This window comes from Manis pentadactyla, unplaced genomic scaffold (assembly GCF_030020395.1).
Source record: "Manis pentadactyla isolate mManPen7 unplaced genomic scaffold, mManPen7.hap1 scaffold_55, whole genome shotgun sequence".
NCBI lineage: Eukaryota > Metazoa > Chordata > Mammalia > Pholidota > Manidae > Manis > Manis pentadactyla.
Window position 1 is genome coordinate 100,320 of NW_026644937.1, and position 72,089 is coordinate 172,408.

Consider the following 72,089-nt stretch of genomic DNA (forward strand, 5'->3'; position numbering starts at 1 on the left):
CGGTTTTGGACACTTTACAGCTACGGCGTCATCATGGCCTTGCTAGTAAAGGGATGAGGTGGCCTTTTGCGTCCTCTTCTAGCACCTACAGGAAACCAGGACCTCCCGCATGATTCCAAGTCTTTGGACGAAAGATCCAAGCATGAAAGGCCTTCTTCAGTGTGCTTGAATGCAGAGGTCTTAGGGCTGCCCTTACGCATTTTGCTTTAGAAACACAGCAAAGGATGGTTTCTCCATGTAGATCATGAGAGTGCTGTGCTGCACGTGGTCAGTTCAGGCTGATAGAGTTGTGGCCCAGAGAAAAGCTTTGTTCTGATGAAATGATGATCAGATGAAGGACTCCAACAGCCTCTTCCCTAAAACTTGTTGCAAGTCCTACTCTCAGCACACGTATGTTTCGGACTTAAGCTGGATTCAGAGAGGACACCATGCACACGTAAGGTTGGGCATTCCACGGTGTATGAATTTGGAGAAAGCAACTGAAAGTGTTATATAGTGTAGATTGATCTAAGTGACCCCAAAAAAATTTCGATTGCACGTTTGGATTAAGCTGCACTAGCCATAGGAGGAGCTTACTTGACCGAGGCTCCTGGTCCTCCCTGCATTACACCTGTCGAAAAGAACGCCCATCCGTCCTACTTCCAATGCTGTGCAGAAAGCAGCTTTCTTTGCCTCTTCCCCTGAGGCTGGGCAGAAAACCTCTTCACAGTATTCTCGTATCTGGGAGTATAAGTATATGCAAGAAGCTCTACTGTTCACAGCAGTGTTTGGCTGCCTTTCTCAATATGGCTGAGTAGCAAACACATGGTCTGAGACAGTCCCAGAACCTTCTCTGCAGGACAACAGCTCTGAGGTCTGGGGCCTCATCACAACCACGCTTTGGAGAAGCTTTCACACAACTGTTGCTTACATGATGCTTGGGGACTGAAAAATGGGCACTCAAGGTTCAAAGCTCAGACTGTGGCATGGGAGACCGGCTTCCATACCACCCAGACAACCTGGGCCTCTCTGAAGCTGCCAAGAAGTAGCAGAAAAACGAAACTTTTGAGAATTACAAGGTAAATTCGTTGTATGCGGGAATTTTTCTGAAAGCCAGCCTTCCTCTGCAAGACTTCATTAAAATGGCAAAGAAGCGAGCGCCTGACCCCGCTCAGCAAAAGCGAGCACTACACAGGATTAATCGCCCAGAAGCTCAGAGTGCAGGCACACAAGACAGACTCTGAAAGCACACTGCAAGAAAAATTCGTTGTACGCGTGAATTTTTCTCACAGAAAGTCTTCCATAGCAAGGCCGCATATGACTGGCCCCACAAGCGACCATCTGCTGCTCAGCCGAAGACAGCTCCACACAGTAGACTTCACTCAGGTGCTCAGAGTGCACGCACACAGGACAGACACGGAAAGCACATTGAAAGCTGTTTCAGCATCTAGTGCAATGATGTCAATGATTCCTTCAATGCGGCGTTCTGCACTGCTTCCTTTCACCCACATAAGCTGAATCCAAAGCCGGCTTGCCTCCACTGCGGTTATTTCAAAGCTTCTTCTGTAACTTCCCATGTGGCTAGTGGGAATGCCTATTCCAGGCCCACTTACGTCTTTGAGCACTGCTTCCTTTCACCCACATAAGCTGAATCCAAAGCTGACTTGCCTCCACTGCGGTTATTTCAAAGCATCTTCTGTAACTTCCCATGTGGCTAGTCGGAATGCCTATTCCAGGCCCACTTACGTCTTTGAGCACTGCTTCCTGTCACCCACATAAGCTGAATCCAAAGCTGACTTGCCTCCACTGTGGTTATTTGAAAGCATCTTCTGTAACTTCCCATGTGGCTAGTGGGAATGCCTATTCCAGGCCCACTTACGTCTTTGAGATAGAGGCCGTATAGAGAGTACAGCCTACCACTACAACGTTTACTGGTTTCCATACCACATAGGAGCAAATTGTATGCAAGGCGAAAGCAACCTTGTGTTCTCTCAGGGAAGGTCTCCTCAGTGCATGGTGGACAGTTTCCTATTTCAAAGTCTGTCATAAGGCTCTCCTGCAGCAGTTTCGGACACTTTACAGCTAAGGCATCATCATGGCCTTGCTATTAAAGGGATGAGGTGGCCTTTTGCGTCCTCTTCTAGCACCTACAGGAAACCAGGACCTCCCGCATGATTCCAAGTCTTTGGACGAAAGATCCAAGCATGAAAGGCCTTCTTCAGTGTGCTTGAATGCAGAGGTCTTAGGGCTGCCCTTAAGCATTTAGCTTTAGAAACACAGCAAAGGATGGTTTCTCCATGTAGATCACGAGAGTGCTGTGCTGCACGTGGTCAGTTCAGGCTGATAGAGTTGTGGCCCAGAGAAAAGCTTTGTTCTGATGAAATGATGATCAGATGAAGGACTCCAACAGCCCCTTCCCTAAAACTTGTTGCAAGTCCTACTCTCAGCACACGTATGTTTCGGACTTAAGCTGGATTCAGAGAGGACACCATGCACACGTAAGGTTGGGCATTCCATGGTGTATGAATTTGGAGAAAGCAACTGAAAGTGTTAGGGAAGATTGATCTCAGTGACCCCAGAAAAATTTCGATTGCACGTTTGGATTAAGCTGCACTAGCCATAGGAGGAGCTTACTTGACCGAGGCTCCTGGTCCTCCCTGCATTTCACCTGTCGAAAAGAATGCCCATCCGTCCTACTTCCAATGCTGTGCAGAAAGCAGCTTTCTTTGCCTCTTCCCCTGAGGCTGGGCAGAAAACCTCTTCACAGTATTCTCGTATCTGGGAGTATAAGTATATGCAAGAAGCTCTACTGTTCACAGCAGTGTTTGGCTGCCTTTCCATGTATGGCTGATTAGCAAATCACATGGTCTGAGACAGTCCCAGAGCGTTCTCTGCAGGACTACAGCTCTGAGGTCTGGGGCCTCATCACAACCACGCTTTGGAGAAGCTTTCACACAACTGTTGCTTACATGATGCTTGGGGACTGAAAAATGGGCACTCAGGTTTCAAAGCTCAGACTGTGGCATGGGAGACCGGCTTCCATACCACCCAGACAACCTGGGCCTCTCTGAAGCAGCCAAGAAGTAGCAGAAAAACGAAAGTTTTGAGAATTACAAGGTAAATTCGTTGTATGCGGGAATTTTTCTGAAAGCCAGCCTTCCTCTGCAAGACTTCACTAAAATGGCAAAGAAGCGAGCGCCCGTCGCCGCTCAGCAAAACCGAGCACTACACAGGATTAATCGCCCAGAAGCTCGGAGTGCCGGCACACAAGACAGACTCTGAAAGCACACTGCAAGAAAAATTCGTTGTATGCGTGAAGTTTTCTCACAGAAAGTCTTCCACAGCAAGGCCGCATATGACTGGCCTCACAAGCGACCATCTGCTGCTCAGCCGAAGACAGCTCCACACAGTAGACTTCACTCAGGTGCTCAGAGGGCACGCACACCGGACAGACACGGAAAGCACATTGAAAGCTGTTTCAGCATCTAGTGCAATGATGTCAATGATTCCTTGAATGCGGCGTTCTGCACTGCTTCCTTTCACCCACATAAGCTGAATCCAAAGCCGACTTGCCTCCACTGCGGTTATTTCAAAGCATCTTCTGTAACTTCCCATGTGGCTAGTGGGAATGCCTATTCCAGGACCACTTACGTCTTTGAGCACTGCTTCCTTTCACCCACATAAGCTGAATCCAAAGCCGACTTGCTTCCACTGCGGTTATTTCAAAGCATCTTCTGTAACTTCCCATGTGGCTAGTGGGAATGCCTGTTCCAGGCCCACTTCCGTCTTTGAGCACTGCTTCCTTTCACCCACATAAGCTGAATCCAAAGCCGACTTGCCCCCACTGCGGTTATTTCAAAGCATCCTCTGTAACTTCCCATGTGGCTAGTGGGAATGCCTATTCCAGGCCCACTTACGTCTTTGACATAGAGGCCGTATAGAGAGTACAGCCTTCCACTACAACGTTTACTGGTTTCCATACCACATAGGAGCAAATTGTATGCAAGGCGAAATCAACCTTGTGTTCTCTCAGAGAGGGTCTCCTCAGTGCACGGTGGACAGTTTCCTATTTCAAAGTCTGGCATAAGGCTCTCCTGCAGCGGTTTTGGACACTTTACAGCTACGGCGTCATCATGGCCTTGCTAGTAAAGGGATGAGGTGGCCTTTTGCGTCCTCTTCTAGCACCTACAGGAAACCAGGACCTCCCGCATGATTCCAAGTCTTTGGACGAAAGATCCAAGCATGAAAGGCCTTCTTCAGTGTGCTTGAATGCAGAGGTCTTAGGGCTGCCCTTACGCATTTTGCTTTAGAAACACAGCAAAGGATGGTTTCTCCATGTAGATCATGAGAGTGCTGTGCTGCACGTGGTCAGTTCAGGCTGATAGAGTTGTGGCCCAGAGAAAAGCTTTGTTCTGATGAAATGATGATCAGATGAAGGACTCCAACAGCCTCTTCCCTAAAACTTGTTGCAAGTCCTACTCTCAGCACACGTATGTTTCGGACTTAAGCTGGATTCAGAGAGGACACCATGCACACGTAAGGTTGGGCATTCCACGGTGTATGAATTTGGAGAAAGCAACTGAAAGTGTTATATAGTGTAGATTGATCTAAGTGACCCCAAAAAAATTTCGATTGCACGTTTGGATTAAGCTGCACTAGCCATAGGAGGAGCTTACTTGACCGAGGCTCCTGGTCCTCCCTGCATTTCACCTGTCGAAAAGAACACCCATCCGTCCTACTTCCAATGCTGTGCAGAAAGCAGCTTTCTTTGCCTCTTCCCCTGAGGCTGGGCAGAAAACCTCTTCACAGTATTCTCGTATCTGGGAGTATAAGTATATGCAAGAAGCTCTACTGTTCACAGCAGTGTTTGGCTGCCTTTCTCAATATGGCTGAGTAGCAAACACATGGTCTGAGACAGTCCCAGAACCTTCTCTGCAGGACAACAGCTCTGAGGTCTGGGGCCTCATCACAACCACGCTTTGGAGAAGCTTTCACACAACTGTTGCTTACATGATGCTTGGGGACTGAAAAATGGGCACTCAAGGTTCAAAGCTCAGACTGTGGCATGGGAGACCGGCTTCCATACCACCCAGACAACCTGGGCCTCTCTGAAGCTGCCAAGAAGTAGCAGAAAAACGAAAGTTTTGAGAATTACAAGGTAAATTCGTTGTATGCGGGAATTTTTCTGAAAGCCAGCCTTCCTCTGCAAGACTTCATTAAAATGGCAAAGAAGCGAGCGCCTGACCCCGCTCAGCAAAAGCGAGCACTACACAGGATTAATCGCCCAGAAGCTCAGAGTGCAGGCACACAAGACAGACTCTGAAAGCACACTGCAAGAAAAATTCGTTGTACGCGTGAATTTTTCTCACAGAAAGTCTTCCATAGCAAGGCCGCATATGACTGGCCCCACAAGCGACCATCTGCTGCTCAGCCGAAGACAGCTCCACACAGTAGACTTCACTCAGGTGCTCAGAGTGCACGCACACAGGACAGACACGGAAAGCACATTGAAAGCTGTTTCAGCATCTAGTGCAATGATGTCAATGATTCCTTCAATGCGGCGTTCTGCACTGCTTCCTTTCACCCACATAAGCTGAATCCAAAGCCGGCTTGCCTCCACTGCGGTTATTTCAAAGCTTCTTCTGTAACTTCCCATGTGGCTAGTGGGAATGCCTATTCCAGGCCCACTTACGTCTTTGAGCACTGCTTCCTTTCACCCACATAAGCTGAATCCAAAGCTGACTTGCCTCCACTGCGGTTATTTCAAAGCATCTTCTGTAACTTCCCATGTGGCTAGTCGGAATGCCTATTCCAGGCCCACTTACGTCTTTGAGCACTGCTTCCTGTCACCCACATAAGCTGAATCCAAAGCTGACTTGCCTCCACTGTGGTTATTTGAAAGCATCTTCTGTAACTTCCCATGTGGCTAGTGGGAATGCCTATTCCAGGCCCACTTACGTCTTTGAGATAGAGGCCGTATAGAGAGTACAGCCTACCACTACAACGTTTACTGGTTTCCATACCACATAGGAGCAAATTGTATGCAAGGCGAAAGCAACCTTGTGTTCTCTCAGGGAAGGTCTCCTCAGTGCATGGTGGACAGTTTCCTATTTCAAAGTCTGTCATAAGGCTCTCCTGCAGCAGTTTCGGACACTTTACAGCTAAGGCATCATCATGGCCTTGCTATTAAAGGGATGAGGTGGCCTTTTGCGTCCTCTTCTAGCACCTACAGGAAACCAGGACCTCCCGCATGATTCCAAGTCTTTGGACGAAAGATCCAAGCATGAAAGGCCTTCTTCAGTGTGCTTGAATGCAGAGGTCTTAGGGCTGCCCTTAAGCATTTAGCTTTAGAAACACAGCAAAGGATGGTTTCTCCATGTAGATCACGAGAGTGCTGTGCTGCACGTGGTCAGTTCAGGCTGATAGAGTTGTGGCCCAGAGAAAAGCTTTGTTCTGATGAAATGATGATCAGATGAAGGACTCCAACAGCCCCTTCCCTAAAACTTGTTGCAAGTCCTACTCTCAGCACACGTATGTTTCGGACTTAAGCTGGATTCAGAGAGGACACCATGCACACGTAAGGTTGGGCATTCCATGGTGTATGAATTTGGAGAAAGCAACTGAAAGTGTTAGGGAAGATTGATCTCAGTGACCCCAGAAAAATTTCGATTGCACGTTTGGATTAAGCTGCACTAGCCATAGGAGGAGCTTACTTGACCGAGGCTCCTGGTCCTCCCTGCATTTCACCTGTCGAAAAGAATGCCCATCCGTCCTACTTCCAATGCTGTGCAGAAAGCAGCTTTCTTTGCCTCTTCCCCTGAGGCTGGGCAGAAAACCTCTTCACAGTATTCTCGTATCTGGGAGTATAAGTATATGCAAGAAGCTCTACTGTTCACAGCAGTGTTTGGCTGCCTTTCCATGTATGGCTGATTAGCAAATCACATGGTCTGAGACAGTCCCAGAGCGTTCTCTGCAGGACTACAGCTCTGAGGTCTGGGGCCTCATCACAACCACGCTTTGGAGAAGCTTTCACACAACTGTTGCTTACATGATGCTTGGGGACTGAAAAATGGGCACTCAGGTTTCAAAGCTCAGACTGTGGCATGGGAGACCGGCTTCCATACCACCCAGACAACCTGGGCCTCTCTGAAGCAGCCAAGAAGTAGCAGAAAAACGAAAGTTTTGAGAATTACAAGGTAAATTCGTTGTATGCGGGAATTTTTCTGAAAGCCAGCCTTCCTCTGCAAGACTTCACTAAAATGGCAAAGAAGCGAGCGCCCGTCGCCGCTCAGCAAAACCGAGCACTACACAGGATTAATCGCCCAGAAGCTCGGAGTGCCGGCACACAAGACAGACTCTGAAAGCACACTGCAAGAAAAATTCGTTGTATGCGTGAAGTTTTCTCACAGAAAGTCTTCCACAGCAAGGCCGCATATGACTGGCCTCACAAGCGACCATCTGCTGCTCAGCCGAAGACAGCTCCACACAGTAGACTTCACTCAGGTGCTCAGAGGGCACGCACACCGGACAGACACGGAAAGCACATTGAAAGCTGTTTCAGCATCTAGTGCAATGATGTCAATGATTCCTTGAATGCGGCGTTCTGCACTGCTTCCTTTCACCCACATAAGCTGAATCCAAAGCCGACTTGCCTCCACTGCGGTTATTTCAAAGCATCTTCTGTAACTTCCCATGTGGCTAGTGGGAATGCCTATTCCAGGACCACTTACGTCTTTGAGCACTGCTTCCTTTCACCCACATAAGCTGAATCCAAAGCCGACTTGCTTCCACTGCGGTTATTTCAAAGCATCTTCTGTAACTTCCCATGTGGCTAGTGGGAATGCCTGTTCCAGGCCCACTTCCGTCTTTGAGCACTGCTTCCTTTCACCCACATAAGCTGAATCCAAAGCCGACTTGCCCCCACTGCGGTTATTTCAAAGCATCCTCTGTAACTTCCCATGTGGCTAGTGGGAATGCCTATTCCAGGCCCACTTACGTCTTTGACATAGAGGCCGTATAGAGAGTACAGCCTTCCACTACAACGTTTACTGGTTTCCATACCACATAGGAGCAAATTGTATGCAAGGCGAAATCAACCTTGTGTTCTCTCAGAGAGGGTCTCCTCAGTGCACGGTGGACAGTTTCCTATTTCAAAGTCTGGCATAAGGCTCTCCTGCAGCGGTTTTGGACACTTTACAGCTACGGCGTCATCATGGCCTTGCTAGTAAAGGGATGAGGTGGCCTTTTGCGTCCTCTTCTAGCACCTACAGGAAACCAGGACCTCCCGCATGATTCCAAGTCTTTGGACGAAAGATCCAAGCATGAAAGGCCTTCTTCAGTGTGCTTGAATGCAGAGGTCTTAGGGCTGCCCTTACGCATTTTGCTTTAGAAACACAGCAAAGGATGGTTTCTCCATGTAGATCATGAGAGTGCTGTGCTGCACGTGGTCAGTTCAGGCTGATAGAGTTGTGGCCCAGAGAAAAGCTTTGTTCTGATGAAATGATGATCAGATGAAGGACTCCAACAGCCTCTTCCCTAAAACTTGTTGCAAGTCCTACTCTCAGCACACGTATGTTTCGGACTTAAGCTGGATTCAGAGAGGACACCATGCACACGTAAGGTTGGGCATTCCACGGTGTATGAATTTGGAGAAAGCAACTGAAAGTGTTATATAGTGTAGATTGATCTAAGTGACCCCAAAAAAATTTCGATTGCACGTTTGGATTAAGCTGCACTAGCCATAGGAGGAGCTTACTTGACCGAGGCTCCTGGTCCTCCCTGCATTTCACCTGTCGAAAAGAACACCCATCCGTCCTACTTCCAATGCTGTGCAGAAAGCAGCTTTCTTTGCCTCTTCCCCTGAGGCTGGGCAGAAAACCTCTTCACAGTATTCTCGTATCTGGGAGTATAAGTATATGCAAGAAGCTCTACTGTTCACAGCAGTGTTTGGCTGCCTTTCTCAATATGGCTGAGTAGCAAACACATGGTCTGAGACAGTCCCAGAACCTTCTCTGCAGGACAACAGCTCTGAGGTCTGGGGCCTCATCACAACCACGCTTTGGAGAAGCTTTCACACAACTGTTGCTTACATGATGCTTGGGGACTGAAAACTGGGCACTCAAGGTTCAAAGCTCAGACTGTGGCATGGGAGACCGGCTTCCATACCACCCAGACAACCTGGGCCTCTCTGAAGCTGCCAAGAAGTAGCAGAAAAACGAAACTTTTGAGAATTACAAGGTAAATTCGTTGTATGCGGGAATTTTTCTGAAAGCCAGCCTTCCTCTGCAAGACTTCATTAAAATGGCAAAGAAGCGAGCGCCTGACCCCGCTCAGCAAAAGCGAGCACTACACAGGATTAATCGCCCAGAAGCTCAGAGTGCAGGCACACAAGACAGACTCTGAAAGCACACTGCAAGAAAAATTCGTTGTACGCGTGAATTTTTCTCACAGAAAGTCTTCCATAGCAAGGCCGCATATGACTGGCCCCACAAGCGACCATCTGCTGCTCAGCCGAAGACAGCTCCACACAGTAGACTTCACTCAGGTGCTCAGAGTGCACGCACACAGGACAGACACGGAAAGCACATTGAAAGCTGTTTCAGCATCTAGTGCAATGATGTCAATGATTCCTTCAATGCGGCGTTCTGCACTGCTTCCTTTCACCCACATAAGCTGAATCCAAAGCCGGCTTGCCTCCACTGCGGTTATTTCAAAGCTTCTTCTGTAACTTCCCATGTGGCTAGTGGGAATGCCTATTCCAGGCCCACTTACGTCTTTGAGCACTGCTTCCTTTCACCCACATAAGCTGAATCCAAAGCTGACTTGCCTCCACTGCGGTTATTTCAAAGCATCTTCTGTAACTTCCCATGTGGCTAGTCGGAATGCCTATTCCAGGCCCACTTACGTCTTTGAGCACTGCTTCCTGTCACCCACATAAGCTGAATCCAAAGCTGACTTGCCTCCACTGTGGTTATTTGAAAGCATCTTCTGTAACTTCCCATGTGGCTAGTGGGAATGCCTATTCCAGGCCCACTTACGTCTTTGAGATAGAGGCCGTATAGAGAGTACAGCCTACCACTACAACGTTTACTGGTTTCCATACCACATAGGAGCAAATTGTATGCAAGGCGAAAGCAACCTTGTGTTCTCTCAGGGAAGGTCTCCTCAGTGCATGGTGGACAGTTTCCTATTTCAAAGTCTGTCATAAGGCTCTCCTGCAGCAGTTTCGGACACTTTACAGCTAAGGCATCATCATGGCCTTGCTATTAAAGGGATGAGGTGGCCTTTTGCGTCCTCTTCTAGCACCTACAGGAAACCAGGACCTCCCGCATGATTCCAAGTCTTTGGACGAAAGATCCAAGCATGAAAGGCCTTCTTCAGTGTGCTTGAATGCAGAGGTCTTAGGGCTGCCCTTAAGCATTTAGCTTTAGAAACACAGCAAAGGATGGTTTCTCCATGTAGATCACGAGAGTGCTGTGCTGCACGTGGTCAGTTCAGGCTGATAGAGTTGTGGCCCAGAGAAAAGCTTTGTTCTGATGAAATGATGATCAGATGAAGGACTCCAACAGCCCCTTCCCTAAAACTTGTTGCAAGTCCTACTCTCAGCACACGTATGTTTCGGACTTAAGCTGGATTCAGAGAGGACACCATGCACACGTAAGGTTGGGCATTCCATGGTGTATGAATTTGGAGAAAGCAACTGAAAGTGTTAGGGAAGATTGATCTCAGTGACCCCAGAAAAATTTCGATTGCACGTTTGGATTAAGCTGCACTAGCCATAGGAGGAGCTTACTTGACCGAGGCTCCTGGTCCTCCCTGCATTTCACCTGTCGAAAAGAACGCCCATCCGTCCTACTTCCAATGCTGTGCAGAAAGCAGCTTTCTTTGCCTCTTCCCCTGAGGCTGGGCAGAAAACCTCTTCACAGTATTCTCGTATCTGGGAGTATAAGTATATGCAAGAAGCTCTACTGTTCACAGCAGTGTTTGGCTGCCTTTCCATGTATGGCTGATTAGCAAATCACATGGTCTGAGACAGTCCCAGAGCGTTCTCTGCAGGACTACAGCTCTGAGGTCTGGGGCCTCATCACAACCACGCTTTGGAGAAGCTTTCACACAACTGTTGCTTACATGATGCTTGGGGACTGAAAAATGGGCACTCAGGTTTCAAAGCTCAGACTGTGGCATGGGAGACCGGCTTCCATACCACCCAGACAACCTGGGCCTCTCTGAAGCAGCCAAGAAGTAGCAGAAAAACGAAAGTTTTGAGAATTACAAGGTAAATTCGTTGTATGCGGGAATTTTTCTGAAAGCCAGCCTTCCTCTGCAAGACTTCACTAAAATGGCAAGGAAGCGAGCGCCCGTCGCCGCTCAGCAAAACCGAGCACTACACAGGATTAATCGCCCAGAAGCTCGGAGTGCCGGCACACAAGACAGACTCTGAAAGCACACTGCAAGAAAAATTCGTTGTATGCGTGAAGTTTTCTCACAGAAAGTCTTCCACAGCAAGGCCGCATATGACTGGCCTCACAAGCGACCATCTGCTGCTCAGCCGAAGACAGCTCCACACAGTAGACTTCACTCAGGTGCTCAGAGGGCACGCACACCGGACAGACACGGAAAGCACATTGAAAGCTGTTTCAGCATCTAGTGCAATGATGTCAATGATTCCTTGAATGCGGCGTTCTGCACTGCTTCCTTTCACCCACATAAGCTGAATCCAAAGCCGACTTGCCTCCACTGCGGTTATTTCAAAGCATCTTCTGTAACTTCCCATGTGGCTAGTGGGAATGCCTATTCCAGGACCACTTACGTCTTTGAGCACTGCTTCCTTTCACCCACATAAGCTGAATCCAAAGCCGACTTGCTTCCACTGCGGTTATTTCAAAGCATCTTCTGTAACTTCCCATGTGGCTAGTGGGAATGCCTGTTCCAGGCCCACTTCCGTCTTTGAGCACTGCTTCCTTTCACCCACATAAGCTGAATCCAAAGCCGACTTGCCTCCACTGCGGTTATTTCAAAGCATCTTCTGTAACTTCCCATGTGGCTAGTGGGAATGCCTATTCCAGGCCCACTTACGTCTTTGACATAGAGGCCGTATAGAGAGTACAGCCTTCCACTACAACGTTTACTGGTTTCCATACCACATAGGAGCAAATTGTATGCAAGGCGAAAGCAACCTTGTGTTCTCTCAGAGAGGGTCTCCTCAGTGCACGGTGGACAGTTTCCTATTTCAAAGTCTGGCATAAGGCTCTCCTGCAGCGGTTTTGGACACTTTACAGCTACGGCGTCATCATGGCCTTGCTAGTAAAGGGATGAGGTGGCCTTTTGCGTCCTCTTCTAGCACCTACAGGAAACCAGGACCTCCCGCATGATTCCAAGTCTTTGGACGAAAGATCCAAGCATGAAAGGCCTTCTTCAGTGTGCTTGAATGCAGAGGTCTTAGGGCTGCCCTTACGCATTTTGCTTTAGAAACACAGCAAAGGATGGTTTCTCCATGTAGATCATGAGAGTGCTGTGCTGCACGTGGTCAGTTCAGGCTGATAGAGTTGTGGCCCAGAGAAAAGCTTTGTTCTGATGAAATGATGATCAGATGAAGGACTCCAACAGCCTCTTCCCTAAAACTTGTTGCAAGTCCTACTCTCAGCACACGTATGTTTCGGACTTAAGCTGGATTCAGAGAGGACACCATGCACACGTAAGGTTGGGCATTCCACGGTGTATGAATTTGGAGAAAGCAACTGAAAGTGTTATATAGTGTAGATTGATCTAAGTGACCCCAAAAAAATTTCGATTGCACGTTTGGATTAAGCTGCACTAGCCATAGGAGGAGCTTACTTGACCGAGGCTCCTGGTCCTCCCTGCATTTCACCTGTCGAAAAGAACGCCCATCCGTCCTACTTCCAATGCTGTGCAGAAAGCAGCTTTCTTTGCCTCTTCCCCTGAGGCTGGGCAGAAAACCTCTTCACAGTATTCTCGTATCTGGGAGTATAAGTATATGCAAGAAGCTCTACTGTTCACAGCAGTGTTTGGCTGCCTTTCTCAATATGGCTGAGTAGCAAACACATGGTCTGAGACAGTCCCAGAACCTTCTCTGCAGGACAACAGCTCTGAGGTCTGGGGCCTCATCACAACCACGCTTTGGAGAAGCTTTCACACAACTGTTGCTTACATGATGCTTGGGGACTGAAAAATGGGCACTCAAGGTTCAAAGCTCAGACTGTGGCATGGGAGACCGGCTTCCATACCACCCAGACAACCTGGGCCTCTCTGAAGCTGCCAAGAAGTAGCAGAAAAACGAAACTTTTGAGAATTACAAGGTAAATTCGTTGTATGCGGGAATTTTTCTGAAAGCCAGCCTTCCTCTGCAAGACTTCATTAAAATGGCAAAGAAGCGAGCGCCTGACCCCGCTCAGCAAAAGCGAGCACTACACAGGATTAATCGCCCAGAAGCTCAGAGTGCAGGCACACAAGACAGACTCTGAAAGCACACTGCAAGAAAAATTCGTTGTACGCGTGAATTTTTCTCACAGAAAGTCTTCCATAGCAAGGCCGCATATGACTGGCCCCACAAGCGACCATCTGCTGCTCAGCCGAAGACAGCTCCACACAGTAGACTTCACTCAGGTGCTCAGAGTGCACGCACACAGGACAGACACGGAAAGCACATTGAAAGCTGTTTCAGCATCTAGTGCAATGATGTCAATGATTCCTTCAATGCGGCGTTCTGCACTGCTTCCTTTCACCCACATAAGCTGAATCCAAAGCCGGCTTGCCTCCACTGCGGTTATTTCAAAGCTTCTTCTGTAACTTCCCATGTGGCTAGTGGGAATGCCTATTCCAGGCCCACTTACGTCTTTGAGCACTGCTTCCTGTCACCCACATAAGCTGAATCCAAAGCTGACTTGCCTCCACTGTGGTTATTTGAAAGCATCTTCTGTAACTTCCCATGTGGCTAGTGGGAATGCCTATTCCAGGCCCACTTACGTCTTTGAGATAGAGGCCGTATAGAGAGTACAGCCTACCACTACAACGTTTACTGGTTTCCATACCACATAGGAGCAAATTGTATGCAAGGCGAAAGCAACCTTGTGTTCTCTCAGGGAAGGTCTCCTCAGTGCATGGTGGACAGTTTCCTATTTCAAAGTCTGTCATAAGGCTCTCCTGCAGCAGTTTCGGACACTTTACAGCTAAGGCATCATCATGGCCTTGCTATTAAAGGGATGAGGTGGCCTTTTGCGTCCTCTTCTAGCACCTACAGGAAACCAGGACCTCCCGCATGATTCCAAGTCTTTGGACGAAAGATCCAAGCATGAAAGGCCTTCTTCAGTGTGCTTGAATGCAGAGGTCTTAGGGCTGCCCTTAAGCATTTAGCTTTAGAAACACAGCAAAGGATGGTTTCTCCATGTAGATCACGAGAGTGCTGTGCTGCACGTGGTCAGTTCAGGCTGATAGAGTTGTGGCCCAGAGAAAAGCTTTGTTCTGATGAAATGATGATCAGATGAAGGACTCCAACAGCCCCTTCCCTAAAACTTGTTGCAAGTCCTACTCTCAGCACACGTATGTTTCGGACTTAAGCTGGATTCAGAGAGGACACCATGCACACGTAAGGTTGGGCATTCCATGGTGTATGAATTTGGAGAAAGCAACTGAAAGTGTTAGGGAAGATTGATCTCAGTGACCCCAGAAAAATTTCGATTGCACGTTTGGATTAAGCTGCACTAGCCATAGGAGGAGCTTACTTGACCGAGGCTCCTGGTCCTCCCTGCATTTCACCTGTCGAAAAGAACGCCCATCCGTCCTACTTCCAATGCTGTGCAGAAAGCAGCTTTCTTTGCCTCTTCCCCTGAGGCTGGGCAGAAAACCTCTTCACAGTATTCTCGTATCTGGGAGTATAAGTATATGCAAGAAGCTCTACTGTTCACAGCAGTGTTTGGCTGCCTTTCCATGTATGGCTGATTAGCAAATCACATGGTCTGAGACAGTCCCAGAGCGTTCTCTGCAGGACTACAGCTCTGAGGTCTGGGGCCTCATCACAACCACGCTTTGGAGAAGCTTTCACACAACTGTTGCTTACATGATGCTTGGGGACTGAAAAATGGGCACTCAGGTTTCAAAGCTCAGACTGTGGCATGGGAGACCGGCTTCCATACCACCCAGACAACCTGGGCCTCTCTGAAGCAGCCAAGAAGTAGCAGAAAAACGAAAGTTTTGAGAATTACAAGGTAAATTCGTTGTATGCGGGAATTTTTCTGAAAGCCAGCCTTCCTCTGCAAGACTTCACTAAAATGGCAAAGAAGCGAGCGCCCGTCGCCGCTCAGCAAAACCGAGCACTACACAGGATTAATCGCCCAGAAGCTCGGAGTGCCGGCACACAAGACAGACTCTGAAAGCACACTGCAAGAAAAATTCGTTGTATGCGTGAAGTTTTCTCACAGAAAGTCTTCCACAGCAAGGCCGCATATGACTGGCCTCACAAGCGACCATCTGCTGCTCAGCCGAAGACAGCTCCACACAGTAGACTTCACTCAGGTGCTCAGAGGGCACGCACACCGGACAGACACGGAAAGCACATTGAAAGCTGTTTCAGCATCTAGTGCAATGATGTCAATGATTCCTTGAATGCGGCGTTCTGCACTGCTTCCTTTCACCCACATAAGCTGAATCCAAAGCCGACTTGCCTCCACTGCGGTTATTTCAAAGCATCTTCTGTAACTTCCCATGTGGCTAGTGGGAATGCCTATTCCAGGACCACTTACGTCTTTGAGCACTGCTTCCTTTCACCCACATAAGCTGAATCCAAAGCCGACTTGCTTCCACTGCGGTTATTTCAAAGCATCTTCTGTAACTTCCCATGTGGCTAGTGGGAATGCCTGTTCCAGGCCCACTTCCGTCTTTGAGCACTGCTTCCTTTCACCCACATAAGCTGAATCCAAAGCCGACTTGCCTCCACTGCGGTTATTTCAAAGCATCTTCTGTAACTTCCCATGTGGCTAGTGGGAATGCCTATTCCAGGCCCACTTACGTCTTTGAGATAGAGGCCGTATAGAGAGTACAGCCTTCCACTACAACGTTTACTGGTTTCCATACCACATAGGAGCAAATTGTATGCAAGGCGAAAGCAACCTTGTGTTCTCTCAGAGAGGGTCTCCTCAGTGCACGGTGGACAGTTTCCTATTTCAAAGTCTGGCATAAGGCTCTCCTGCAGCGGTTTTGGACACTTTACAGCTACGGCGTCATCATGGCCTTGCTAGTAAAGGGATGAGGTGGCCTTTTGCGTCCTCTTCTAGCACCTACAGGAAACCAGGACCTCCCGCATGATTCCAAGTCTTTGGACGAAAGATCCAAGCATGAAAGGCCTTCTTCAGTGTGCTTGAATGCAGAGGTCTTAGGGCTGCCCTTACGCATTTTGCTTTAGAAACACAGCAAAGGATGGTTTCTCCATGTAGATCATGAGAGTGCTGTGCTGCACGTGGTCAGTTCAGGCTGATAGAGTTGTGGCCCAGAGAAAAGCTTTGTTCTGATGAAATGATGATCAGATGAAGGACTCCAACAGCCTCTTCCCTAAAACTTGTTGCAAGTCCTACTCTCAGCACACGTATGTTTCGGACTTAAGCTGGATTCAGAGAGGACACCATGCACACGTAAGGTTGGGCATTCCACGGTGTATGAATTTGGAGAAAGCAACTGAAAGTGTTATATAGTGTAGATTGATCTAAGTGACCCCAAAAAAATTTCGATTGCACGTTTGGATTAAGCTGCACTAGCCATAGGAGGAGCTTACTTGACCGAGGCTCCTGGTCCTCCCTGCATTTCACCTGTCGAAAAGAACGCCCATCCGTCCTACTTCCAATGCTGTGCAGAAAGCAGCTTTCTTTGCCTCTTCCCCTGAGGCTGGGCAGAAAACCTCTTCACAGTATTCTCGTATCTGGGAGTATAAGTATATGCAAGAAGCTCTACTGTTCACAGCAGTGTTTGGCTGCCTTTCTCAATATGGCTGAGTAGCAAACACATGGTCTGAGACAGTCCCAGAGCGTTCTCTGCAGGACTACAGCTCTGAGGTCTGGGGCCTCATCACAACCACGCTTTGGAGAAGCTTTCACACAACTGTTGCTTACATGATGCTTGGGGACTGAAAAATGGGCACTCAGGTTTCAAAGCTCAGACTGTGGCATGGGAGACCGGCTTCCATACCACCCAGACAACCTGGGCCTCTCTGAAGCAGCCAAGAAGTAGCAGAAAAACGTAAGTTTTGAGAATTACAAGGTAAATTCGTTGTATGCGGGAATTTTTCTGAAAGCCAGCCTTCCTCTGCAAGACTTCACTAAAATGGCAAAGAAGCGAGCGCCCGTCGCCGCTCAGCAAAACCGAGCACTACACAGGATTAATCGCCCAGAAGCTCGGAGTGCCGGCACACAAGACAGACTCTGAAAGCACACTGCAAGAAAAATTCGTTGTATGCGTGAAGTTTTCTCACAGAAAGTCTTCCACAGCAAGGCCGCATATGACTGGCCTCACAAGCGACCATCTGCTGCTCAGCCGAAGACAGCTCCACACAGTAGACTTCACTCAGGTGCTCAGAGGGCACGCACACCGGACAGACACGGAAAGCACATTGAAAGCTGTTTCAGCATCTAGTGCAATGATGTCAATGATTCCTTGAATGCGGCGTTCTGCACTGCTTCCTTTCACCCACATAAGCTGAATCCAAAGCCGACTTGCCTCCACTGCGGTTATTTCAAAGCATCTTCTGTAACTTCCCATGTGGCTAGTGGGAATGCCTGTTCCAGGCCCACTTCCGTCTTTGAGCACTGCTTCCTTTCACCCACATAAGCTGAATCCAAAGCCGACTTGCCTCCACTGCGGTTATTTCAAAGCATCTTCTGTAACTTCCCATGTGGCTAGTGGGAATGCCTATTCCAGGCCCACTTACGTCTTTGACATAGAGGCCGTATAGAGAGTACAGCCTTCCACTACAACGTTTACTGGTTTCCATACCACATAGGAGCAAATTGTATGCAAGGCGAAAGCAACCTTGTGTTCTCTCAGAGAGGGTCTCCTCAGTGCACGGTGGACAGTTTCCTATTTCAAAGTCTGGCATAAGGCTCTCCTGCAGCGGTTTTGGACACTTTACAGCTACGGCGTCATCATGGCCTTGCTAGTAAAGGGATGAGGTGGCCTTTTGCGTCCTCTTCTAGCACCTACAGGAAACCAGGACCTCCCGCATGATTCCAAGTCTTTGGACGAAAGATCCAAGCATGAAAGGCCTTCTTCAGTGTGCTTGAATGCAGAGGTCTTAGGGCTGCCCTTACGCATTTTGCTTTAGAAACACAGCAAAGGATGGTTTCTCCATGTAGATCATGAGAGTGCTGTGCTGCACGTGGTCAGTTCAGGCTGATAGAGTTGTGGCCCAGAGAAAAGCTTTGTTCTGATGAAATGATGATCAGATGAAGGACTCCAACAGCCTCTTCCCTAAAACTTGTTGCAAGTCCTACTCTCAGCACACGTATGTTTCGGACTTAAGCTGGATTCAGAGAGGACACCATGCACACGTAAGGTTGGGCATTCCACGGTGTATGAATTTGGAGAAAGCAACTGAAAGTGTTATATAGTGTAGATTGATCTAAGTGACCCCAAAAAAATTTCGATTGCACGTTTGGATTAAGCTGCACTAGCCATAGGAGGAGCTTACTTGACCGAGGCTCCTGGTCCTCCCTGCATTTCACCTGTCGAAAAGAACGCCCATCCATCCTACTTCCAATGCTGTGCAGAAAGCAGCTTTCTTTGCCTCTTCCCCTGAGGCTGGGCAGAAAACCTCTTCACAGTATTCTCGTATCTGGGAGTATAAGTATATGCAAGAAGCTCTACTGTTCACAGCAGTGTTTGGCTGCCTTTCTCAATATGGCTGAGTAGCAAACACATGGTCTGAGACAGTCCCAGAACCTTCTCTGCAGGACAACAGCTCTGAGGTCTGGGGCCTCATCACAACCACGCTTTGGAGAAGCTTTCACACAACTGTTGCTTACATGATGCTTGGGGACTGAAAAATGGGCACTCAAGGTTCAAAGCTCAGACTGTGGCATGGGAGACCGGCTTCCATACCACCCAGACAACCTGGGCCTCTCTGAAGCTGCCAAGAAGTAGCAGAAAAACGAAACTTTTGAGAATTACAAGGTAAATTCGTTGTATGCGGGAATTTTTCTGAAAGCCAGCCTTCCTCTGCAAGACTTCATTAAAATGGCAAAGAAGCGAGCGCCTGACCCCGCTCAGCAAAAGCGAGCACTACACAGGATTAATCGCCCAGAAGCTCAGAGTGCAGGCACACAAGACATACTCTGAAAGCACACTGCAAGAAAAATTCGTTGTACGCGTGAATTTTTCTCACAGAAAGTCTTCCATAGCAAGGCCGCATATGACTGGCCCCACAAGCGACCATCTGCTGCTCAGCCGAAGACAGCTCCACACAGTAGACTTCACTCAGGTGCTCAGAGTGCACGCACACAGGACAGACACGGAAAGCACATTGAAAGCTGTTTCAGCATCTAGTGCAATGATGTCAATGATTCCTTCAATGCGGCGTTCTGCACTGCTTCCTTTCACCCACATAAGCTGAATCCAAAGCCGGCTTGCCTCCACTGCGGTTATTTCAAAGCTTCTTCTGTAACTTCCCATGTGGCTAGTGGGAATGCCTATTCCAGGCCCACTTACGTCTTTGAGCACTGCTTCCTTTCACCCACATAAGCTGAATCCAAAGCTGACTTGCCTCCACTGCGGTTATTTCAAAGCATCTTCTGTAACTTCCCATGTGTCTAGTCGGAATGCCTATTCCAGGCCCACTTACGTCTTTGAGCACTGCTTCCTGTCACCCACATAAGCTGAATCCAAAGCTGACTTGCCTCCACTGTGGTTATTTGAAAGCATCTTCTGTAACTTCCCATGTGGCTAGTGGGAATGCCTATTCCAGGCCCACTTACGTCTTTGAGATAGAGGCCGTATAGAGAGTACAGCCTACCACTACAACGTTTACTGGTTTCCATACCACATAGGAGCAAATTGTATGCAAGGCGAAAGCAACCTTGTGTTCTCTCAGGGAAGGTCTCCTCAGTGCATGGTGGACAGTTTCCTATTTCAAAGTCTGTCATAAGGCTCTCCTGCAGCAGTTTCGGACACTTTACAGCTAAGGCATCATCATGGCCTTGCTATTAAAGGGATGAGGTGGCCTTTTGCGTCCTCTTCTAGCACCTACAGGAAACCAGGACCTCCCGCATGATTCCAAGTCTTTGGACGAAAGATCCAAGCATGAAAGGCCTTCTTCAGTGTGCTTGAATGCAGAGGTCTTAGGGCTGCCCTTAAGCATTTAGCTTTAGAAACACAGCAAAGGATGGTTTCTCCATGTAGATCACGAGAGTGCTGTGCTGCACGTGGTCAGTTCAGGCTGATAGAGTTGTGGCCCAGAGAAAAGCTTTGTTCTGATGAAATGATGATCAGATGAAGGACTCCAACAGCCCCTTCCCTAAAACTTGTTGCAAGTCCTACTCTCAGCACACGTATGTTTCGGACTTAAGCTGGATTCAGAGAGGACACCATGCACACGTAAGGTTGGGCATTCCATGGTGTATGAATTTGGAGAAAGCAACTGAAAGTGTTAGGGAAGATTGATCTCAGTGACCCCAGAAAAATTTCGATTGCACGTTTGGATTAAGCTGCACTAGCCATAGGAGGAGCTTACTTGACCGAGGCTCCTGGTCCTCCCTGCATTTCACCTGTCGAAAAGAACGCCCATCCGTCCTACTTCCAATGCTGTGCAGAAAGCAGCTTTCTTTGCCTCTTCCCCTGAGGCTGGGCAGAAAACCTCTTCACAGTATTCTCGTATCTGGGAGTATAAGTATATGCAAGAAGCTCTACTGTTCACAGCAGTGTTTGGCTGCCTTTCCATGTATGGCTGATTAGCAAATCACATGGTCTGAGACAGTCCCAGAGCGTTCTCTGCAGGACTACAGCTCTGAGGTCTGGGGCCTCATCACAACCACGCTTTGGAGAAGCTTTCACACAACTGTTGCTTACATGATGCTTGGGGACTGAAAAATGGGCACTCAGGTTTCAAAGCTCAGACTGTGGCATGGGAGACCGGCTTCCATACCACCCAGACAACCTGGGCCTCTCTGAAGCAGCCAAGAAGTAGCAGAAAAACGAAAGTTTTGAGAATTACAAGGTAAATTCGTTGTATGCGGGAATTTTTCTGAAAGCCAGCCTTCCTCTGCAAGACTTCACTAAAATGGCAAAGAAGCGAGCGCCCGTCGCCGCTCAGCAAAACCGAGCACTACACAGGATTAATCGCCCAGAAGCTCGGAGTGCCGGCACACAAGACAGACTCTGAAAGCACACTGCAAGAAAAATTCGTTGTATGCGTGAAGTTTTCTCACAGAAAGTCTTCCACAGCAAGGCCGCATATGACTGGCCTCACAAGCGACCATCTGCTGCTAAGCCGAAGACAGCTCCACACAGTAGACTTCACTCAGGTGCTCAGAGGGCACGCACACCGGACAGACACGGAAAGCACATTGAAAGCTGTTTCAGCATCTAGTGCAATGATGTCAATGATTCCTTGAATGCGGCGTTCTGCACTGCTTCCTTTCACCCACATAAGCTGAATCCAAAGCCGACTTGCCTCCACTGCGGTTATTTCAAAGCATCTTCTGTAACTTCCCATGTGGCTAGTGGGAATGCCTATTCCAGGACCACTTACGTCTTTGAGCACTGCTTCCTTTCACCCACATAAGCTGAATCCAAAGCCGACTTGCTTCCACTGCGGTTATTTCAAAGCATCTTCTGTAACTTCCCATGTGGCTAGTGGGAATGCCTGTTCCAGGCCCACTTCCGTCTTTGAGCACTGCTTCCTTTCACCCACATAAGCTGAATCCAAAGCCGACTTGCCTCCACTGCGGTTATTTCAAAGCATCTTCTGTAACTTCCCATGTGGCTAGTGGGAATGCCTATTCCAGGCCCACTTACGTCTTTGACATAGAGGCCGTATAGAGAGTACAGCCTTCCACTACAACGTTTACTGGTTTCCATACCACATAGGAGCAAATTGTATGCAAGGCGAAAGCAACCTTGTGTTCTCTCAGAGAGGGTCTCCTCAGTGCACGGTGGACAGTTTCCTATTTCAAAGTCTGGCATAAGGCTCTCCTGCAGCGGTTTTGGACACTTTACAGCTACGGCGTCATCATGGCCTTGCTAGTAAAGGGATGAGGTGGCCTTTTGCGTCCTCTTCTAGCACCTACAGGAAACCAGGACCTCCCGCATGATTCCAAGTCTTTGGACGAAAGATCCAAGCATGAAAGGCCTTCTTCAGTGTGCTTGAATGCAGAGGTCTTAGGGCTGCCCTTACGCATTTTGCTTTAGAAACACAGCAAAGGATGGTTTCTCCATGTAGATCATGAGAGTGCTGTGCTGCACGTGGTCAGTTCAGGCTGATAGAGTTGTGGCCCAGAGAAAAGCTTTGTTCTGATGAAATGATGATCAGATGAAGGACTCCAACAGCCTCTTCCCTAAAACTTGTTGCAAGTCCTACTCTCAGCACACGTATGTTTCGGACTTAAGCTGGATTCAGAGAGGACACCATGCACACGTAAGGTTGGGCATTCCACGGTGTATGAATTTGGAGAAAGCAACTGAAAGTGTTATATAGTGTAGATTGATCTAAGTGACCCCAAAAAAATTTCGATTGCACGTTTGGATTAAGCTGCACTAGCCATAGGAGGAGCTTACTTGACCGAGGCTCCTGGTCCTCCCTGCATTTCACCTGTCGAAAAGAACGCCCATCCGTCCTACTTCCAATGCTGTGCAGAAAGCAGCTTTCTTTGCCTCTTCCCCTGAGGCTGGGCAGAAAACCTCTTCACAGTATTCTCGTATCTGGGAGTATAAGTATATGCAAGAAGCTCTACTGTTCACAGCAGTGTTTGGCTGCCTTTCTCAATATGGCTGAGTAGCAAACACATGGTCTGAGACAGTCCCAGAACCTTCTCTGCAGGACAACAGCTCTGAGGTCTGGGGCCTCATCACAACCACGCTTTGGAGAAGCTTTCACACAACTGTTGCTTACATGATGCTTGGGGACTGAAAAATGGGCACTCAAGGTTCAAAGCTCAGATTGTGGCATGGGAGACCGGCTTCCATACCACCCAGACAACCTGGGCCTCTCTGAAGCTGCCAAGAAGTAGCAGAAAAACGAAACTTTTGAGAATTACAAGGTAAATTCGTTGTATGCGGGAATTTTTCTGAAAGCCAGCCTTCCTCTGCAAGACTTCATTAAAATGGCAAAGAAGCGAGCGCCTGACCCCGCTCAGCAAAAGCGAGCACTACACAGGATTAATCGCCCAGAAGCTCAGAGTGCAGGCACACAAGACAGACTCTGAAAGCACACTGCAAGAAAAATTCGTTGTACGCGTGAATTTTTCTCACAGAAAGTCTTCCATAGCAAGGCCGCATATGACTGGCCCCACAAGCGACCATCTGCTGCTCAGCCGAAGACAGCTCCACACAGTAGACTTCACTCAGGTGCTCAGAGTGCACGCACACAGGACAGACACGGAAAGCACATTGAAAGCTGTTTCAGCATCTAGTGCAATGATGTCAATGATTCCTTCAATGCGGCGTTCTGCACTGCTTCCTTTCACCCACATAAGCTGAATCCAAAGCCGGCTTGCCTCCACTGCGGTTATTTCAAAGCTTCTTCTGTAACTTCCCATGTGGCTAGTGGGAATGCCTATTCCAGGCCCACTTACGTCTTTGAGCACTGCTTCCTTTCACCCACATAAGCTGAATCCAAAGCTGACTTGCCTCCACTGCGGTTATTTCAAAGCATCTTCTGTAACTTCCCATGTGGCTAGTGGGAATGCCTATTCCAGGCCCACTTACGTCTTTGAGCACTGCTTCCTGTCACCCACATAAGCTGAATCCAAAGCTGACTTGCCTCCACTGTGGTTATTTGAAAGCATCTTCTGTAACTTCCCATGTGGCTAGTGGGAATGCCTATTCCAGGCCCACTTACGTCTTTGAGATAGAGGCCGTATAGAGAGTACAGCCTACCACTACAACGTTTACTGGTTTCCATACCACATAGGAGCAAATTGTATGCAAGGCGAAAGCAACCTTGTGTTCTCTCAGGGAAGGTCTCCTCAGTGCATGGTGGACAGTTTCCTATTTCAAAGTCTGTCATAAGGCTCTCCTGCAGCAGTTTCGGACACTTTACAGCTAAGGCATCATCATGGCCTTGCTATTAAAGGGATGAGGTGGCCTTTTGCGTCCTCTTCTAGCACCTACAGGAAACCAGGACCTCCCGCATGATTCCAAGTCTTTGGACGAAAGATCCAAGCATGAAAGGCCTTCTTCAGTGTGCTTGAATGCAGAGGTCTTAGGGCTGCCCTTAAGCATTTAGCTTTAGAAACACAGCAAAGGATGGTTTCTCCATGTAGATCACGAGAGTGCTGTGCTGCACGTGGTCAGTTCAGGCTGATAGAGTTGTGGCCCAGAGAAAAGCTTTGTTCTGATGAAATGATGATCAGATGAAGGACTCCAACAGCCCCTTCCCTAAAACTTGTTGCAAGTCCTACTCTCAGCACACGTATGTTTCGGACTTAAGCTGGATTCAGAGAGGACACCATGCACACGTAAGTTTGGGCATTCCATGGTGTATGAATTTGGAGAAAGCAACTGAAAGTGTTAGGGAAGATTGATCTCAGTGACCCCAGAAAAATTTCGATTGCACGTTTGGATTAAGCTGCACTAGCCATAGGAGGAGCTTACTTGACCGAGGCTCCTGGTCCTCCCTGCATTTCACCTGTCGAAAAGAACGCCCATCCGTCCTACTTCCAATGCTGTGCAGAAAGCAGCTTTCTTTGCCTCTTCCCCTGAGGCTGGGCAGAAAACCTCTTCACAGTATTCTCGTATCTGGGAGTATAAGTATATGCAAGAAGCTCTACTGTTCACAGCAGTGTTTGGCTGCCTTTCCATGTATGGCTGATTAGCAAATCACATGGTCTGAGACAGTCCCAGAGCGTTCTCTGCAGGACTACAGCTCTGAGGTCTGGGGCCTCATCACAACCACGCTTTGGAGAAGCTTTCACACAACTGTTGCTTACATGATGCTTGGGGACTGAAAAATGGGCACTCAGGTTTCAAAGCTCAGACTGTGGCATGGGAGACCGGCTTCCATACCACCCAGACAACCTGGGCCTCTCTGAAGCAGCCAAGAAGTAGCAGAAAAACGAAACTTTTGAGAATTACAAGGTAAATTCGTTGTATGCGGGAATTTTTCTGAAAGCCAGCCTTCCTCTGCAAGACTTCACTAAAATGGCAAAGAAGCGAGCGCCCGTCGCCGCTCAGCAAAACCGAGCACTACACAGGATTAATCGCCCAGAAGCTCAGAGTGCAGGCACACAAGACAGACTCTGAAAGCACACTGCAAGAAAAATTCGTTGTACGCGTGAATTTTTCTCACAGAAAGTCTTCCACAGCAAGGCCACATATGACTGGCCCCACAAGCGACCATCTGCTGCTCAGCCGAAGACAGCTCCACACAGTAGACTTCACTCAGGTGCTCAGAGGGCACGCACACCGGACAGACACGGAAAGCACATTGAAAGCTGTTTCAGCATCTAGTGCAATGATGTCAATGATTCCTTGAATGCGGCGTTCTGCACTGCTTCCTTTCACCCACATAAGCTGAATCCAAAGCCGACTTGCCTCCACTGCGGTTATTTCAAAGCATCTTCTGTAACTTCCCATGTGGCTAGTGGGAATGCCTATTCCAGGACCACTTACGTCTTTGAGCACTGCTTCCTTTCACCCACATAAGCTGAATCCAAAGCCGACTTGCTTCCACTGCGGTTATTTCAAAGCATCTTCTGTAACTTCCCATGTGGCTAGTGGGAATGCCTGTTCCAGGCCCACTTCCGTCTTTGAGCACTGCTTCCTTTCACCCACATAAGCTGAATCCAAAGCCGACTTGCCTCCACTGCGGTTATTTCAAAGCATCTTCTGTAACTTCCCATGTGGCTAGTGGGAATGCCTATTCCAGGCCCACTTACGTCTTTGACATAGAGGCCGTATAGAGAGTACAGCCTTCCACTACAACGTTTACTGGTTTCCATACCACATAGGAGCAAATTGTATGCAAGGCGAAAGCAACCTTGTGTTCTCTCAGAGAGGGTCTCCTCAGTGCACGGTGGACAGTTTCCTATTTCAAAGTCTGGCATAAGGCTCTCCTGCAGCGGTTTTGGACACTTTACAGCTACGGCGTCATCATGGCCTTGCTAGTAAAGGGATGAGGTGGCCTTTTGCGTCCTCTTCTAGCACCTACAGGAAACCAGGACCTCCCGCATGATTCCAAGTCTTTGGACGAAAGATCCAAGCATGAAAGGCCTTCTTCAGTGTGCTTGAATGCAGAGGTCTTAGGGCTGCCCTTACGCATTTTGCTTTAGAAACACAGCAAAGGATGGTTTCTCCATGTAGATCATGAGAGTGCTGTGCTGCACGTGGTCAGTTCAGGCTGATAGAGTTGTGGCCCAGAGAAAAGCTTTGTTCTGATGAAATGATGATCAGATGAAGGACTCCAACAGCCTCTTCCCTAAAACTTGTTGCAAGTCCTACTCTCAGCACACGTATGTTTCGGACTTAAGCTGGATTCAGAGAGGACACCATGCACACGTAAGGTTGGGCATTCCACGGTGTATGAATTTGGAGAAAGCAACTGAAAGTGTTATATAGTGTAGATTGATCTAAGTGACCCCAAAAAAATTTCGATTGCACGTTTGGATTAAGCTGCACTAGCCATAGGAGGAGCTTACTTGACCGAGGCTCCTGGTCCTCCCTGCATTTCACCTGTCGAAAAGAACGCCCATCCGTCCTACTTCCAATGCTGTGCAGAAAGCAGCTTTCTTTGCCTCTTCCCCTGAGGCTGGGCAGAAAACCTCTTCACAGTATTCTCGTATCTGGGAGTATAAGTATATGCAAGAAGCTCTACTGTTCACAGCAGTGTTTGGCTGCCTTTCTCAATATGGCTGAGTAGCAAACACATGGTCTGAGACAGTCCCAGAACCTTCTCTGCAGGACAACAGCTCTGAGGTCTGGGGCCTCATCACAACCACGCTTTGGAGAAGCTTTCACACAACTGTTGCTTACATGATGCTTGGGGACTGAAAAATGGGCACTCAAGGTTCAAAGCTCAGACTGTGGCATGGGAGACCGGCTTCCATACCACCCAGACAACCTGGGCCTCTCTGAAGCTGCCAAGAAGTAGCAGAAAAACGAAACTTTTGAGAATTACAAGGTAAATTCGTTGTATGCGGGAATTTTTCTGAAAGCCAGCCTTCCTCTGCAAGACTTCATTAAAATGGCAAAGAAGCGAGCGCCTGACCCCGCTCAGCAAAAGCGAGCACTACACAGGATTAATCGCCCAGAAGCTCAGAGTGCAGGCACACAAGACAGACTCTGAAAGCACACTGCAAGAAAAATTCGTTGTACGCGTGAATTTTTCTCACAGAAAGTCTTCCATAGCAAGGCCGCATATGACTGGCCCCACAAGCGACCATCTGCTGCTCAGCCGAAGACAGCTCCACACAGTAGACTTCACTCAGGTGCTCAGAGTGCACGCACACAGGACAGACACGGAAAGCACATTGAAAGCTGTTTCAGCATCTAGTGCAATGATGTCAATGATTCCTTCAATGCGGCGTTCTGCACTGCTTCCTTTCACCCACATAAGCTGAATCCAAAGCCGGCTTGCCTCCACTGCGGTTATTTCAAAGCTTCTTCTGTAACTTCCCATGTGGCTAGTGGGAATGCCTATTCCAGGCCCACTTACGTCTTTGAGCACTGCTTCCTTTCACCCACATAAGCTGAATCCAAAGCTGACTTGCCTCCACTGCGGTTATTTCAAAGCATCTTCTGTAACTTCCCATGTGGCTAGTCGGAATGCCTATTCCAGGCCCACTTACGTCTTTGAGCACTGCTTCCTGTCACCCACATAAGCTGAATCCAAAGCTGACTTGCCTCCACTGTGGTTATTTGAAAGCATCTTCTGTAACTTCCCATGTGGCTAGTGGGAATGCCTATTCCAGGCCCACTTACGTCTTTGAGATAGAGGCCGTATAGAGAGTACAGCCTACCACTACAACGTTTACTGGTTTCCATACCACATAGGAGCAAATTGTATGCAAGGCGAAAGCAACCTTGTGTTCTCTCAGGGAAGGTCTCCTCAGTGCATGGTGGACAGTTTCCTATTTCAAAGTCTGTCATAAGGCTCTCCTGCAGCAGTTTCGGACACTTTACAGCTAAGGCATCATCATGGCCTTGCTATTAAAGGGATGAGGTGGCCTTTTGCGTCCTCTTCTAGCACCTACAGGAAACCAGGACCTCCCGCATGATTCCAAGTCTTTGGACGAAAGATCCAAGCATGAAAGGCCTTCTTCAGTGTGCTTGAATGCAGAGGTCTTAGGGCTGCCCTTAAGCATTTAGCTTTAGAAACACAGCAAAGGATGGTTTCTCCATGTAGATCACGAGAGTGCTGTGCTGCACGTGGTCAGTTCAGGCTGATAGAGTTGTGGCCCAGAGAAAAGCTTTGTTCTGATGAAATGATGATCAGATGAAGGACTCCAACAGCCCCTTCCCTAAAACTTGTTGCAAGTCCTACTCTCAGCACACGTATGTTTCGGACTTAAGCTGGATTCAGAGAGGACACCATGCACACGTAAGGTTGGGCATTCCATGGTGTATGAATTTGGAGAAAGCAACTGAAAGTGTTAGGGAAGATTGATCTCAGTGACCCCAGAAAAATTTCGATTGCACGTTTGGATTAAGCTGCACTAGCCATAGGAGGAGCTTACTTGACCGAGGCTCCTGGTCCTCCCTGCATTTCACCTGTCGAAAAGAACGCCCATCCGTCCTACTTCCAATGCTGTGCAGAAAGCAGCTTTCTTTGCCTCTTCCCCTGAGGCTGGGCAGAAAACCTCTTCACAGTATTCTCGTATCTGGGAGTATAAGTATATGCAAGAAGCTCTACTGTTCACAGCAGTGTTTGGCTGCCTTTCCATGTATGGCTGATTAGCAAATCACATGGTCTGAGACAGTCCCAGAGCGTTCTCTGCAGGACTACAGCTCTGAGGTCTGGGGCCTCATCACAACCACGCTTTGGAGAAGCTTTCACACAACTGTTGCTTACATGATGCTTGGGGACTGAAAAATGGGCACTCAGGTTTCAAAGCTCAGACTGTGGCATGGGAGACCGGCTTCCATACCACCCAGACAACCTGGGCCTCTCTGAAGCAGCCAAGAAGTAGCAGAAAAACGAAAGTTTTGAGAATTACAAGGTAAATTCGTTGTATGCGGGAATTTTTCTGAAAGCCAGCCTTCCTCTGCAAGACTTCACTAAAATGGCAAAGAAGCGAGCGCCCGTCGCCGCTCAGCAAAACCGAGCACTACACAGGATTAATCGCCCAGAAGCTCGGAGTGCCGGCACACAAGACAGACTCTGAAAGCACACTGCAAGAAAAATTCGTTGTATGCGTGAAGTTTTCTCACAGAAAGTCTTCCACAGCAAGGCCGCATATGACTGGCCTCACAAGCGACCATCTGCTGCTCAGCCGAAGACAGCTCCACACAGTAGACTTCACTCAGGTGCTCAGAGGGCACGCACACCGGACAGACACGGAAAGCACATTGAAAGCTGTTTCAGCATCTAGTGCAATGATGTCAATGATTCCTTGAATGCGGCGTTCTGCACTGCTTCCTTTCACCCACATAAGCTGAATCCAAAGCCGACTTGCCTCCACTGCGGTTATTTCAAAGCATCTTCTGTAACTTCCCATGTGGCTAGTGGGAATGCCTATTCCAGGACCACTTACGTCTTTGAGCACTGCTTCCTTTCACCCACATAAGCTGAATCCAAAGCCGACTTGCCTCCACTGCGGTTATTTCAAAGCATCTTCTGTAACTTCCCATGTGGCTAGTGGGAATGCCTGTTCCAGGCCCACTTACGTCTTTGAGCACTGCTTCCTTTCACCCACATAAGCTGAATCCAAAGCCGACTTGCCTCCACTGTGGTTATTTCAAAGCATCTTCTGTAACTTCCCATGTGTCTAGTGGGAATGCCTATTCCAGGCCCACTTACGTCTTTGACATAGAGGCCGTATAGAGAGTACAGCCTTCCACTACAACGTTTACTGGTTTCCATACCACATAGGAGCAAATTGTATGCAAGGCGAAAGCAACCTTGTGTTCTCTCAGAGAGGGTCTCCTCAGTGCACGGTGGACAGTTTCCTATTTCAAAGTCTGGCATAAGGCTCTCCTGCAGCGGTTTTGGACACTTTACAGCTACGGCGTCATCATGGCCTTGCTAGTAAAGGGATGAGGTGGCCTTTTGCGTCCTCTTCTAGCACCTACAGGAAACCAGGACCTCCCGCATGATTCCAAGTCTTTGGACGAAAGATCCAAGCATGAAAGGCCTTCTTCAGTGTGCTTGAATGCAGAGGTCTTAGGGCTGCCCTTACGCATTTTGCTTTAGAAACACAGCAAAGGATGGTTTCTCCATGTAGATCATGAGAGTGCTGTGCTGCACGTGGTCAGTTCAGGCTGATAGAGTTGTGGCCCAGAGAAAAGCTTTGTTCTGATGAAATGATGATCAGATGAAGGACTCCAACAGCCTCTTCCCTAAAACTTGTTGCAAGTCCTACTCTCAGCACACGTATGTTTCGGACTTAAGCTGGATTCAGAGAGGACACCATGCACACGTAAGGTTGGGCATTCCACGGTGTATGAATTTGGAGAAAGCAACTGAAAGTGTTATATAGTGTAGATTGATCTAAGTGACCCCAAAAAAATTTCGATTGCACGTTTGGATTAAGCTGCACTAGCCATAGGAGGAGCTTACTTGACCGAGGCTCCTGGTCCTCCCTGCATTTCACCTGTCGAAAAGAACGCCCATCCGTCCTACTTCCAATGCTGTGCAGAAAGCAGCTTTCTTTGCCTCTTCCCCTGAGGCTGGGCAGAAAACCTCTTCACAGTATTCTCGTATCTGGGAGTATAAGTATATGCAAGAAGCTCTACTGTTCACAGCAGTGTTTGGCTGCCTTTCTCAATATGGCTGAGTAGCAAACACATGGTCTGAGACAGTCCCAGAACCTTCTCTGCAGGACAACAGCTCTGAGGTCTGGGGCCTCATCACAACCACGCTTTGGAGAAGCTTTCACACAACTGTTGCTTACATGATGCTTGGGGACTGAAAAATGGGCACTCAAGGTTCAAAGCTCAGACTGTGGCATGGGAGACCGGCTTCCATACCACCCAGACAACCTGGGCCTCTCTGAAGCTGCCAAGAAGTAGCAGAAAAACGAAACTTTTGAGAATTACAAGGTAAATTCGTTGTATGCGGGAATTTTTCTGAAAGCCAGCCTTCCTCTGCAAGACTTCATTAAAATGGCAAAGAAGCGAGCGCCTGACCCCGCTCAGCAAAAGCGAGCACTACACAGGATTAATCGCCCAGAAGCTCAGAGTGCAGGCACACAAGACAGACTCTGAAAGCACACTGCAAGAAAAATTCGTTGTACGCGTGAATTTTTCTCACAGAAAGTCTTCCATAGCAAGGCCGCATATGACTGGCCCCACAAGCGACCATCTGCTGCTCAGCCGAAGACAGCTCCACACAGTAGACTTCACTCAGGTGCTCAGAGTGCACGCACACAGGACAGACACGGAAAGCACATTGAAAGCTGTTTCAGCATCTAGTGCAATGATGTCAATGATTCCTTCAATGCGGCGTTCTGCACTGCTTCCTTTCACCCACATAAGCTGAATCCAAAGCCGGCTTGCCTCCACTGCGGTTATTTCAAAGCTTCTTCTGTAACTTCCCATGTGGCTAGTGGGAATGCCTATTCCAGGCCCACTTACGTCTTTGAGCACTGCTTCCTTTCACCCACATAAGCTGAATCCAAAGCTGACTTGCCTCCACTGCGGTTATTTCAAAGCATCTTCTGTAACTTCCCATGTGGCTAGTCGGAATGCCTATTCCAGGCCCACTTACGTCTTTGAGCACTGCTTCCTGTCACCCACATAAGCTGAATCCAAAGCTGACTTGCCTCCACTGTGGTTATTTGAAAGCATCTTCTGTAACTTCCCATGTGGCTAGTGGGAATGCCTATTCCAGGCCCACTTACGTCTTTGAGATAGAGGCCGTATAGAGAGTACAGCCTACCACTACAACGTTTACTGGTTTCCATACCACATAGGAGCAAATTGTATGCAAGGCGAAAGCAACCTTGTGTTCTCTCAGGGAAGGTCTCCTCAGTGCATGGTGGACAGTTTCCTATTTCAAAGTCTGTCATAAGGCTCTCCTGCAGCAGTTTCGGACACTTTACAGCTAAGGCATCATCATGGCCTTGCTATTAAAGGGATGAGGTGGCCTTTTGCGTCCTCTTCTAGCACCTACAGGAAACCAGGACCTCCCGCATGATTCCAAGTCTTTGGACGAAAGATCCAAGCATGAAAGGCCTTCTTCAGTGTGCTTGAATGCAGAGGTCTTAGGGCTGCCCTTAAGCATTTAGCTTTAGAAACACAGCAAAGGATGGTTTCTCCATGTAGATCACGAGAGTGCTGTGCTGCACGTGGTCAGTTCAGGCTGATAGAGTTGTGGCCCAGAGAAAAGCTTTGTTCTGATGAAATGATGATCAGATGAAGGACTCCAACAGCCCCTTCCCTAAAACTTGTTGCAAGTCCTACTCTCAGCACACGTATGTTTCGGACTTAAGCTGGATTCAGAGAGGACACCATGCACACGTAAGGTTGGGCATTCCATGGTGTATGAATTTGGAGAAAGCAACTGAAAGTGTTAGGGAAGATTGATCTCAGTGACCCCAGAAAAATTTCGATTGCACGTTTGGATTAAGCTGCACTAGCCATAGGAGGAGCTTACTTGACCGAGGCTCCTGGTCCTCCCTGCATTTCACCTGTCGAAAAGAACGCCCATCCGTCCTACTTCCAATGCTGTGCAGAAAGCAGCTTTCTTTGCCTCTTCCCCTGAGGCTGGGCAGAAAACCTCTTCACAGTATTCTCGTATCTGGGAGTATAAGTATATGCAAGAAGCTCTACTGTTCACAGCAGTGTTTGGCTGCCTTTCCATGTATGGCTGATTAGCAAATCACATGGTCTGAGACAGTCCCAGAGCGTTCTCTGCAGGACTACAGCTCTGAGGTCTGGGGCCTCATCACAACCACGCTTTGGAGAAGCTTTCACACAACTGTTGCTTACATGATGCTTGGGGACTGAAAAATGGGCACTCAGGTTTCAAAGCTCAGACTGTGGCATGGGAGACCGGCTTCCATACCACCCAGACAACCTGGGCCTCTCTGAAGCAGCCAAGAAGTAGCAGAAAAACGAAACTTTTGAGAATTACAAGGTAAATTCGTTGTATGCGGGAATTTTTCTGAAAGCCAGCCTTCCTCTGCAAGACTTCACTAAAATGGCAAAGAAGCGAGCGCCCGTCGCCGCTCAGCAAAACCGAGCACTACACAGGATTAATCGCCCAGAAGCTCGGAGTGCCGGCACACAAGACAGACTCTGAAAGCACACTGCAAGAAAAATTCGTTGTATGCGTGAAGTTTTCTCACAGAAAGTCTTCCACAGCAAGGCCGCATATGACTGGCCTCACAAGCGACCATCTGCTGCTCAGCCGAAGACAGCTCCACACAGTAGACTTCACTCAGGTGCTCAGAGGGCACGCACACCGGACAGACACGGAAAGCACATTGAAAGCTGTTTCAGCATCTAGTGCAATGATGTCAATGATTCCTTGAATGCGGCGTTCTGCACTGCTTCCTTTCACCCACATAAGCTGAATCCAAAGCCGACTTGCCTCCACTGCGGTTATTTCAAAGCATCTTCTGTAACTTCCCATGTGGCTAGTGGGAATGCCTATTCCAGGACCACTTACGTCTTTGAGCACTGCTTCCTTTCACCCACATAAGCTGAATCCAAAGCCGACTTGCTTCCACTGCGGTTATTTCAAAGCATCTTCTGTAACTTCCCATGTGGCTAGTGGGAATGCCTGTTCCAGGCCCACTTCCGTCTTTGAGCACTGCTTCCTTTCACCCACATAAGCTGAATCCAAAGCCGACTTGCCTCCACTGCGGTTATTTCAAAGCATCTTCTGTAACTTCCCATGTGTCTAGTGGGAATGCCTATTCCAGGCCCACTTACGTCTTTGACATAGAGGCCGTATAGAGAGTACAGCCTTCCACTACAACGTTTACTGGTTTCCATACCACATAGGAGCAAATTGTATGCAAGGCGAAAGCAACCTTGTGTTCTCTCAGAGAGGGTCTCCTCAGTGCACGGTGGACAGTTTCCTATTTCAAAGTCTGGCATAAGGCTCTCCTGCAGCGGTTTTGGACACTTTACAGCTACGGCGTCATCATGGCCTTGCTAGTAAAGGGATGAGGTGGCCTTTTGCGTCCTCTTCTAGCACCTACAGGAAACCAGGACCTCCCGCATGATTCCAAGTCTTTGGACGAAAGATCCAAGCATGAAAGGCCTTCTTCAGTGTGCTTGAATGCAGAGGTCTTAGGGCTGCCCTTACGCATTTTGCTTTAGAAACACAGCAAAGGATGGTTTCTCCATGTAGATCATGAGAGTGCTGTGCTGCACGTGGTCAGTTCAGGCTGATAGAGTTGTGGCCCAGAGAAAAGCTTTGTTCTGATGAAATGATGATCAGATGAAGGACTCCAACAGCCTCTTCCCTAAAACTTGTTGCAAGTCCTACTCTCAGCACACGTATGTTTCGGACTTAAGCTGGATTCAGAGAGGACACCATGCACACGTAAGGTTGGGCATTCCACGGTGTATGAATTTGGAGAAAGCAACTGAAAGTGTTATATAGTGTAGATTGATCTAAGTGACCCCAAAAAAATTTCGATTGCACGTTTGGATTAAGCTGCACTAGCCATAGGAGGAGCTTACTTGACCGAGGCTCCTGGTCCTCCCTGCATTTCACCTGTCGAAAAGAACGCCCATCCGTCCTACTTCCAATGCTGTGCAGAAAGCAGCTTTCTTTGCCTCTTCCCCTGAGGCTGGGCAGAAAACCTCTTCACAGTATTCTCGTATCTGGGAGTATAAGTATATGCAAGAAGCTCTACTGTTCACAGCAGTGTTTGGCTGCCTTTCTCAATATGGCTGAGTAGCAAACACATGGTCTGAGACAGTCCCAGAGCGTTCTCTGCAGGACTACAGCTCTGAGGTCTGGGGCCTCATCACAACCACGCTTTGGAGAAGCTTTCACACAACTGTTGCTTACATGATGCTTGGGGACTGAAAAATGGGCACTCAGGTTTCAAAGCTCAGACTGTGGCATGGGAGACCGGCTTCCATACCACCCAGACAACCTGGGCCTCTCTGAAGCAGCCAAGAAGTAGCAGAAAAACGAAACTTTTGAGAATTACAAGGTAAATTCGTTGTATGCGGGAATTTTTCTGAAAGCCAGCCTTCCTCTGCAAGACTTCACTAAAATGGCAAAGAAGCGAGCGCCCGTCGCCGCTCAGCAAAACCGAGCACTACACAGGATTAATCGCCCAGAAGCTCGGAGTGCCGGCACACAAGACAGACTCTGAAAGCACACTGCAAGAAAAATTCGTTGTATGCGTGAAGTTTTCTCACAGAAAGTCTTCCACAGCAAGGCCGCATATGACTGGCCTCACAAGCGACCATCTGCTGCTCAGCCGAAGACAGCTCCACACAGTAGACTTCACTCAGGTGCTCAGAGGGCACGCACACCGGACAGACACGGAAAGCACATTGAAAGCTGTTTCAGCATCTAGTGCAATGATGTCAATGATTCCTTGAATGCGGCGTTCTGCACTGCTTCCTTTCACCCACATAAGCTGAATCCAAAGCCGACTTGCCTCCACTGCGGTTATTTCAAAGCATCTTCTGTAACTTCCCATGTGGCTAGTGGGAATGCCTATTCCAGGACCACTTACGTCTTTGAGCACTGCTTCCTTTCACCCACATAAGCTGAATCCAAAGCCGACTTGCTTCCACTGCGGTTATTTCAAAGCATCTTCTGTAACTTCCCATGTGGCTAGTGGGAATGCCTGTTCCAGGCCCACTTCCGTCTTTGAGCACTGCTTCCTTTCACCCACATAAGCTGAATCCAAAGCCGACTTGCCTCCACTGCGGTTATTTCAAAGCATCTTCTGTAACTTCCCATGTGGCTAGTGGGAATGCCTATTCCAGGCCCACTTACGTCTTTGACATAGAGGCCGTATAGAGAGTACAGCCTTCCACTACAACGTTTACTGGTTTCCATACCACATAGGAGCAAATTGTATGCAAGGCGAAAGCAACCTTGTGTTCTCTCAGAGAGGGTCTCCTCAGTGCACGGTGGACAGTTTCCTATTTCAAAGTCTGGCATAAGGCTCTCCTGCAGCGGTTTTGGACACTTTACAGCTACGGCGTCATCATGGCCTTGCTAGTAAAGGGATGAGGTGGCCTTTTGCGTCCTCTTCTAGCACCTACAGGAAACCAGGACCTCCCGCATGATTCCAAGTCTTTGGACGAAAGATCCAAGCATGAAAGGCCTTCTTCAGTGTGCTTGAATGCAGAGGTCTTAGGGCTGCCCTTACGCATTTTGCTTTAGAAACACAGCAAAGGATGGTTTCTCCATGTAGATCATGAGAGTGCTGTGCTGCACGTGGTCAGTTCAGGCTGATAGAGTTGTGGCCCAGAGAAAAGCTTTGTTCTGATGAAATGATGATCAGATGAAGGACTCCAACAGCCTCTTCCCTAAAACTTGTTGCAAGTCCTACTCTCAGCACACGTATGTTTCGGACTTAAGCTGGATTCAGAGAGGACACCATGCACACGTAAGGTTGGGCATTCCACGGTGTATGAATTTGGAGAAAGCAACTGAAAGTGTTATATAGTGTAGATTGATCTAAGTGACCCCAAAAAAATTTCGATTGCACGTTTGGATTAAGCTGCACTAGCCATAGGAGGAGCTTACTTGACCGAGGCTCCTGGTCCTCCCTGCATTTCACCTGTCGAAAAGAACGCCCATCCGTCCTACTTCCAATGCTGTGCAGAAAGCAGCTTTCTTTGCCTCTTCCCCTGAGGCTGGGCAGAAAACCTCTTCACAGTATTCTCGTATCTGGGAGTATAAGTATATGCAAGAAGCTCTACTGTTCACAGCAGTGTTTGGCTGCCTTTCTCAATATGGCTGAGTAGCAAACACATGGTCTGAGACAGTCCCAGAGCGTTCTCTGCAGGACTACAGCTCTGAGGTCTGGGGCCTCATCACAACCACGCTTTGGAGAAGCTTTCACACAACTGTTGCTTACATGATGCTTGGGGACTGAAAAATGGGCACTCAGGTTTCAAAGCTCAGACTGTGGCATGGGAGACCGGCTTCCATACCACCCAGACAACCTGGGCCTCTCTGAAGCAGCCAAGAAGTAGCAGAAAAACGAAAGTTTTGAGAATTACAAGGTAAATTCGTTGTATGCGGGAATTTTTCTGAAAGCCAGCCTTCCTCTGCAAGACTTCACTAAAATGGCAAAGAAGCGAGCGCCCGTCGCCGCTCAGCAAAACCGAGCACTACACAGGATTAATCGCCCAGAAGCTCGGAGTGCCGGCACACAAGACAGACTCTGAAAGCACACTGCAAGAAAAATTCGTTGTATGCGTGAAGTTTTCTCACAGAAAGTCTTCCACAGCAAGGCCGCATATGACTGGCCTCACAAGCGACCATCTGCTGCTCAGCCGAAGACAGCTCCACACAGTAGACTTCACTCAGGTGCTCAGAGGGCACGCACACCGGACAGACACGGAAAGCACATTGAAAGCTGTTTCAGCATCTAGTGCAATGATGTCAATGATTCCTTGAATGCGGCGTTCTGCACTGCTTCCTTTCACCCACATAAGCTGAATCCAAAGCCGACTTGCCTCCACTGCGGTTATTTCAAAGCATCTTCTGTAACTTCCCATGTGGCTAGTGGGAATGCCTATTCCAGGACCACTTACGTCTTTGAGCACTGCTTCCTTTCACCCACATAAGCTGAATCCAAAGCCGACTTGCTTCCACTGCGGTTATTTCAAAGCATCTTCTGTAACTTCCCATGTGTCTAGTGGGAATGCCTATTCCAGGCCCACTTACGTCTTTGACATAGAGGCCGTATAGAGAGTACAGCCTTCCACTACAACGTTTACTGGTTTCCATACCACATAGGAGCAAATTGTATGCAAGGCGAAAGCAACCTTGTGTTCTCTCAGAGAGGGTCTCCTCAGTGCACGGTGGACAGTTTCCTATTTCAAAGTCTGGCATAAGGCTCTCCTGCAGCGGTTTTGGACACTTTACAGCTACGGCGTCATCATGGCCTTGCTAGTAAAGGGATGAGGTGGCCTTTTGCGTCCTCTTCTAGCACCTACAGGAAACCAGGACCTCCCGCATGATTCCAAGTCTTTGGACGAAAGATCCAAGCATGAAAGGCCTTCTTCAGTGTGCTTGAATGCAGAGGTCTTAGGGCTGCCCTTACGCATTTTGCTTTAGAAACACAGCAAAGGATGGTTTCTCCATGTAGATCATGAGAGTGCTGTGCTGCACGTGGTCAGTTCAGGCTGATAGAGTTGTGGCCCAGAGAAAAGCTTTGTTCTGATGAAATGATGATCAGATGAAGGACTCCAACAGCCTCTTCCCTAAAACTTGTTGCAAGTCCTACTCTCAGCACACGTATGTTTCGGACTTAAGCTGGATTCAGAGAGGACACCATGCACACGTAAGGTTGGGCATTCCACGGTGTATGAATTTGGAGAAAGCAACTGAAAGTGTTATATAGTGTAGATTGATCTAAGTGACCCCAAAAAAATTTCGATTGCACGTTTGGATTAAGCTGCACTAGCCATAGGAGGAGCTTACTTGACCGAGGCTCCTGGTCCTCCCTGCATTTCACCTGTCGAAAAGAACGCCCATCCGTCCTACTTCCAATGCTGTGCAGAAAGCAGCTTTCTTTGCCTCTTCCCCTGAGGCTGGGCAGAAAACCTCTTCACAGTATTCTCGTATCTGGGAGTATAAGTATATGCAAGAAGCTCTACTGTTCACAGCAGTGTTTGGCTGCCTTTCTCAATATGGCTGAGTAGCAAACACATGGTCTGAGACAGTCCCAGAACCTTCTCTGCAGGACAACAGCTCTGAGGTCTGGGGCCTCATCACAACCACGCTTTGGAGAAGCTTTCACACAACTGTTGCTTACATGATGCTTGGGGACTGAAAAATGGGCACTCAAGGTTCAAAGCTCAGACTGTGGCATGGGAGACCGGCTTCCATACCACCCAGACAACCTGGGCCTCTCTGAAGCTGCCAAGAAGTAGCAGAAAAACGAAACTTTTGAGAATTACAAGGTAAATTCGTTGTATGCGGGAATTTTTCTGAAAGCCAGCCTTCCTCTGCAAGACTTCACTAAAATGGCAAAGAAGCGAGCGCCCGTCGCCGCTCAGCAAAACCGAGCACTACACAGGATTAATCGCCCAGAAGCTCGGAGTGCCGGCACACAAGACAGACTCTGAAAGCACACTGCAAGAAAAATTCGTTGTATGCGTGAAGTTTTCTCACAGAAAGTCTTCCACAGCAAGGCCGCATATGACTGGCCTCACAAGCGACCATCTGCTGCTCAGCCGAAGACAGCTCCACACAGTAGACTTCACTCAGGTGCTCAGAGGGCACGCACACCGGACAGACACGGAAAGCACATTGAAAGCTGTTTCAGCATCTAGTGCAATGATGTCAATGATTCCTTGAATGCGGCGTTCTGCACTGCTTCCTTTCACCCACATAAGCTGAATCCAAAGCCGACTTGCCTCCACTGCGGTTATTTCAAAGCATCTTCTGTAACTTCCCATGTGGCTAGTGGGAATGCCTATTCCAGGACCACTTACGTCTTTGAGCACTGCTTCCTTTCACCCACATAAGCTGAATCCAAAGCCGACTTGCTTCCACTGCGGTTATTTCAAAGCATCTTCTGTAACTTCCCATGTGTCTAGTGGGAATGCCTATTCCAGGCCCACTTACGTCTTTGACATAGAGGCCGTATAGAGAGTACAGCCTTCCACTACAACGTTTACTGGTTTCCATACCACATAGGAGCAAATTGTATGCAAGGCGAAAGCAACCTTGTGTTCTCTCAGAGAGGGTCTCCTCAGTGCACGGTGGACAGTTTCCTATTTCAAAGTCTGGCATAAGGCTCTCCTGCAGCGGTTTTGGACACTTTACAGCTACGGCGTCATCATGGCCTTGCTAGTAAAGGGATGAGGTGGCCTTTTGCGTCCTCTTCTAGCACCTACAGGAAACCAGGACCTCCCGCATGATTCCAAGTCTTTGGACGAAAGATCCAAGCATGAAAGGCCTTCTTCAGTGTGCTTGAATGCAGAGGTCTTAGGGCTGCCCTTACGCATTTTGCTTTAGAAACACAGCAAAGGATGGTTTCTCCATGTAGATCATGAGAGTGCTGTGCTGCACGTGGTCAGTTCAGGCTGATAGAGTTGTGGCCCAGAGAAAAGCTTTGTTCTGATGAAATGATGATCAGATGAAGGACTCCAACAGCCTCTTCCCTAAAACTTGTTGCAAGTCCTACTCTCAGCACACGTATGTTTCGGACTTAAGCTGGATTCAGAGAGGACACCATGCACACGTAAGGTTGGGCATTCCACGGTGTATGAATTTGGAGAAAGCAACTGAAAGTGTTATATAGTGTAGATTGATCTAAGTGACCCCAAAAAAATTTCGATTGCACGTTTGGATTAAGCTGCACTAGCCATAGGAGGAGCTTACTTGACCGAGGCTCCTGGTCCTCCCTGCATTTCACCTGTCGAAAAGAACGCCCATCCGTCCTACTTCCAATGCTGTGCAGAAAGCAGCTTTCTTTGCCTCTTCCCCTGAGGCTGGGCAGAAAACCTCTTCACAGTATTCTCGTATCTGGGAGTATAAGTATATGCAAGAAGCTCTACTGTTCACAGCAGTGTTTGGCTGCCTTTCTCAATATGGCTGAGTAGCAAACACATGGTCTGAGACAGTCCCAGAACCTTCTCTGCAGGACAACAGCTCTGAGGTCTGGGGCCTCATCACAACCACGCTTTGGAGAAGCTTTCACACAACTGTTGCTTACATGATGCTTGGGGACTGAAAAATGGGCACTCAAGGTTCAAAGCTCAGACTGTGGCATGGGAGACCGGCTTCCATACCACCCAGACAACCTGGGCCTCTCTGAAGCTGCCAAGAAGTAGCAGAAAAACGAAACTTTTGAGAATTACAAGGTAAATTCGTTGTATGCGGGAATTTTTCTGAAAGCCAGCCTTCCTCTGCAAGACTTCATTAAAATGGCAAAGAAGCGAGCGCCTGACCCCGCTCAGCAAAAGCGAGCACTACACAGGATTAATCGCCCAGAAGCTCAGAGTGCAGGCACACAAGACAGACTCTGAAAGCACACTGCAAGAAAAATTCGTTGTACGCGTGAATTTTTCTCACAGAAAGTCTTCCATAGCAAGGCCGCATATGACTGGCCCCACAAGCGACCATCTGCTGCTCAGCCGAAGACAGCTCCACACAGTAGACTTCACTCAGGTGCTCAGAGTGCACGCACACAGGACAGACACGGAAAGCACATTGAAAGCTGTTTCAGCATCTAGTGCAATGATGTCAATGATTCCTTCAATGCGGCGTTCTGCACTGCTTCCTTTCACCCACATAAGCTGAATCCAAAGCCGGCTTGCCTCCACTGCGGTTATTTCAAAGCTTCTTCTGTAACTTCCCATGTGGCTAGTGGGAATGCCTATTCCAGGCCCACTTACGTCTTTGAGCACTGCTTCCTTTCACCCACATAAGCTGAATCCAAAGCTGACTTGCCTCCACTGCGGTTATTTCAAAGCATCTTCTGTAACTTCCCATGTGGCTAGTCGGAATGCCTATTCCAGGCCCACTTACGTCTTTGAGCACTGCTTCCTGTCACCCACATAAGCTGAATCCAAAGCTGACTTGCCTCCACTGTGGTTATTTGAAAGCATCTTCTGTAACTTCCCATGTGGCTAGTGGGAATGCCTATTCCAGGCCCACTTACGTCTTTGAGATAGAGGCCGTATAGAGAGTACAGCCTACCACTACAACGTTTACTGGTTTCCATACCACATAGGAGCAAATTGTATGCAAGGCGAAAGCAACCTTGTGTTCTCTCAGGGAAGGTCTCCTCAGTGCATGGTGGACAGTTTCCTATTTCAAAGTCTGTCATAAGGCTCTCCTGCAGCAGTTTCGGACACTTTACAGCTAAGGCATCATCATGGCCTTGCTATTAAAGGGATGAGGTGGCCTTTTGCGTCCTCTTCTAGCACCTACAGGAAACCAGGACCTCCCGCATGATTCCAAGTCTTTGGACGAAAGATCCAAGCATGAAAGGCCTTCTTCAGTGTGCTTGAATGCAGAGGTCTTAGGGCTGCCCTTAAGCATTTAGCTTTAGAAACACAGCAAAGGATGGTTTCTCCATGTAGATCACGAGAGTGCTGTGCTGCACGTGGTCAGTTCAGGCTGATAGAGTTGTGGCCCAGAGAAAAGCTTTGTTCTGATGAAATGATGATCAGATGAAGGACTCCAACAGCCCCTTCCCTAAAACTTGTTGCAAGTCCTACTCTCAGCACACGTATGTTTCGGACTTAAGCTGGATTCAGAGAGGACACCATGCACACGTAAGGTTGGGCATTCCATGGTGTATGAATTTGGAGAAAGCAACTGAAAGTGTTAGGGAAGATTGATCTCAGTGACCCCAGAAAAATTTCGATTGCACGTTTGGATTAAGCTGCACTAGCCATAGGAGGAGCTTACTTGACCGAGGCTCCTGGTCCTCCCTGCATTTCACCTGTCGAAAAGAACGCCCATCCGTCCTACTTCCAATGCTGTGCAGAAAGCAGCTTTCTTTGCCTCTTCCCCTGAGGCTGGGCAGAAAACCTCTTCACAGTATTCTCGTATCTGGGAGTATAAGTATATGCAAGAAGCTCTACTGTTCACAGCAGTGTTTGGCTGCCTTTCCATGTATGGCTGATTAGCAAATCACATGGTCTGAGACAGTCCCAGAGCGTTCTCTGCAGGACTACAGCTCTGAGGTCTGGGGCCTCATCACAACCACGCTTTGGAGAAGCTTTCACACAACTGTTGCTTACATGATGCTTGGGGACTGAAAAATGGGCACTCAGGTTTCAAAGCTCAGACTGTGGCATGGGAGACCGGCTTCCATACCACCCAGACAACCTGGGCCTCTCTGAAGCAGCCAAGAAGTAGCAGAAAAACGAAAGTTTTGAGAATTACAAGGTAAATTCGTTGTATGCGGGAATTTTTCTGAAAGCCAGCCTTCCTCTGCAAGACTTCACTAAAATGGCAAAGAAGCGAGCGCCCGTCGCCGCTCAGCAAAACCGAGCACTACACAGGATTAATCGCCCAGAAGCTCGGAGTGCCGGCACACAAGACAGACTCTGAAAGCACACTGCAAGAAAAATTCGTTGTATGCGTGAAGTTTTCTCACAGAAAGTCTTCCACAGCAAGGCCGCATATGACTGGCCTCACAAGCGACCATCTGCTGCTAAGCCGAAGACAGCTCCACACAGTAGACTTCACTCAGGTGCTCAGAGGGCACGCACACCGGACAGACACGGAAAGCACATTGAAAGCTGTTTCAGCATCTAGTGCAATGATGTCAATGATTCCTTGAATGCGGCGTTCTGCACTGCTTCCTTTCACCCACATAAGCTGAATCCAAAGCCGACTTGCCTCCACTGCGGTTATTTCAAAGCATCTTCTGTAACTTCCCATGTGGCTAGTGGGAATGCCTATTCCAGGACCACTTACGTCTTTGAGCACTGCTTCCTTTCACCCACATAAGCTGAATCCAAAGCCGACTTGCTTCCACTGCGGTTATTTCAAAGCATCTTCTGTAACTTCCCATGTGGCTAGTGGGAATGCCTGATCCAGGCCCACTTCCGTCTTTGAGCACTGCTTCCTTTCACCCACATAAGCTGAATCCAAAGCCGACTTGCCTCCACTGCGGTTATTTCAAAGCATCTTCTGTAACTTCCCATGTGTCTAGTGGGAATGCCTATTCCAGGCCCACTTACGTCTTTGACATAGAGGCCGTATAGAGAGTACAGCCTTCCACTACAACGTTTACTGGTTTCCATACCACATAGGAGCAAATTGTATGCAAGGCGAAAGCAACCTTGTGTTCTCTCAGAGAGGGTCTCCTCAGTGCACGGTGGACAGTTTCCTATTTCAAAGTCTGGCATAAGGCTCTCCTGCAGCGGTTTTGGACACTTTACAGCTACGGCGTCATCATGGCCTTGCTAGTAAAGGGATGAGGTGGCCTTTTGCGTCCTCTTCTAACACCTACAGGAAACCAGGACCTCCCGCATGATTCCAAGTCTTTGGACGAAAGATCCAAGCATGAAAGGCCTTCTTCAGTGTGCTTGAATGCAGAGGTCTTAGGGCTGCCCTTACGCATTTTGCTTTAGAAACACAGCAAAGGATGGTTTCTCCATGTAGATCATGAGAGTGCTGTGCTGCACGTGGTCAGTTCAGGCTGATAGAGTTGTGGCCCAGAGAAAAGCTTTGTTCTGATGAAATGATGATCAGATGAAGGACTCCAACAGCCTCTTCCCTAAAACTTGTTGCAAGTCCTACTCTCAGCACACGTATGTTTCGGACTTAAGCTGGATTCAGAGAGGACACCATGCACACGTAAGGTTGGGCATTCCACGGTGTATGAATTTGGAGAAAGCAACTGAAAGTGTTATATAGTGTAGATTGATCTAAGTGACCCCAAAAAAATTTCGATTGCACGTTTGGATTAAGCTGCACTAGCCATAGGAGGAGCTTACTTGACCGAGGCTCCTGGTCCTCCCTGCATTTCACCTGTCGAAAAGAACGCCCATCCGTCCTACTTCCAATGCTGTGCAGAAAGCAGCTTTCTTTGCCTCTTCCCCTGAGGCTGGGCAGAAAACCTCTTCACAGTATTCTCGTATCTGGGAGTATAAGTATATGCAAGAAGCTCTACTGTTCACAGCAGTGTTTGGCTGCCTTTCTCAATATGGCTGAGTAGCAAACACATGGTCTGAGACAGTCCCAGAACCTTCTCTGCAGGACAACAGCTCTGAGGTCTGGGGCCTCATCACAACCACGCTTTGGAGAAGCTTTCACACAACTGTTGCTTACATGATGCTTGGGGACTGAAAAATGGGCACTCAAGGTTCAAAGCTCAGATTGTGGCATGGGAGACCGGCTTCCATACCACCCAGACAACCTGGGCCTCTCTGAAGCTGCCAAGAAGTAGCAGAAAAACGAAACTTTTGAGAATTACAAGGTAAATTCGTTGTATGCGGGAATTTTTCTGAAAGCCAGCCTTCCTCTGCAAGACTTCATTAAAATGGCAAAGAAGCGAGCGCCTGACCCCGCTCAGCAAAAGCGAGCACTACACAGGATTAATCGCCCAGAAGCTCAGAGTGCAGGCACACAAGACAGACTCTGAAAGCACACTGCAAGAAAAATTCGTTGTACGCGTGAATTTTTCTCACAGAAAGTCTTCCATAGCAAGGCCGCATATGACTGGTCCCACAAGCGACCATCTGCTGCTCAGCCGAAGACAGCTCCACACAGTAGACTTCACTCAGGTGCTCAGAGTGCACGCACACAGGACAGACACGGAAAGCACATTGAAAGCTGTTTCAGCATCTAGTGCAATGATGTCAATGATTCCTTCAATGCGGCGTTCTGCACTGCTTCCTTTCACCCACATAAGCTGAATCCAAAGCCGGCTTGCCTCCACTGCGGTTATTTCAAAGCTTCTTCTGTAACTTCCCATGTGGCTAGTGGGAATGCCTATTCCAGGCCCACTTACGTCTTTGAGCACTGCTTCCTTTCACCCACATAAGCTGAATCCAAAGCTGACTTGCCTCCACTGCGGTTATTTCAAAGCATCTTCTGTAACTTCCCATGTGGCTAGTCGGAATGCCTATTCCAGGCCCACTTACGTCTTTGAGCACTGCTTCCTGTCACCCACATAAGCTGAATCCAAAGCTGACTTGCCTCCACTGTGGTTATTTGAAAGCATCTTCTGTAACTTCCCATGTGGCTAGTGGGAATGCCTATTCCAGGCCCACTTACGTCTTTGAGATAGAGGCCGTATAGAGAGTACAGCCTACCACTACAACGTTTACTGGTTTCCATACCACATAGGAGCAAATTGTATGCAAGGCGAAAGCAACCTTGTGTTCTCTCAGGGAAGGTCTCCTCAGTGCATGGTGGACAGTTTCCTATTTCAAAGTCTGTCATAAGGCTCTCCTGCAGCAGTTTCGGACACTTTACAGCTAAGGCATCATCATGGCCTTGCTATTAAAGGGATGAGGTGGCCTTTTGCGTCCTCTTCTAGCACCTACAGGAAACCAGGACCTCCCGCATGATTCCAAGTCTTTGGACGAAAGATCCAAGCATGAAAGGCCTTCTTCAGTGTGCTTGAATGCAGAGGTCTTAGGGCTGCCCTTAAGCATTTAGCTTTAGAAACACAGCAAAGGATGGTTTCTCCATGTAGATCACGAGAGTGCTGTGCTGCATGTGGTCAGTTCAGGCTGATAGAGTTGTGGCCCAGAGAAAAGCTTTGTTCTGATGAAATGATGATCAGATGAAGGACTCCAACAGCCCCTTCCCTAAAACTTGTTGCAAGTCCTACTCTCAGCACACGTATGTTTCGGACTTAAGCTGGATTCAGAGAGGACACCATGCACACGTAAGGTTGGGCATTCCATGGTGTATGAATTTGGAGAAAGCAACTGAAAGTGTTAGGGAAGATTGATCTCAGTGACCCCAGAAAAATTTCGATTGCACGTTTGGATTAAGCTGCACTAGCCATAGGAGGAGCTTACTTGACCGAGGCTCCTGGTCCTCCCTGCATTTCACCTGTCGAAAAGAACGCCCATCCGTCCTACTTCCAATGCTGTGCAGAAAGCAGCTTTCTTTGCCTCTTCCCCTGAGGCTGGGCAGAAAACCTCTTCACAGTATTCTCGTATCTGGGAGTATAAGTATATGCAAGAAGCTCTACTGTTCACAGCAGTGTTTGGCTGCCTTTCCATGTATGGCTGATTAGCAAATCACATGGTCTGAGACAGTCCCAGAGCGTTCTCTGCAGGACTACAGCTCTGAGGTCTGGGGCCTCATCACAACCACGCTTTGGAGAAGCTTTCACACAACTGTTGCTTACATGATGCTTGGGGACTGAAAAATGGGCACTCAGGTTTCAAAGCTCAGACTGTGGCATGGGAGACCGGCTTCCATACCACCCAGACAACCTGGGCCTCTCTGAAGCAGCCAAGAAGTAGCAGAAAAACGAAAGTTTTGAGAATTACAAGGTAAATTCGTTGTATGCGGGAATTTTTCTGAAAGCCAGCCTTCCTCTGCAAGACTTCACTAAAATGGCAAAGAAGCGAGCGCCCGTCGCCGCTCAGCAAAACCGAGCACTACACAGGATTAATCGCCCAGAAGCTCGGAGTGCCGGCACACAAGACAGACTCTGAAAGCACACTGCAAGAAAAATTCGTTGTATGCGTGAAGTTTTCTCACAGAAAGTCTTCCACAGCAAGGCCGCATATGACTGGCCTCACAAGCGACCATCTGCTGCTCAGCCGAAGACAGCTCCACACAGTAGACTTCACTCAGGTGCTCAGAGGGCACGCACACCGGACAGACACGGAAAGCACATTGAAAGCTGTTTCAGCATCTAGTGCAATGATGTCAATGATTCCTTGAATGCGGCGTTCTGCACTGCTTCCTTTCACCCACATAAGCTGAATCCAAAGCCGACTTGCCTCCACTGCGGTTATTTCAAAGCATCTTCTGTAACTTCCCATGTGGCTAGTGGGAATGCCTATTCCAGGACCACTTACGTCTTTGAGCACTGCTTCCTTTCACCCACATAAGCTGAATCCAAAGCCGACTTGCTTCCACTGCGGTTATTTCAAAGCATCTTCTGTAACTTCCCATGTGGCTAGTGGGAATGCCTGTTCCAGGCCCACTTCCGTCTTTGAGCACTGCTTCCTTTCACCCACATAAGCTGAATCCAAAGCCGACTTGCCTCCACTGCGGTTATTTCAAAGCATCTTCTGTAACTTCCCATGTGTCTAGTGGGAATGCCTATTCCAGGCCCACTTACGTCTTTGACATAGAGGCCGTATAGAGAGTACAGCCTTCCACTACAACGTTTACTGGTTTCCATACCACATAGGAGCAAATTGTATGCAAGGCGAAAGCAACCTTGTGTTCTCTCAGAGAGGGTCTCCTCAGTGCACGGTGGACAGTTTCCTATTTCAAAGTCTGGCATAAGGCTCTCCTGCAGCGGTTTTGGACACTTTACAGCTACGGCGTCATCATGGCCTTGCTAGTAAAGGGATGAGGTGGCCTTTTGCGTCCTCTTCTAGCACCTACAGGAAACCAGGACCTCCCGCATGATTCCAAGTCTTTGGACGAAAGATCCAAGCATGAAAGGCCTTCTTCAGTGTGCTTGAATGCAGAGGTCTTAGGGCTGCCCTTACGCATTTTGCTTTAGAAACACAGCAAAGGATGGTTTCTCCATGTAGATCATGAGAGTGCTGTGCTGCACGTGGTCAGTTCAGGCTGATAGAGTTGTGGCCCAGAGAAAAGCTTTGTTCTGATGAAATGATGATCAGATGAAGGACTCCAACAGCCTCTTCCCTAAAACTTGTTGCAAGTCCTACTCTCAGCACACGTATGTTTCGGACTTAAGCTGGATTCAGAGAGGACACCATGCACACGTAAGGTTGGGCATTCCACGGTGTATGAATTTGGAGAAAGCAACTGAAAGTGTTATATAGTGTAGATTGATCTAAGTGACCCCAAAAAAATTTCGATTGCACGTTTGGATTAAGCTGCACTAGCCATAGGAGGAGCTTACTTGACCGAGGCTCCTGGTCCTCCCTGCATTTCACCTGTCGAAAAGAACGCCCATCCGTCCTACTTCCAATGCTGTGCAGAAAGCAGCTTTCTTTGCCTCTTCCCCTGAGGCTGGGCAGAAAACCTCTTCACAGTATTCTCGTATCTGGGAGTATAAGTATATGCAAGAAGCTCTACTGTTCACAGCAGTGTTTGGCTGCCTTTCTCAATATGGCTGAGTAGCAAACACATGGTCTGAGACAGTCCCAGAACCTTCTCTGCATGACAACAGCTCTGAGGTCTGGGGCCTCATCACAACCACGCTTTGGAGAAGCTTTCACACAACTGTTGCTTACATGATGCTTGGGGACTGAAAAATGGGCACTCAAGGTTCAAAGCTCAGACTGTGGCATGGGAGACCGGCTTCCATACCACCCAGACAACCTGGGCCTCTCTGAAGCTGCCAAGAAGTAGCAGAAAAACGAAACTTTTGAGAATTACAAGGTAAATTCGTTGTATGCGGGAATTTTTCTGAAAGCCAGCCTTCCTCTGCAAGACTTCATTAAAATGGCAAAGAAGCGAGCGCCTGACCCCGCTCAGCAAAAGCGAGCACTACACAGGATTAATCGCCCAGAAGCTCAGAGTGCAGGCACACAAGACAGACTCTGAAAGCACACTGCAAGAAAAATTCGTTGTACGCGTGAATTTTTCTCACAGAAAGTCTTCCATAGCAAGGCCGCATATGACTGGCCCCACAAGCGACCATCTGCTGCTCAGCCGAAGACAGCTCCACACAGTAGACTTCACTCAGGTGCTCAGAGTGCACGCACACAGGACAGACACGGAAAGCACATTGAAAGCTGTTTCAGCATCTAGTGCAATGATGTCAATGATTCCTTCAATGCGGCGTTCTGCACTGCTTCCTTTCACCCACATAAGCTGAATCCAAAGCCGGCTTGCCTCCACTGCGGTTATTTCAAAGCTTCTTCTGTAACTTCCCATGTGGCTAGTGGGAATGCCTATTCCAGGCCCACTTACGTCTTTGAGCACTGCTTCCTTTCACCCACATAAGCTGAATCCAAAGCTGACTTGCCTCCACTGCGGTTATTTCAAAGCATCTTCTGTAACTTCCCATGTGGCTAGTCGGAATGCCTATTCCAGGCCCACTTACGTCTTTGAGCACTGCTTCCTGTCACCCACATAAGCTGAATCCAAAGCTGACTTGCCTCCACTGTGGTTATTTGAAAGCATCTTCTGTAACTTCCCATGTGGCTAGTGGGAATGCCTATTCCAGGCCCACTTACGTCTTTGAGATAGAGGCCGTATAGAGAGTACAGCCTACCACTACAACGTTTACTGGTTTCCATACCACATAGGAGCAAATTGTATGCAAGGCGAAAGCAACCTTGTGTTCTCTCAGGGAAGGTCTCCTCAGTGCATGGTGGACAGTTTCCTATTTCAAAGTCTGTCATAAGGCTCTCCTGCAGCAGTTTCGGACACTTTACAGCTAAGGCATCATCATGGCCTTGCTATTAAAGGGATGAGGTGGCCTTTTGCGTCCTCTTCTAGCACCTACAGGAAACCAGGACCTCCCGCATGATTCCAAGTCTTTGGACGAAAGATCCAAGCATGAAAGGCCTTCTTCAGTGTGCTTGAATGCAGAGGTCTTAGGGCTGCCCTTAAGCATTTAGCTTTAGAAACACAGCAAAGGATGGTTTCTCCATGTAGATCACGAGAGTGCTGTGCTGCACGTGGTCAGTTCAGGCTGATAGAGTTGTGGCCCAGAGAAAAGCTTTGTTCTGATGAAATGATGATCAGATGAAGGACTCCAACAGCCCCTTCCCTAAAACTTGTTGCAAGTCCTACTCTCAGCACACGTATGTTTCGGACTTAAGCTGGATTCAGAGAGGACACCATGCACACGTAAGGTTGGGCATTCCATGGTGTATGAATTTGGAGAAAGCAACTGAAAGTGTTAGGGAAGATTGATCTCAGTGACCCCAGAAAAATTTCGATTGCACGTTTGGATTAAGCTGCACTAGCCATAGGAGGAGCTTACTTGACCGAGGCTCCTGGTCCTCCCTGCATTTCACCTGTCGAAAAGAACGCCCATCCGTCCTACTTCCAATGCTGTGCAGAAAGCAGCTTTCTTTGCCTCTTCCCCTGAGGCTGGGCAGAAAACCTCTTCACAGTATTCTCGTATCTGGGAGTATAAGTATATGCAAGAAGCTCTACTGTTCACAGCAGTGTTTGGCTGCCTTTCTCAATATGGCTGAGTAGCAAACACATGGTCTGAGACAGTCCCAGAACCTTCTCTGCATGACAACAGCTCTGAGGTCTGGGGCCTCATCACAACCACGCTTTGGAGAAGCTTTCACACAACTGTTGCTTACATGATGCTTGGGGACTGAAAAATGGGCACTCAAGGTTCAAAGCTCAGACTGTGGCATGGGAGACCGGCTTCCATACCACCCAGACAACCTGGGCCTCTCTGAAGCTGCCAAGAAGTAGCAGAAAAACGAAACTTTTGAGAATTACAAGGTAAATTCGTTGTATGCGGGAATTTTTCTGAAAGCCAGCCTTCCTCTGCAAGACTTCATTAAAATGGCAAAGAAGCGAGCGCCTGACCCCGCTCAGCAAAAGCGAGCACTACACAGGATTAATCGCCCAGAAGCTCAGAGTGCAGGCACACAAGACAGACTCTGAAAGCACACTGCAAGAAAAATTCGTTGTACGCGTGAATTTTTCTCACAGAAAGTCTTCCATAGCAAGGCCGCATATGACTGGCCCCACAAGCGACCATCTGCTGCTCAGCCGAAGACAGCTCCACACAGTAGACTTCACTCAGGTGCTCAGAGTGCACGCACACAGGACAGACACGGAAAGCACATTGAAAGCTGTTTCAGCATCTAGTGCAATGATGTCAATGATTCCTTCAATGCGGCGTTCTGCACTGCTTCCTTTCACCCACATAAGCTGAATCCAAAGCCGGCTTGCCTCCACTGCGGTTATTTCAAAGCTTCTTCTGTAACTTCCCATGTGGCTAGTGGGAATGCCTATTCCAGGCCCACTTACGTCTTTGAGCACTGCTTCCTTTCACCCACATAAGCTGAATCCAAAGCTGACTTGCCTCCACTGCGGTTATTTCAAAGCATCTTCTGTAACTTCCCATGTGGCTAGTCGGAATGCCTATTCCAGGCCCACTTACGTCTTTGAGCACTGCTTCCTGTCACCCACATAAGCTGAATCCAAAGCTGACTTGCCTCCACTGTGGTTATTTGAAAGCATCTTCTGTAACTTCCCATGTGGCTAGTGGGAATGCCTATTCCAGGCCCACTTACGTCTTTGAGATAGAGGCCGTATAGAGAGTACAGCCTACCACTACAACGTTTACTGGTTTCCATACCACATAGGAGCAAATTGTATGCAAGGCGAAAGCAACCTTGTGTTCTCTCAGGGAAGGTCTCCTCAGTGCATGGTGGACAGTTTCCTATTTCAAAGTCTGTCATAAGGCTCTCCTGCAGCAGTTTCGGACACTTTACAGCTAAGGCATCATCATGGCCTTGCTATTAAAGGGATGAGGTGGCCTTTTGCGTCCTCTTCTAGCACCTACAGGAAACCAGGACCTCCCGCATGATTCCAAGTCTTTGGACGAAAGATCCAAGCATGAAAGGCCTTCTTCAGTGTGCTTGAATGCAGAGGTCTTAGGGCTGCCCTTAAGCATTTAGCTTTAGAAACACAGCAAAGGATGGTTTCTCCATGTAGATCACGAGAGTGCTGTGCTGCACGTGGTCAGTTCAGGCTGATAGAGTTGTGGCCCAGAGAAAAGCTTTGTTCTGATGAAATGATGATCAGATGAAGGACTCCAACAGCCCCTTCCCTAAAACTTGTTGCAAGTCCTACTCTCAGCACACGTATGTTTCGGACTTAAGCTGGATTCAGAGAGGACACCATGCACACGTAAGGTTGGGCATTCCATGGTGTATGAATTTGGAGAAAGCAACTGAAAGTGTTAGGGAAGATTGATCTCAGTGACCCCAGAAAAATTTCGATTGCACGTTTGGATTAAGCTGCACTAGCCATAGGAGGAGCTTACTTGACCGAGGCTCCTGGTCCTCCCTGCATTTCACCTGTCGAAAAGAACGCCCATCCGTCCTACTTCCAATGCTGTGCAGAAAGCAGCTTTCTTTGCCTCTTCCCCTGAGGCTGGGCAGAAAACCTCTTCACAGTATTCTCGTATCTGGGAGTATAAGTATATGCAAGAAGCTCTACTGTTCACAGCAGTGTTTGGCTGCCTTTCCATGTATGGCTGATTAGCAAATCACATGGTCTGAGACAGTCCCAGAGCGTTCTCTGCAGGACTACAGCTCTGAGGTCTGGGGCCTCATCACAACCACGCTTTGGAGAAGCTTTCACACAACTGTTGCTTACATGATGCTTGGGGACTGAAAAATGGGCACTCAGGTTTCAAAGCTCAGACTGTGGCATGGGAGACCGGCTTCCATACCACCCAGACAACCTGGGCCTCTCTGAAGCAGCCAAGAAGTAGCAGAAAAACGAAAGTTTTGAGAATTACAAGGTAAATTCGTTGTATGCGGGAATTTTTCTGAAAGCCAGCCTTCCTCTGCAAGACTTCACTAAAATGGCAAAGAAGCGAGCGCCCGTCGCCGCTCAGCAAAACCGAGCACTACACAGGATTAATCGCCCAGAAGCTCGGAGTGCCGGCACACAAGACAGACTCTGAAAGCACACTGCAAGAAAAATTCGTTGTATGCGTGAAGTTTTCTCACAGAAAGTCTTCCACAGCAAGGCCGCATATGACTGGCCTCACAAGCGACCACCTGCTGCTCAGCCGAAGACAGCTCCACACAGTAGACTTCACTCAGGTGCTCAGAGGGCACGCACACCGGACAGACACGGAAAGCACATTGAAAGCTGTTTCAGCATCTAGTGCAATGATGTCAATGATTCCTTGAATGCGGCGTTCTGCACTGCTTCCTTTCACCCACATAAGCTGAATCCAAAGCCGACTTGCCTCCACTGCAGTTATTTCAAAGCATCTTCTGTAACTTCCCATGTGGCTAGTGGGAATGCCTATTCCAGGACCACTTACGTCTTTGAGCACTGCTTCCTTTCACCCACATAAGCTGAATCCAAAGCCGACTTGCTTCCACTGCGGTTATTTCAAAGCATCTTCTGTAACTTCCCATGTGGCTAGTGGGAATGCCTGTTCCAGGCCCACTTCCGTCTTTGAGCACTGCTTCCTTTCACCCACATAAGCTGAATCCAAAGCCGACTTGCCTCCACTGCGGTTATTTCAAAGCATCTTCTGTAACTTCCCATGTGTCTAGTGGGAATGCCTATTCCAGGCCCACTTACGTCTTTGACATAGAGGCCGTATAGAGAGTACAGCCTTCCACTACAACGTTTACTGGTTTCCATACCACATAGGAGCAAATTGTATGCAAGGCGAAAGCAACCTTGTGTTCTCTCAGAGAGGGTCTCCTCAGTGCACGGTGGACAGTTTCCTATTTCAAAGTCTGGCATAAGGCTCTCCTGCAGCGGTTTTGGACACTTTACAGCTACGGCGTCATCATGGCCTTGCTAGTAAAGGGATGAGGTGGCCTTTTGCGTCCTCTTCTAGCACCTACAGGAAACCAGGACCTCCCGCATGATTCCAAGTCTTTGGACGAAAGATCCAAGCATGAAAGGCCTTCTTCAGTGTGCTTGAATGCAGAGGTCTTAGGGCTGCCCTTACGCATTTTGCTTTAGAAACACAGCAAAGGATGGTTTCTCCATGTAGATCATGAGAGTGCTGTGCTGCACGTGGTCAGTTCAGGCTGATAGAGTTGTGGCCCAGAGAAAAGCTTTGTTCTGATGAAATGATGATCAGATGAAGGACTCCAACAGCCTCTTCCCTAAAACTTGTTGCAAGTCCTACTCTCAGCACACGTATGTTTCGGACTTAAGCTGGATTCAGAGAGGACACCATGCACACGTAAGGTTGGGCATTCCACGGTGTATGAATTTGGAGAAAGCAACTGAAAGTGTTATATAGTGTAGATTGATCTAAGTGACCCCCAAAAAATTTCGATTGCACGTTTGGATTAAGCTGCACTAGCCATAGGAGGAGCTTACTTGACCGAGGCTCCTGGTCCTCCCTGCATTTCACCTGTCGAAAAGAACGCCCATCCGTCCTACTTCCAATGCTGTGCAGAAAGCAGCTTTCTTTGCCTCTTCCCCTGAGGCTGGGCAGAAAACCTCTTCACAGTATTCTCGTATCTGGGAGTATAAGTATATGCAAGAAGCTCTACTGTTCACAGCAGTGTTTGGCTGCCTTTCTCAATATGGCTGAGTAGCAAACACATGGTCTGAGACAGTCCCAGAACCTTCTCTGCAGGACAACAGCTCTGAGGTCTGGGGCCTCATCACAACCACGCTTTGGAGAAGCTTTCACACAACTGTTGCTTACATGATGCTTGGGGACTGAAAAATGGGCACTCAAGGTTCAAAGCTCAGACTGTGGCATGGGAGACCGGCTTCCATACCACCCAGACAACCTGGGCCTCTCTGAAGCTGCCAAGAAGTAGCAGAAAAACGAAACTTTGGAGAATTACAAGGTAAATTCGTTGTATGCGGGAATTTTTCTGAAAGCCAGCCTTCCTCTGCAAGACTTCATTAAAATGGCAAAGAAGCGAGCGCCTGACCCCGCTCAGCAAAAGCGAGCACTACACAGGATTAATCGCCCAGAAGCTCAGAGTGCAGGCACACAAGACAGACTCTGAAAGCACACTGCAAGAAAAATTCGTTGTACGCGTGAATTTTTCTCACAGAAAGTCTTCCATAGCAAGGCCGCATATGACTGGCCCCACAAGCGACCATCTGCTGCTCAGCCGAAGACAGCTCCACACAGTAGACTTCACTCAGGTGCTCAGAGTGCACGCACACAGGACAGACACGGAAAGCACATTGAAAGCTGTTTCAGCATCTAGTGCAATGATGTCAATGATTCCTTCAATGCGGCGTTCTGCACTGCTTCCTTTCACCCACATAAGCTGAATCCAAAGCCGGCTTGCCTCCACTGCGGTTATTTCAAAGCTTCTTCTGTAACTTCCCATGTGGCTAGTGGGAATGCCTATTCCAGGCCCACTTACGTCTTTGAGCACTGCTTCCTTTCACCCACATAAGCTGAATCCAAAGCTGACTTGCCTCCACTGCGGTTATTTCAAAGCATCTTCTGTAACTTCCCATGTGGCTAGTCGGAATGCCTATTCCAGGCCCACTTACGTCTTTGAGCACTGCTTCCTGTCACCCACATAAGCTGAATCCAAAGCTGACTTGCCTCCACTGTGGTTATTTGAAAGCATCTTCTGTAACTTCCCATGTGGCTAGTGGGAATGCCTATTCCAGGCCCACTTACGTCTTTGAGATAGAGGCCGTATAGAGAGTACAGCCTACCACTACAACGTTTACTGGTTTCCATACCACATAGGAGCAAATTGTATGCAAGGCGAAAGCAACCTTGTGTTCTCTCAGGGAAGGTCTCCTCAGTGCATGGTGGACAGTTTCCTATTTCAAAGTCTGTCATAAGGCTCTCCTGCAGCAGTTTCGGACACTTTACAGCTAAGGCATCATCATGGCCTTGCTATTAAAGGGATGAGGTGGCCTTTTGCGTCCTCTTCTAGCACCTACAGGAAACCAGGACCTCCCGCATGATTCCAAGTCTTTGGACGAAAGATCCAAGCATGAAAGGCCTTCTTCAGTGTGCTTGAATGCAGAGGTCTTAGGGCTGCCCTTAAGCATTTAGCTTTAGAAACACAGCAAAGGATGGTTTCTCCATGTAGATCACGAGAGTGCTGTGCTGCACGTGGTCAGTTCAGGCTGATAGAGTTGTGGCCCAGAGAAAAGCTTTGTTCTGATGAAATGATGATCAGATGAAGGACTCCAACAGCCCCTTCCCTAAAACTTGTTGCAAGTCCTACTCTCAGCACACGTATGTTTCGGACTTAAGCTGGATTCAGAGAGGACACCATGCACACGTAAGGTTGGGCATTCCATGGTGTATGAATTTGGAGAAAGCAACTGAAAGTGTTAGGGAAGATTGATCTCAGTGACCCCAGAAAAATTTCGATTGCACGTTTGGATTAAGCTGCACTAGCCATAGGAGGAGCTTACTTGACCGAGGCTCCTGGTCCTCCCTGCATTTCACCTGTCGAAAAGAACGCCCATCCGTCCTACTTCCAATGCTGTGCAGAAAGCAGCTTTCTTTGCCTCTTCCCCTGAGGCTGGGCAGAAAACCTCTTCACAGTATTCTCGTATCTGGGAGTATAAGTATATGCAAGAAGCTCTACTGTTCACAGCAGTGTTTGGCTGCCTTTCCATGTATGGCTGATTAGCAAATCACATGGTCTGAGACAGTCCCAGAGCGTTCTCTGCAGGACTACAGCTCTGAGGTCTGGGGCCTCATCACAACCACGCTTTGGAGAAGCTTTCACACAACTGTTGCTTACATGATGCTTGGGGACTGAAAAATGGGCACTCAGGTTTCAAAGCTCAGACTGTGGCATGGGAGACCGGCTTCCATACCACCCAGACAACCTGGGCCTCTCTGAAGCAGCCAAGAAGTAGCAGAAAAACGAAAGTTTTGAGAATTACAAGGTAAATTCGTTGTATGCGGGAATTTTTCTGAAAGCCAGCCTTCCTCTGCAAGACTTCACTAAAATGGCAAAGAAGCGAGCGCCCGTCGCCGCTCAGCAAAACCGAGCACTACACAGGATTAATCGCCCAGAAGCTCGGAGTGCCGGCACACAAGACAGACTCTGAAAGCACACTGCAAGAAAAATTCGTTGTATGCGTGAAGTTTTCTCACAGAAAGTCTTCCACAGCAAGGCCGCATATGACTGGCCTCACAAGCGAACATCTGCTGCTCAGCCGAAGACAGCTCCACACAGTAGACTTCACTCAGGTGCTCAGAGGGCACGCACACCGGACAGACACGGAAAGCACATTGAAAGCTGTTTCAGCATCTAGTGCAATGATGTCAATGATTCCTTGAATGCGGCGTTCTGCACTGCTTCCTTTCACCCACATAAGCTGAATCCAAAGCCGACTTGCCTCCACTGCGGTTATTTCAAAGCATCTTCTGTAACTTCCCATGTGGCTAGTGGGAATGCCTATTCCAGGACCACTTACGTCTTTGAGCACTGCTTCCTTTCACCCACATAAGCTGAATCCAAAGCCGACTTGCTTCCACTGCGGTTATTTCAAAGCATCTTCTGTAACTTCCCATGTGGCTAGTGGGAATGCCTGTTCCAGGCCCACTTCCGTCTTTGAGCACTGCTTCCTTTCACCCACATAAGCTGAATCCAAAGCCGACTTGCCTCCACTGCGGTTATTTCAAAGCATCTTCTGTAACTTCCCATGTGGCTAGTGGGAATGCCTATTCCAGGCCCACTTACGTCTTTGACATAGAGGCCGTATAGAGAGTACAGCCTTCCACTACAACGTTTACTGGTTTCCATACCACATAGGAGCAAATTGTATGCAAGGCGAAAGCAACCTTGTGTTCTCTCAGAGAGGGTCTCCTCAGTGCACGGTGGACAGTTTCCTATTTCAAAGTCTGGCATAAGGCTCTCCTGCAGCGGTTTTGGACACTTTACAGCTACGGCGTCATCATGGCCTTGCTAGTAAAGGGATGAGGTGGCCTTTTGCGTCCTCTTCTAGCACCTACAGGAAACCAGGACCTCCCGCATGATTCCAAGTCTTTGGACGAAAGATCCAAGCATGAAAGGCCTTCTTCAGTGTGCTTGAATGCAGAGGTCTTAGGGCTGCCCTTACGCATTTTGCTTTAGAAACACAGCAAAGGATGGTTTCTCCATGTAGATCATGAGAGTGCTGTGCTGCACGTGGTCAGTTCAGGCTGATAGAGTTGTGGCCCAGAGAAAAGCTTTGTTCTGATGAAATGATGATCAGATGAAGGACTCCAACAGCCTCTTCCCTAAAACTTGTTGCAAGTCCTACTCTCAGCACACGTATGTTTCGGACTTAAGCTGGATTCAGAGAGGACACCATGCACACGTAAGGTTGGGCATTCCACGGTGTATGAATTTGGAGAAAGCAACTGAAAGTGTTATATAGTGTAGATTGATCTAAGTGACCCCAAAAAAATTTCGATTGCACGTTTGGATTAAGCTGCACTAGCCATAGGAGGAGCTTACTTGACCGAGGCTCCTGGTCCTCCCTGCATTTCACCTGTCGAAAAGAACGCCCATCCGTCCTACTTCCAATGCTGTGCAGAAAGCAGCTTTCTTTGCCTCTTCCCCTGAGGCTGGGCAGAAAACCTCTTCACAGTATTCTCGTATCTGGGAGTATAAGTATATGCAAGAAGCTCTACTGTTCACAGCAGTGTTTGGCTGCCTTTCTCAATATGGCTGAGTAGCAAACACATGGTCTGAGACAGTCCCAGAACCTTCTCTGCAGGACAACAGCTCTGAGGTCTGGGGCCTCATCACAACCACGCTTTGGAGAAGCTTTCACACAACTGTTGCTTACATGATGCTTGGGGACTGAAAAATGGGCACTCAAGGTTCAAAGCTCAGACTGTGGCATGGGAGACCGGCTTCCATACCACCCAGACAACCTGGGCCTCTCTGAAGCTGCCAAGAAGTAGCAGAAAAACGAAACTTTGGAGAATTACAAGGTAAATTCGTTGTATGCGGGAATTTTTCTGAAAGCCAGCCTTCCTCTGCAAGACTTCATTAAAATGGCAAAGAAGCGAGCGCCTGACCCCGCTCAGCAAAAGCGAGCACTACACAGGATTAATCGCCCAGAAGCTCAGAGTGCAGGCACACAAGACAGACTCTGAAAGCACACTGCAAGAAAAATTCGTTGTACGCGTGAATTTTTCTCACAGAAAGTCTTCCATAGCAAGGCCGCATATGACTGGCCCCACAAGCGACCATCTGCTGCTCAGCCGAAGACAGCTCCACACAGTAGACTTCACTCAGGTGCTCAGAGTGCACGCACACAGGACAGACACGGAAAGCACATTGAAAGCTGTTTCAGCATCTAGTGCAATGATGTCAATGATTCCTTCAATGCGGCGTTCTGCACTGCTTCCTTTCACCCACATAAGCTGAATCCAAAGCCGGCTTGCCTCCACTGCGGTTATTTCAAAGCTTCTTCTGTAACTTCCCATGTGGCTAGTGGGAATGCCTATTCCAGGCCCACTTACGTCTTTGAGCACTGCTTCCTTTCACCCACATAAGCTGAATCCAAAGCTGACTTGCCTCCACTGCGGTTATTTCAAAGCATCTTCTGTAACTTCCCATGTGGCTAGTCGGAATGCCTATTCCAGGCCCACTTACGTCTTTGAGCACTGCTTCCTGTCACCCACATAAGCTGAATCCAAAGCTGACTTGCCTCCACTGTGGTTATTTGAAAGCATCTTCTGTAACTTCCCATGTGGCTAGTGGGAATGCCTATTCCAGGCCCACTTACGTCTTTGAGATAGAGGCCGTATAGAGAGTACAGCCTACCACTACAACGTTTACTGGTTTCCATACCACATAGGAGCAAATTGTATGCAAGGCGAAAGCAACCTTGTGTTCTCTCAGGGAAGGTCTCCTCAGTGCATGGTGGACAGTTTCCTATTTCAAAGTCTGTCATAAGGCTCTCCTGCAGCAGTTTCGGACACTTTACAGCTAAGGCATCATCATGGCCTTGCTATTAAAGGGATGAGGTGGCCTTTTGCGTCCTCTTCTAGCACCTACAGGAAACCAGGACCTCCCGCATGATTCCAAGTCTTTGGACGAAAGATCCAAGCATGAAAGGCCTTCTTCAGTGTGCTTGAATGCAGAGGTCTTAGGGCTGCCCTTAAGCATTTAGCTTTAGAAACACAGCAAAGGATGGTTTCTCCATGTAGATCACGAGAGTGCTGTGCTGCACGTGGTCAGTTCAGGCTGATAGAGTTGTGGCCCAGAGAAAAGCTTTGTTCTGATGAAATGATGATCAGATGAAGGACTCCAACAGCCCCTTCCCTAAAACTTGTTGCAAGTCCTACTCTCAGCACACGTATGTTTCGGACTTAAGCTGGATTCAGAGAGGACACCATGCACACGTAAGGTTGGGCATTCCATGGTGTATGAATTTGGAGAAAGCAACTGAAAGTGTTAGGGAAGATTGATCTCAGTGACCCCAGAAAAATTTCGATTGCACGTTTGGATTAAGCTGCACTAGCCATAGGAGGAGCTTACTTGACCGAGGCTCCTGGTCCTCCCTGCATTTCACCTGTCGAAAAGAACGCCCATCCGTCCTACTTCCAATGCTGTGCAGAAAGCAGCTTTCTTTGCCTCTTCCCCTGAGGCTGGGCAGAAAACCTCTTCACAGTATTCTCGTATCTGGGAGTATAAGTATATGCAAGAAGCTCTACTGTTCACAGCAGTGTTTGGCTGCCTTTCCATGTATGGCTGATTAGCAAATCACATGGTCTGAGACAGTCCCAGAGCGTTCTCTGCAGGACTACAGCTCTGAGGTCTGGGGCCTCATCACAACCACGCTTTGGAGAAGCTTTCACACAACTGTTGCTTACATGATGCTTGGGGACTGAAAAATGGGCACTCAGGTTTCAAAGCTCAGACTGTGGCATGGGAGACCGGCTTCCATACCACCCAGACAACCTGGGCCTCTCTGAAGCAGCCAAGAAGTAGCAGAAAAACGAAAGTTTTGAGAATTACAAGGTAAATTCGTTGTATGCGGGAATTTTTCTGAAAGCCAGCCTTCCTCTGCAAGACTTCACTAAAATGGCAAAGAAGCGAGCGCCCGTCGCCGCTCAGCAAAACCGAGCACTACACAGGATTAATCGCCCAGAAGCTCGGAGTGCCGGCACACAAGACAGACTCTGAAAGCACACTGCAAGAAAAATTCGTTGTATGCGTGAAGTTTTCTCACAGAAAGTCTTCCACAGCAAGGCCGCATATGACTGGCCTCACAAGCGAACATCTGCTGCTCAGCCGAAGACAGCTCCACACAGTAGACTTCACTCAGGTGCTCAGAGGGCACGCACACCGGACAGACACGGAAAGCACATTGAAAGCTGTTTCAGCATCTAGTGCAATGATGTCAATGATTCCTTGAATGCGGCGTTCTGCACTGCTTCCTTTCACCCACATAAGCTGAATCCAAAGCCGACTTGCCTCCACTGCGGTTATTTCAAAGCATCTTCTGTAACTTCCCATGTGGCTAGTGGGAATGCCTATTCCAGGACCACTTACGTCTTTGAGCACTGCTTCCTTTCACCCACATAAGCTGAATCCAAAGCCGACTTGCTTCCACTGCGGTTATTTCAAAGCATCTTCTGTAACTTCCCATGTGGCTAGTGGGAATGCCTGTTCCAGGCCCACTTCCGTCTTTGAGCACTGCTTCCTTTCACCCACATAAGCTGAATCCAAAGCCGACTTGCCTCCACTGCGGTTATTTCAAAGCATCTTCTGTAACTTCCCATGTGGCTAGTGGGAATGCCTATTCCAGGCCCACTTACGTCTTTGACATAGAGGCCGTATAGAGAGTACAGCCTTCCACTACAACGTTTACTGGTTTCCATACCACATAGGAGCAAATTGTATGCAAGGCGAAAGCAACCTTGTGTTCTCTCAGAGAGGGTCTCCTCAGTGCACGGTGGACAGTTTCCTATTTCAAAGTCTGGCATAAGGCTCTCCTGCAGCGGTTTTGGACACTTTACAGCTACGGCGTCATCATGGCCTTGCTAGTAAAGGGATGAGGTGGCCTTTTGCGTCCTCTTCTAGCACCTACAGGAAACCAGGACCTCCCGCATGATTCCAAGTCTTTGGACGAAAGATCCAAGCATGAAAGGCCTTCTTCAGTGTGCTTGAATGCAGAGGTCTTAGGGCTGCCCTTACGCATTTTGCTTTAGAAACACAGCAAAGGATGGTTTCTCCATGTAGATCATGAGAGTGCTGTGCTGCACGTGGTCAGTTCAGGCTGATAGAGTTGTGGCCCAGAGAAAAGCTTTGTTCTGATGAAATGATGATCAGATGAAGGACTCCAACAGCCTCTTCCCTAAAACTTGTTGCAAGTCCTACTCTCAGCACACGTATGTTTCGGACTTAAGCTGGATTCAGAGAGGACACCATGCACACGTAAGGTTGGGCATTCCACGGTGTATGAATTTGGAGAAAGCAACTGAAAGTGTTATATAGTGTAGATTGATCTAAGTGACCCCAAAAAAATTTCGATTGCACGTTTGGATTAAGCTGCACTAGCCATAGGAGGAGCTTACTTGACCGAGGCTCCTGGTCCTCCCTGCATTTCACCTGTCGAAAAGAACGCCCATCCGTCCTACTTCCAATGCTGTGCAGAAAGCAGCTTTCTTTGCCTCTTCCCCTGAGGCTGGGCAGAAAACCTCTTCACAGTATTCTCGTATCTGGGAGTATAAGTATATGCAAGAAGCTCTACTGTTCACAGCAGTGTTTGGCTGCCTTTCTCAATATGGCTGAGTAGCAAACACATGGTCTGAGACAGTCCCAGAACCTTCTCTGCAGGACAACAGCTCTGAGGTCTGGGGCCTCATCACAACCACGCTTTGGAGAAGCTTTCACACAACTGTTGCTTACATGATGCTTGGGGACTGAAAAATGGGCACTCAAGGTTCAAAGCTCAGACTGTGGCATGGGAGACCGGCTTCCATACCACCCAGACAACCTGGGCCTCTCTGAAGCTGCCAAGAAGTAGCAGAAAAACGAAACTTTGGAGAATTACAAGGTAAATTCGTTGTATGCGGGAATTTTTCTGAAAGCCAGCCTTCCTCTGCAAGACTTCATTAAAATGGCAAAGAAGCGAGCGCCTGACCCCGCTCAGCAAAAGCGAGCACTACACAGGATTAATCGCCCAGAAGCTCAGAGTGCAGGCACACAAGACAGACTCTGAAAGCACACTGCAAGAAAAATTCGTTGTACGCGTGAATTTTTCTCACAGAAAGTCTTCCATAGCAAGGCCGCATATGACTGGCCCCACAAGCGACCATCTGCTGCTCAGCCGAAGACAGCTCCACACAGTAGACTTCACTCAGGTGCTCAGAGTGCACGCACACAGGACAGACACGGAAAGCACATTGAAAGCTGTTTCAGCATCTAGTGCAATGATGTCAATGATTCCTTCAATGCGGCGTTCTGCACTGCTTCCTTTCACCCACATAAGCTGAATCCAAAGCCGGCTTGCCTCCACTGCGGTTATTTCAAAGCTTCTTCTGTAACTTCCCATGTGGCTAGTGGGAATGCCTATTCCAGGCCCACTTACGTCTTTGAGCACTGCTTCCTTTCACCCACATAAGCTGAATCCAAAGCTGACTTGCCTCCACTGCGGTTATTTCAAAGCATCTTCTGTAACTTCCCATGTGGCTAGTCGGAATGCCTATTCCAGGCCCACTTACGTCTTTGAGCACTGCTTCCTGTCACCCACATAAGCTGAATCCAAAGCTGACTTGCCTCCACTGTGGTTATTTGAAAGCATCTTCTGTAACTTCCCATGTGGCTAGTGGGAATGCCTATTCCAGGCCCACTTACGTCTTTGAGATAGAGGCCGTATAGAGAGTACAGCCTACCACTACAACGTTTACTGGTTTCCATACCACATAGGAGCAAATTGTATGCAAGGCGAAAGCAACCTTGTGTTCTCTCAGGGAAGGTCTCCTCAGTGCATGGTGGACAGTTTCCTATTTCAAAGTCTGTCATAAGGCTCTCCTGCAGCAGTTTCGGACACTTTACAGCTAAGGCATCATCATGGCCTTGCTATTAAAGGGATGAGGTGGCCTTTTGCGTCCTCTTCTAGCACCTACAGGAAACCAGGACCTCCCGCATGATTCCAAGTCTTTGGACGAAAGATCCAAGCATGAAAGGCCTTCTTCAGTGTGCTTGAATGCAGAGGTCTTAGGGCTGCCCTTAAGCATTTAGCTTTAGAAACACAGCAAAGGATGGTTTCTCCATGTAGATCACGAGAGTGCTGTGCTGCACGTGGTCAGTTCAGGCTGATAGAGTTGTGGCCCAGAGAAAAGCTTTGTTCTGATGAAATGATGATCAGATGAAGGACTCCAACAGCCCCTTCCCTAAAACTTGTTGCAAGTCCTACTCTCAGCACACGTATGTTTCGGACTTAAGCTGGATTCAGAGAGGACACCATGCACACGTAAGGTTGGGCATTCCATGGTGTATGAATTTGGAGAAAGCAACTGAAAGTGTTAGGGAAGATTGATCTCAGTGACCCCAGAAAAATTTCGATTGCACGTTTGGATTAAGCTGCACTAGCCATAGGAGGAGCTTACTTGACCGAGGCTCCTGGTCCTCCCTGCATTTCACCTGTCGAAAAGAACGCCCATCCGTCCTACTTCCAATGCTGTGCAGAAAGCAGCTTTCTTTGCCTCTTCCCCTGAGGCTGGGCAGAAAACCTCTTCACAGTATTCTCGTATCTGGGAGTATAAGTATATGCAAGAAGCTCTACTGTTCACAGCAGTGTTTGGCTGCCTTTCCATGTATGGCTGATTAGCAAATCACATGGTCTGAGACAGTCCCAGAGCGTTCTCTGCAGGACTACAGCTCTGAGGTCTGGGGCCTCATCACAACCACGCTTTGGAGAAGCTTTCACACAACTGTTGCTTACATGATGCTTGGGGACTGAAAAATGGGCACTCAGGTTTCAAAGCTCAGACTGTGGCATGGGAGACCGGCTTCCATACCACCCAGACAACCTGGGCCTCTCTGAAGCAGCCAAGAAGTAGCAGAAAAACGAAAGTTTTGAGAATTACAAGGTAAATTCGTTGTATGCGGGAATTTTTCTGAAAGCCAGCCTTCCTCTGCAAGACTTCACTAAAATGGCAAAGAAGCGAGCGCCCGTCGCCGCTCAGCAAAACCGAGCACTACACAGGATTAATCGCCCAGAAGCTCGGAGTGCCGGCACACAAGACAGACTCTGAAAGCACACTGCAAGAAAAATTCGTTGTATGCGTGAAGTTTTCTCACAGAAAGTCTTCCACAGCAAGGCCGCATATGACTGGCCTCACAAGCGACCACCTGCTGCTCAGCCGAAGACAGCTCCACACAGTAGACTTCACTCAGGTGCTCAGAGGGCACGCACACCGGACAGACACGGAAAGCACATTGAAAGCTGTTTCAGCATCTAGTGCAATGATGTCAATGATTCCTTGAATGCGGCGTTCTGCACTGCTTCCTTTCACCCACATAAGCTGAATCCAAAGCCGACTTGCCTCCACTGCGGTTATTTCAAAGCATCTTCTGTAACTTCCCATGTGGCTAGTGGGAATGCCTATTCCAGGACCACTTACGTCTTTGAGCACTGCTTCCTTTCACCCACATAAGCTGAATCCAAAGCCGACTTGCTTCCACTGCGGTTATTTCAAAGCATCTTCTGTAACTTCCCATGTGGCTAGTGGGAATGCCTGTTCCAGGCCCACTTCCGTCTTTGAGCACTGCTTCCTTTCACCCACATAAGCTGAATCCAAAGCCGACTTGCCTCCACTGCGGTTATTTCAAAGCATCTTCTGTAACTTCCCATGTGTCTAGTGGGAATGCCTATTCCAGGCCCACTTACGTCTTTGACATAGAGGCCGTATAGAGAGTACAGCCTTCCACTACAACGTTTACTGGTTTCCATACCACATAGGAGCAAATTGTATGCAAGGCGAAAGCAACCTTGTGTTCTCTCAGAGAGGGTCTCCTCAGTGCACGGTGGACAGTTTCCTATTTCAAAGTCTGGCATAAGGCTCTCCTGCAGCGGTTTTGGACACTTTACAGCTACGGCGTCATCATGGCCTTGCTAGTAAAGGGATGAGGTGGCCTTTTGCGTCCTCTTCTAGCACCTACAGGAAACCAGGACCTCCCGCATGATTCCAAGTCTTTGGACGAAAGATCCAAGCATGAAAGGCCTTCTTCAGTGTGCTTGAATGCAGAGGTCTTAGGGCTGCCCTTACGCATTTTGCTTTAGAAACACAGCAAAGGATGGTTTCTCCATGTAGATCATGAGAGTGCTGTGCTGCACGTGGTCAGTTCAGGCTGATAGAGTTGTGGCCCAGAGAAAAGCTTTGTTCTGATGAAATGATGATCAGATGAAGGACTCCAACAGCCTCTTCCCTAAAACTTGTTGCAAGTCCTACTCTCAGCACACGTATGTTTCGGACTTAAGCTGGATTCAGAGAGGACACCATGCACACGTAAGGTTGGGCATTCCACGGTGTATGAATTTGGAGAAAGCAACTGAAAGTGTTATATAGTGTAGATTGATCTAAGTGACCCCCAAAAAATTTCGATTGCACGTTTGGATTAAGCTGCACTAGCCATAGGAGGAGCTTACTTGACCGAGGCTCCTGGTCCTCCCTGCATTTCACCTGTCGAAAAGAACGCCCATCCGTCCTACTTCCAATGCTGTGCAGAAAGCAGCTTTCTTTGCCTCTTCCCCTGAGGCTGGGCAGAAAACCTCTTCACAGTATTCTCGTATCTGGGAGTATAAGTATATGCAAGAAGCTCTACTGTTCACAGCAGTGTTTGGCTGCCTTTCTCAATATGGCTGAGTAGCAAACACATGGTCTGAGACAGTCCCAGAACCTTCTCTGCATGACAACAGCTCTGAGGTCTGGGGCCTCATCACAACCACGCTTTGGAGAAGCTTTCACACAACTGTTGCTTACATGATGCTTGGGGACTGAAAAATGGGCACTCAAGGTTCAAAGCTCAGACTGTGGCATGGGAGACCGGCTTCCATACCACCCAGACAACCTGGGCCTCTCTGAAGCTGCCAAGAAGTAGCAGAAAAACGAAACTTTGGAGAATTACAAGGTAAATTCGTTGTATGCGGGAATTTTTCTGAAAGCCAGCCTTCCTCTGCAAGACTTCATTAAAATGGCAAAGAAGCGAGCGCCTGACCCCGCTCAGCAAAAGCGAGCACTACACAGGATTAATCGCCCAGAAGCTCAGAGTGCAGGCACACAAGACAGACTCTGAAAGCACACTGCAAGAAAAATTCGTTGTACGCGTGAATTTTTCTCACAGAAAGTCTTCCATAGCAAGGCCGCATATGACTGGCCCCACAAGCGACCATCTGCTGCTCAGCCGAAGACAGCTCCACACAGTAGACTTCACTCAGGTGCTCAGAGTGCACGCACACAGGACAGACACGGAAAGCACATTGAAAGCTGTTTCAGCATCTAGTGCAATGATGTCAATGATTCCTTCAATGCGGCGTTCTGCACTGCTTCCTTTCACCCACATAAGCTGAATCCAAAGCCGGCTTGCCTCCACTGCGGTTATTTCAAAGCTTCTTCTGTAACTTCCCATGTGGCTAGTGGGAATGCCTATTCCAGGCCCACTTACGTCTTTGAGCACTGCTTCCTTTCACCCACATAAGCTGAATCCAAAGCTGACTTGCCTCCACTGCGGTTATTTCAAAGCATCTTCTGTAACTTTCCATGTGGCTAGTCGGAATGCCTATTCCAGGCCCACTTACGTCTTTGAGCACTGCTTCCTGTCACCCACATAAGCTGAATCCAAAGCTGACTTGCCTCCACTGTGGTTATTTGAAAGCATCTTCTGTAACTTCCCATGTGGCTAGTGGGAATGCCTATTCCAGGCCCACTTACGTCTTTGAGATAGAGGCCGTATAGAGAGTACAGCCTACCACTACAACGTTTACTGGTTTCCATACCACATAGGAGCAAATTGTATGCAAGGCGAAAGCAACCTTGTGTTCTCTCAGGGAAGGTCTCCTCAGTGCATGGTGGACAGTTTCCTATTTCAAAGTCTGTCATAAGGCTCTCCTGCAGCAGTTTCGGACACTTTACAGCTAAGGCATCATCATGGCCTTGCTATTAAAGGGATGAGGTGGCCTTTTGCGTCCTCTTCTAGCACCTACAGGAAACCAGGACCTCCCGCATGATTCCAAGTCTTTGGACGAAAGATCCAAGCATGAAAGGCCTTCTTCAGTGTGCTTGAATGCAGAGGTCTTAGGGCTGCCCTTAAGCATTTAGCTTTAGAAACACAGCAAAGGATGGTTTCTCCATGTAGATCACGAGAGTGCTGTGCTGCACGTGGTCAGTTCAGGCTGATAGAGTTGTGGCCCAGAGAAAAGCTTTGTTCTGATGAAATGATGATCAGATGAAGGACTCCAACAGCCCCTTCCCTAAAACTTGTTGCAAGTCCTACTCTCAGCACACGTATGTTTCGGACTTAAGCTGGATTCAGAGAGGACACCATGCACACGTAAGGTTGGGCATTCCATGGTGTATGAATTTGGAGAAAGCAACTGAAAGTGTTAGGGAAGATTGATCTCAGTGACCCCAGAAAAATTTCGATTGCACGTTTGGATTAAGCTGCACTAGCCATAGGAGGAGCTTACTTGACCGAGGCTCCTGGTCCTCCCTGCATTTCACCTGTCGAAAAGAACGCCCATCCGTCCTACTTCCAATGCTGTGCAGAAAGCAGCTTTCTTTGCCTCTTCCCCTGAGGCTGGGCAGAAAACCTCTTCACAGTATTCTCGTATCTGGGAGTATAAGTATATGCAAGAAGCTCTACTGTTCACAGCAGTGTTTGGCTGCCTTTCCATGTATGGCTGATTAGCAAATCACATGGTCTGAGACAGTCCCAGAGCGTTCTCTGCAGGACTACAGCTCTGAGGTCTGGGGCCTCATCACAACCACGCTTTGGAGAAGCTTTCACACAACTGTTGCTTACATGATGCTTGGGGACTGAAAAATGGGCACTCAGGTTTCAAAGCTCAGACTGTGGCATGGGAGACCGGCTTCCATACCACCCAGACAACCTGGGCCTCTCTGAAGCAGCCAAGAAGTAGCAGAAAAACGAAAGTTTTGAGAATTACAAGGTAAATTCGTTGTATGCGGGAATTTTTCTGAAAGCCAGCCTTCCTCTGCAAGACTTCACTAAAATGGCAAAGAAGCGAGCGCCCGTCGCCGCTCAGCAAAACCGAGCACTACACAGGATTAATCGCCCAGAAGCTCGGAGTGCCGGCACACAAGACAGACTCTGAAAGCACACTGCAAGAAAAATTCGTTGTATGCGTGAAGTTTTCTCACAGAAAGTCTTCCACAGCAAGGCCGCATATGACTGGCCTCACAAGCGAACATCTGCTGCTCAGCCGAAGACAGCTCCACACAGTAGACTTCACTCAGGTGCTCAGAGGGCACGCACACCGGACAGACACGGAAAGCACATTGAAAGCTGTTTCAGCATCTAGTGCAATGATGTCAATGATTCCTTGAATGCGGCGTTCTGCACTGCTTCCTTTCACCCACATAAGCTGAATCCAAAGCCGACTTGCCTCCACTGCGGTTATTTCAAAGCATCTTCTGTAACTTCCCATGTGGCTAGTGGGAATGCCTATTCCAGGACCACTTACGTCTTTGAGCACTGCTTCCTTTCACCCACATAAGCTGAATCCAAAGCCGACTTGCTTCCACTGCGGTTATTTCAAAGCATCTTCTGTAACTTCCCATGTGGCTAGTGGGAATGCCTGTTCCAGGCCCACTTCCGTCTTTGAGCACTGCTTCCTTTCACCCACATAAGCTGAATCCAAAGCCGACTTGCCTCCACTGCGGTTATTTCAAAGCATCTTCTGTAACTTCCCATGTGGCTAGTGGGAATGCCTATTCCAGGCCCACTTACGTCTTTGACATAGAGGCCGTATAGAGAGTACAGCCTTCCACTACAACGTTTACTGGTTTCCATACCACATAGGAGCAAATTGTATGCAAGGCGAAAGCAACCTTGTGTTCTCTCAGAGAGGGTCTCCTCAGTGCACGGTGGACAGTTTCCTATTTCAAAGTCTGGCATAAGGCTCTCCTGCAGCGGTTTTGGACACTTTACAGCTACGGCGTCATCATGGCCTTGCTAGTAAAGGGATGAGGTGGCCTTTTGCGTCCTCTTCTAGCACCTACAGGAAACCAGGACCTCCCGCATGATTCCAAGTCTTTGGACGAAAGATCCAAGCATGAAAGGCCTTCTTCAGTGTGCTTGAATGCAGAGGTCTTAGGGCTGCCCTTACGCATTTTGCTTTAGAAACACAGCAAAGGATGGTTTCTCCATGTAGATCATGAGAGTGCTGTGCTGCACGTGGTCAGTTCAGGCTGATAGAGTTGTGGCCCAGAGAAAAGCTTTGTTCTGATGAAATGATGATCAGATGAAGGACTCCAACAGCCTCTTCCCTAAAACTTGTTGCAAGTCCTACTCTCAGCACACGTATGTTTCGGACTTAAGCTGGATTCAGAGAGGACACCATGCACACGTAAGGTTGGGCATTCCACGGTGTATGAATTTGGAGAAAGCAACTGAAAGTGTTATATAGTGTAGATTGATCTAAGTGACCCCAAAAAAATTTCGATTGCACGTTTGGATTAAGCTGCACTAGCCATAGGAGGAGCTTACTTGACCGAGGCTCCCTGGTCCTCCCTGCATTTCACCTGTCGAAAAGAACGCCCATCCGTCCTACTTCCAATGCTGTGCAGAAAGCAGCTTTCCTTTGCCTCTTCCCCTGAGGCTGGGCAGAAAACCTCTTCACAGTATTCTCGTATCTGGGAGTATAAGTGTATGCAAGAAGCTCTACTGTTCACAGCAGTGTGTTGGCTGCCTTTCTCAATATGGCTGAGTAGCAAACACATGGTCTGAGACAGTCCCAGAACCTTCTCTGCAGGACACAGCTCTGAGGTCTGGGGCCTCATCACAACCACGCTTTGGAGAAGCTTTCACACAACTGTTGCTTACATGATGCTTGGGGACTGAAAAATGGGCACTCAAGGTTTCAAAGCTCAGACTGTGGCAATGGGAGAACCGGCTTCCATACCACCCAGACCACCTGGGCCTCTCTGAAGCTGCCAAGAAGTAGCAGAAAACGAAACTTTTGAGAATTACAAGGGTAAATTCGTTGTATGCGGGAATTTTTCTGAAAGCCAGCCTTCCTCTGCAAGACTTCATTAAAATGGCAAAGAAGCGAGCGCCTGACCCCGCTCAGCAAAAGCGAGCACTACACAGATTAATCGCCCAGAAGCTCAGAGTGCAGGCACACAAGACAGACTCTGAAAGCACAC